Source organism: Homarus americanus, unplaced genomic scaffold, assembly GCF_018991925.1.
Source record: "Homarus americanus isolate GMGI-L3 unplaced genomic scaffold, GMGI_Hamer_2.0 scaffold36970, whole genome shotgun sequence".
Lineage (NCBI taxonomy): Eukaryota > Metazoa > Arthropoda > Malacostraca > Decapoda > Nephropidae > Homarus > Homarus americanus.
In genome coordinates this window covers 2,723,536-2,788,467 of record NW_024740094.1, presented here as the reverse complement: position 1 = coordinate 2,788,467, position 64,932 = coordinate 2,723,536, and the positions used below count along the sequence as shown (strand labels likewise).

General features: G+C 40.9%; 1 protein-coding gene across 1 annotated transcript; it reads left to right on the top strand.

Moving 5' to 3' along the window:
• The first annotated feature begins 4,416 nt into the window (after positions 1 to 4,416).
• On the top strand, positions 4,417 to 35,418 carry LOC121875147 (putative transcription factor SOX-15). Its single transcript, XM_042379563.1, is given in 6 exon segments — positions 4,417 to 4,504; positions 7,750 to 8,671; positions 31,435 to 31,619; positions 31,621 to 31,663; positions 33,795 to 34,494; positions 34,732 to 35,418. Coding segments are annotated over 4 exon segments (1,593 nt in total). The 5' UTR covers positions 4,417 to 4,504; positions 7,750 to 7,996; the 3' UTR covers positions 34,485 to 34,494; positions 34,732 to 35,418.
• Positions 35,419 to 64,932: the final 29,514 nt, after the last annotated feature.

Genomic DNA, 64,932 nt, shown 5'->3' with positions numbered 1-64,932 from the left:
ACCACAAGAGCACCACTAACACCACCAGAGCACCACTAACACCACCACAGACACCACTAACACCACCACAGAGCACCACTAACACCACCACAAAGCACCATAACACCAACAGGAGCACCACTAACACCACCACAGAACACCACTAACACCACCACAGAAGCACCACTAACACCACAGGAGCACCACTAACACCACCACAGAAGCACCACTAACACCACCACAGAAGCACCACTAACACCACCACTAACACCAGCACAAACACATAACACCACCACAGAAGCACCACTAACACCACCACTAACACCAGCACAAGCACCACTAACACCACCACAGAGCACCACTAACACCACCACAGAAGCACCACTAACACCACCACAGAAGCACCACTAACACCACCACAGGACACCACTAACACCACCACTAACACCACCACAGAAGCACCACTAACACCACCACAGAAGCACACTCCACAAGCACCATAACACCACCACAAACACCACTAACACCACCACAGAAGCACCACTAACACCACCACAGAAGCACCACTAACACCACCACAGAAGCACCACTAACACCACCACAGAGCACCACTAACACCACCACAGAGCACCACTAACACCACCACAAGGCACCTCTACCACAAACAACACTAACACCACCACAGAGCACCACTAACACCCACCACTAACACCACCACTAACACCACCACAGAAGCACCACTAACACCACCAAGAATACACAACACCACCACAGAGCACCACTAACACCACCACAGAAGCACCACTAACACCACCACAAGCACCACTAACACCACTAACACCACCACAGACACCACCACAGGGCACCACTAACACCACCACAGAGCACCACTAACACCACCACAGAAGCACCACTAACACACAGAGCACCACTAACACCACCACTAACACCACCACAGAGGCACCACTACCACCACACAGAACACTAACACCACCAGAGCACCTACCAAGCACCCTAACACCACCACAGAGCACCATAACACCACCACAGAGCACCACTAACACCACCACAGAAGCACCACTAACACCACCACAGAAGCACCACTAACACCACCACAGACACCACTAACACCACCACAGGGCACCACTAACACCACCACAAACACCACTAACACACCACAACACCACCACCACAGAAGCACACTAACACCACCACAGAAGCACCACTAACACCCCACAAACACCACTAACACCCACCACAGAAGCACCACTAACACCACCACAGAAGCACCACTAACACCACCACAGAAGCACCACTAACACCACCAGAAGCACCACTAACACCACCACAGAAGCACCACTAACACCACCACAGAAGCACCACTAACACCACCACAGAGCACCACTAACACCACAGAAGCACCACTAACACCCACAGAAGCACCACTAACACCACCACAGAAGCACATAACACCACCACAGAAGCACCACTAACACCACCACAGAAGCACCACTAACACCACCACAGAAGCACCACTAACACCACCACAGAAGCACCACTAACACCACCACAGAAGCACCACTAACACCACCACAGAAGCAACACTAACACCACCACAGAAGCACCACCATAACACCACAGAAGACACTAACAAACACAGGAGCACCACTAACACCACCACAGAAGCACCACTAACACCACCACAGAAGCACCACTAACACCACCACAGAAGCAACACTAACACCACCACAGAAGCACCACTAACACCACCACAGAAGCAACACTAACACCACCACAGAAGCACCACTAACACCACCACAGAAGCACCACTAACACCACCACAGAAGCACCACTAACACCACAGAAGCACCACTAACACCACCACAGAAGCACCACTAACACCACCACAGAAGCACCACTAACACCACCACAGAAGCACCACTAACACCACCAGAAGCACAACTAACACCACCACAGAAGCACCACTAACACCACCACAGAAGCACCACTAACACCACCACAGGAGCACCACTAACACCACCACAGAAGCACCACTAACACCACCACAGAAGCACCACTAACACCACCACAGAAGCAACACTAACACCACCACAGAAGCACCACTAACACCACCACAGGAGCACCACTAACACCACCACAGAAGCACCACTAACACCACCACAGAAGCACCACTAACACCACCACAGAAGCACCACTAACACCACCACAGGAGCACCACTAACACCACCACAGAAGCAACACTAACACCACCACAAAAGCACCACTAACACCACCACAGAAGCACCACTAACACCACCACAAAGCACCACTAACACCACCACAGAAGCACCACTAACACCACCACAGAAGCACTACTAACACCACCACAGGCACACTAACACCACCACAGAAGCACCACCACCCAGAGCCACTAACACCACCACAGAAGCAACTACTAACACCACCACAAAGCACCACTAACACCACCACAGAAGCACCACTAACACCACCACAGAAGCACCACTAACACCACCACAGAAGCAACACTAACACCACCACAGAAGCACCACTAACACCACCACAGGAGCACCACTAACACCACCACAGAAGCACTTCACTAACACCACCACAGGAGCACCACTAACACCACCACAGAAGCACCACTAACACCACCACACAGAAGCACCACTAACACCACCACAGAAGCACCACTAACACCACCACAGAAGCACCACTAACACCACCACAGAAGCACCACTAACACCACCACAGAAGCACCACTAACACCACCACAGAAGCACCACTAACACCACCACAGGAGCACCACTAACACCACCACAGAAGCACCACTAACACCACCACAGGAGCACCACTAACACCACCACAGGAGCACCACTAACACCACCACAGAAGCACCACTAACACCACCACAGGACCACCACTAACACCACCACAGAAGCACCATCACCACCACAGAAGCACCACTAACACCACCACAGAAGCACCACTCACCACCACAGGAGCACCACTAACACCACCACAGAAGCACCACTAACACCACCACAGAAGCACCACTAACACCACCACAGAAGCACCACTAACACCACCACAGAAGCACCACTAACACCACCACTAACACCACCACAGAAGCCACTAACACCACCACAGAAGCACCACTAACACCACCACAGAAGCACCACTAACACCACCACAGAAGCACCACTAACACCACCACAGAAGCACCACTAACACCACCACTAACCCACCACAGAAGCACCACTAACACCACCACAGAAGCACCACTAACACCACCACAGGAGCACCACTAACACCACCACAGAAGCACACTAACACCACCACAGCACCACTAACACCACCACAGAAGCACCACTAACACCACCACAGAAGCACCACTAACACCACCACAGAAGCACCACTAACACCACCACTAACACCACCACAGAAGCACCACTAACACCACCACAGAAGCACCACTAACACCACCACAGGAGCACCACTAACACCACCACAGAAGCACCACTAACACCACCACAGAAGCAACACTAACACCACCACAGAAGCACCACTAACACCACCACAGAAGCACCACTAACACCACCACTAACACCACCACAGAGAGCACCACTAACACCACCACAGAAGCACCACTAACACCACTAACACCACCACAGAAGCAACACTAACACCACCACAGAAGCAATCACTAACACCACCACAGAAGCACCACTAACACCACCACAGAAGCACCACTAACACCACCACAGAAGCACCACTAACACCACCAGAAGCAACACTAACACCACCACAGAAGCACCACTAACACCACCACAGAAGCACCACTAACACCAACACAGGAGCACCACTAACACCACCACAGAAGCACCACTAACACCACCACAGAAGCACCACTAACACCACCACAGAAGCACCACTAACACCACCACAGGAGCACCACTAACACCACCACAGAAGCACCACTAACACCACCACAGAAGCACCACTAACACCACCACAGAAGCACCACTAACACCACCATCCCTCTCCCAACATCCACAGGGGCGCGCCAGAACCTCGCATGGCAACAGCGGCTACCAATCAATGTTTGTTTGTACCGCTGTGCCATCCACGTGCGCGCGCTTCTCTCTTCCCGCCAGACCAGACCTTGGTGTTTTGATTCGGCTCTCCTCGCCTCCCTAGCCTTATCTTAACCTCCCCTCAGACTCTTAAGAGACTCTTGGAGCAGTAAACGAGGAGTTATAGGGGTGTGGGAGCCTCAAGACGGGAGAATAAGACAATGAAGAGGAGAATAGGTGGAGACAGACATATGGACATTTGAGACGCGGTAGCTGTGACGTCACTCAATCAGCTGACGGACCCAAACAGGGGCGCCGCAGCAGCCTCGTCTGGCAGTGTTGCGCTAGAGTTACGGTAGGGTGGAAGTCTTCCCGTTTCTCTCCGTCTGGTACACGCGCGCTTGACAGTGTCTCGTGAACCGACATGACAGGTAGCCATAACAAGTTGGGTAGAAGGTTTTAGTTTGTCATGAAGCTAGAGAATAATGTCATGCAAGTGTGTCTGTGAGAATTGAAGTGATTTTTATGTGATTTACTTCGATGTGGTTTTTTTTTTTTAGGTGAAATAACTTAGAGGTTATTGAGTGAGGGAACTTCTCTCACTAGGTACTTCGTTTTCTAGGCCTCGAGTTTGTTTGTTTCCGTGTGTTTAAAGGTCCAGCTCATCTACCTGTGTGTGTGTGTGTGTGTGACTGAATGAAAGGAAGGAAGGACTTTAATGTTTGTCTGTTGATGTCTACGTTTATGTATGTATGTATGTATTTTAATTAGCTATAAACAAACACACACACCCACACACACAAACACACACAAACATACATTCATTAAACTTATACCATTTTACACAATCTCTTTAAAACAAACACTAAAACAGGATCAAAGAACAAAACAGATGAACTATACCACATATAACACACTCTGTCATGAATGTTATTATTATATGAAGAACAAATGTGATTACGTAGAGAGACAGAGAGAGAGACTAAATGAATGAAAAGATAAGAATGTTGATTAGCGATGATGTAATAAGAGAGGAAGAGAGAAAGAGAGAGCAAATATACGTGAGATAAAGAAGATTAACTAACTGTGGTATACGATAATGAGTGGAGAGAGAGACAGAGACTAAATGAGGGAAACGAGAAGAAAATCAAATAACTATGGTGTGAAGATGGAAAGAATAGGATTAATTGATCATAAGGAGAAGAATATACTAATTAATTGTAATGAGCGATAATTGGAGAGAGAGAGAGAGAGAGAGAGAGAGAGAGAGAGAGAGAGAGAGAGAGATTTCCATAACGCAAGAAAACAACACTAGCGTTAATAACTAATGAACATATATGAACACAATGTACATCAGTGACTTGTGGAGTGTACAGTGAACAATAATAATAAAGGGTGAACAGTGTAAAAGAGTGTAGTGAACATGTACAAAATGAACGTTCGTGACAGGGTGTACATAAAAGTTCATCATTGTTCATTGTAAGTGATAAGTGGGTGGATTGTACAGAACAGTGATAATGTATGTACAGTGAACAAGAGAACGTTTGTTTAGGTAGAGAACACAGGGTCTAACGTTCTCAAGCAGTGAAACAGAGAACGTTTGCTTAGGTAGAGAGTGTAGAGTAACGTTCCCAAGCAGTGAATGTGGTTTACAGTGAAAAACGTTTACAGTGAATGCTCAGTATATGCAATGACGTTTCACCTCCAGCAGTGAACTTGAGGGAAACAGTGAAAAACGGATTTGTAAGTCTCGAACAGTGAAATATAACAGTGATTGACAGTGTACAAGTAAGTGACAGATCAATGAAACAGTGATTGAAAAGATGAAAGATGGATGGCATTGTATTGAAGAATGCAGTGAATGGTAGATGAATGCAGTGAATAAAAGATGTATAAAGTGCAGTGAAATAACAGATTGGAGGAATGAACGAAAAGTCAACAAAGGTGCAGTGAAATTTACACTTAATAAGGTATACACAGGGATGAATGCTAAGACAGTGAAAAAATGTACAATTAATGAATGGTGTACACGTAATGAACAATGAATGATAATGAACAGTGAAAAGTGTACTTAGTATAATGAATCAATGCAAGTGTAGGATTGACAGTGAAATGTACAATGATGTACTATTACTGTATGATGTACAAAGAGTGTACAGTGGAATGTGAGAACAGTGTACAAGAGAGAGAGAGAGAGAGAGAGAGAGAGAGAGAGAGAGAGTAAAGAATGATAAGTGTAACCACATTAAATGAGAGAGAGGGAGTCATGGCCATGTGCCAAGATTATGGCCATGTATCAGGGTAATCATTGTGGCCATGTGTCAGGGAAGTCATTGTGGCCATGTGTTAGGATAGTCATTGTGGCCATGTGTTAGGATAGTCATTGTGGCCATGTGTTAGGATAGTCATTGTGGCCATGTGTTAGGATATTCATTGTGGTCATGTATTAGGGTAGTCATTGTGGCCAAGTGTAATGTTAGAGTCATTGTGGCCACACTAATAATAACAATGATAATAATACAAGTAATAGTAACAATGATAATAATAATAATAGAGCTGTCTAAGTGTGTTTTGAGGTTAGGTAACCAGGCAACAAGGCCATTCGTGTCCAAACACCTGTGTCGTTGTTAAGGCGCCTCGCCCTCTGTACTGTCTGTTGTCATAGAGTAAAAATATGACGTCAATAACAAGTCATAACTACGTCAATAACAATAATAATAACAACAACAACAATGATAATAATATCAGTCATAACTACGTCAATAACAATAATAATAACAACAACAACAACAATAATAATAACAACAACAACAATAATAATAATAATATCAGTCATAACTACGTCAATAACAATAATAATAACATCAACAACAACAACAATGATATTAATATCAGTCATAACTACGTCAATAATAAATAATAATAACAATAACAACAACGATAATAATAATAATAACAACAACAACAATAATAATAATAATAATAATAATAACAACAATAATAATAATAAGTGAGGTACCCGCATCTACAGTTTTCTTTGTGAGTGACGTCAGAAAAGATGGCGTGAGGTATCTGTGTAGTGTTTACATACGTGACGTCACACAAGAGAGGTGACGTAAAGGAGTTGTGTGATGTTTTATCAGATTATTTACCTGTGTGACGTCATAAAAGATTACACCATGCAGTTGAGTAATGTTTACAATATGGTGAAGTATTGACGATTAGATGAAATTGTGACTCTCTCTCTCTCTCTCTCTCTCTCTCTCTCTCTCAAACTTTCATACTGAGAGGTCTTAAGTCCTCGGCAGGGAGGGGGAAGGAGTCTTAATCTAGAGACTTTTCTTCAAAGTTCGTAAGGTCAAGTTTTCTCTTATTTGGCAATGTGAGAACGTATCTGTCAGAAAGACACGTTCACAAAGGTCTTTACGTTTATTTTTTCCTCGTATCTTGTGAAGTGAGAACGTATCTGACTGTTTCACTTAAGTTACAACACAGTTGAATTTCTAAAGGTAAATGTTCTCCTTGACTGAAGAACGTAAATAAGTGGTACATGTAAGTTAGGATACAAAGTTAGTTGTTAAAAGCCTCTTAGGTTCAGTCGTGTCCCCTGATATAAGCATCATTTGGGAGTATCATTATATAATTCAACTAACTTCATCAAATGTTTTCTTTGCAGGTAGAGAGGGTGTGACTGTGAGATAGACGGGGAAGGTTGATAGACAAGAGGAAGAAGAACAACAAGAAAGGAAGAAGTGTATAGAGAGACGAGAGAATAAGGAGAAAAATCTTGAAATATAGTGAAGGAAAGAACAATAACGTATCAAGTGAATATCAAAACTGGTGCAGCTGACAACAACGTTTCTTAAGCCTCAGGAAGCCAACGTTTGTACCCTCAGACTCTCTCTCGAGGCTGTGATGCCACCATGGACCACGATGATGCCAAGTATTCTCGTCCACACTCCCACAACCAGAGTACTAGTGGTCCTGTGTCAGCGAGAGGAGACGGGAAGAGACCGCACCATCATAAACAAAAGCACGTGGACGGTACCCAGCAGCACCACCATAAACAAAAGCACGTGGACGGTACCCAGCAGCACCACCATAAACAAAAGCACGTGGACGGTACCCAACAGCACCACCATAAACAAAAGCACGTGGACGGTACCCAACAGCACCACCATAAACAAAAGCACGTGGACGGGTCCCAATACCAGAAGCACCAACATAAGCACCAAATGGACGGCCAGAACCAACATAAACGCCATCACGTGGACGGCACCCATCACCACCACCATCATAAACAACAACGTACAGAGAGCCAACATAAACACAACCACGTGGAGAGAAGCCAACAACAACAACAACACGTGGAAGCATCCGATCACCACCAACAACACAAAGAGAGCAGCCAACCACAACATAAACAACAACACATGGAGAGCCAACAACATGAGGAAGATCAGCTCCAACAGAAACAGCAACACGTAGACGGTAATCATCAGAGGACCGCAGCCTTGAGCCGCCAGCAAGCAGATGTCACGTTTGGCTCACAGAGGGTCGACTTGAATTCATCAACTCCTTACTCTGATGCCACCCAGGTATGTCTATTACGTCTCTCTCAATTCTTAATCAGGATAGAAGGATAGAAAGGTAAGGATGTAGGATAGAGAAAAGGTGATACTCTTTGATATAGACTGTAGGCATGATTTAATGCAATGTCAACAAACTAATCCTATCCTATGACGGCATAACGAGGTAGATGGTTAAAGTTTCCATCTATTCGTGATAAGTATGGAACAAGGAGGATGGAGTTATCCTTCTAGTTAATTATGTGACCAGCTAGGATGGCTTTGTCCCCCCTGGTGTTATAAAATCTTATTAGCAAGATGGAGTCTTCTGTTTACAATGGTATAGGATGGAGTCTTGCTTACAATGGTATAGGATGGAATCTTGTTTACAATGGTACAGTATAAAGCTATGTGGGTAGATTGGTTATTGGTACACTGGGGTGAGATCTGTTTACACACACACACACACACACAGTGGCATCCTGTGTGTATGTGTGTGTGTTACGTGGATCGACATACCATGGGAACGAAATGGGTATGAATTATCCAGAATAGACCCTCTCTCCCCTCTTGGCACACCTTGGCACACCTTGGCACCCAGTAATCTAACTACTGTTCATATCTCTATAACGTGTTGGTTATCAGTATCTTCCAGTGTCCATAATGACTGTGTGTCCTAAATGTCCAGTGAGTTGTGTCTTAGTGTCCAATTAAGTGATTCTCGCCTTCCCTTGTTCAGAATGATAGTCTGTCCCATATGTCCAGTTCTATTGACCCGTTAATGATGTGGTTTATCGTCTAGGTATGGTGTCCAAGTGTCTCATTAAACCATGTCCTTGTGTCTAGTTAATTGTATATCGGTGAAAAGTTGACCATGTCCTAATGATCAGTCAACCATGTCCTGGTATTTCCTCGTGCTGTTATGTCCGATTTACCTTGTTTTAATGTCCGTTAATCCATGTCCTAAAACACCAAGGTATTTCCATCATGATGTCCAATTTAAAGGTATGTCCTATTATTGTTGGAATATCTAGTACCACGTCCATTATAATGTCATGTCCCTATAGCCTGAATGTCCAAATGTGTCCAATTAATACACACACACACACACACACACACACACGTACGTAAACAAAGGCAATATAAATCTAAACTTTTATAAATCAATTCTCCAGTTAATGAACACTTGAGCCAGGACACGCCATAACCTGCCTTGTGGTCCGTATTATCAGAGGTCAATGAACTTTACCCAGTGCTTTAAGTATCGTTCACAACACGGTTTATTTTCGTTCGTCTCTCAGTACAAGTGACGCTCAGAGGAAATATGGATTTTATTTTCTATTTTTATAAGTTTTTGTTTATTTACGTGTTTATCATTTTACTTTTTGTTTATTGTTTGTTAGTTGTTGTTTGTTGTTTATATGTGTAAATTGTTACGATTATTATTGATTTCACTCTTGATTTCTCTCTCTCTCCCTCTCCCTCCTTCCCTCCCTCCCTTTGTCTCTCCTTTCCTCCCTCATTCCCTTCACCTCCCTCATTTCTTCTCCTCTCTTCTTCTCCCTCTTTCTTTCCCTCCTTCCTTTCTTCTCTCCCTTATTTCGACCAAATGATTAAATTTAGAATTGGTGCCTTAAAACCTTCCAAGAATCAATAGAGAGAGAGAGAGATAGAGAGAGAGAGAGAGAGAGAGGGAGAGAGAGAGAGACACTAGTAATAGGAAGCAAAATTGACTCCCTATTTAAAGGTTAATATTCTCAGGTATATCCCGATTTAAAGGATTATTATGCCCCAATTAGCAGTTGTTCTCCCTATTTTAAGGAGAATTACGTTCCTATTAACCAATTTTTAAGAAGAAAATTGAGGAATACAGTGTTCTCTCTCAATTACGGTCTCTCTCTCTCTCTCTCTGGAACAACTCTAAAAGCCTATAACCTCCTCTCTCCCTCACCTTCCCTCCCTCTCTCCCTCACCTTCCCTCCCTCTCTCCCTCACCTTCCCTCCCTCTCTCCCTCACAGCCCCTCCCTCCTCCCTCACCTTCCACTCCCTCGCTCTCCACGATCAAGTAAACCTTTATAATTCAGTGAAACATTCTTTATGTATGACCCGCTTAAAGTCTATTTCCTTCTAACACACGCACACACACACACACACACACACACACACACACACACACACACACACACACACACACACACACACACACGCACACATTCTCTCACTCACCAACACTAAAACAAACAAAATATCCAGGGGTGGAGGATAGAAAGCAACATTAATGTCACCCAGTTGAAATATCCACCAACTGAATCCATTCCATCAAGAACAACAAACACGAAGGGATGGAATAAACTGGTGAGAACAAACACACGAAGAGGAAGGATAACACGAAAGTAGAATAAATTGACAAAAACACGAAAATTGGAATAAATTGACAAAAAAACATAGAAGAAATTGACAAAATTGGAATAAATTGACAAAAAAACAAGAACAATTATTAATATATTGACAAACACAAAAATGGAATAATTGATAATTTCTCTCTCTCTCTCTCTCTCTCTCTCTCTCTCTCTCTCTCTCTCTCTCTCTCTCTCTCTCTCTCTCTATCTCTCTCTCTCTCTACACTGACATACCAGCTACATAGATTCATTTACTGCTTGTCATTCAGTCCTAAAGAGAGACAGAGAGAGAGAGAGAGAGAGAGAATATATATATAAACATGACTCAGCACTTGTGGTTGGTTGAAAGCATCACGTGTTTCACTCCGTCAGTTGTCATGTCAGTCTGTCAGTGGTCAGCGCCATAGAGTGATATGTCGCGTGTCCTCATTGGTCAGCTGAAGGGGGCTTTGACGGCTCGTGATTGGCTAGGTAGGGGAGATCTATGTCGTGGTGTCATTGGTTACGTGACGAGAATTGAAACTTATCGTGTTTGGTGATTGGTTGGATGGCAAGTGATGTAATGTGTCGTGTTTGGTGATTGGTTGGATGGCAAGTGATGTAATGTGTCGTGTTTGGTGATTGGTTGGATGGTAAGTGATGTAATGTGTCGTGTTTGGTGATTGGTTGGATGGCAAGTGATGTAATGTGTCGTGTTTGGTGATTGGTTGGATGGCAAGTGATGTACTGTAATGTGTCGTGTTTGGTGATTGGTTGGATGGCAAGTGATGTAATGTGTCGTGTTTGGTGATTGGTTGGATGGAAAGAGAAGCATTGTCGATAAATAATGTGATTGGTTAGAGTTCTTCCTCTCTAACCAATCAGAAATCAGATAACAAAATTACGTATCAGGCTTTAGCCAATCAGTAACAAGAATTCTAAACCCCTCTATCATCATTTAGCCAATCAGCAACGAGGATCTTAGGCCCTCGAAGATAATTCCACCAATCAACAACAAGGATGCGAACCCCCTATAAAATTTTCACCAATCAGAAGCAGCGTAACGTGTTTGGTGGTCGCGTTACACCATCGACTAATAGGCAACAAGGTCTCAAGCCACGTAGCAACACCCTCTTGCATATCTGACCAATAGGAGACGACCCTAACACAGCCAACCCTCTAGAATACTGATGCTTAGAGTAGGTTAAGTTAGGCTAGGTTAAGTTAGGCTTGGTTAGGTTAAATTACGTTAGGTTAGGTTAGGTTAGGTTAGGTTAGGTTAGGTTAGGTTAAGATTTAGGTTAGGTTAGGTTAGGGGTTTGGAGTTAGGTTAGGTTAGAATTGGAAGCTAGGTTAGGTTAAGGTTAGGTTGGGTTGGTTGGAGTTAGTTGGGATTGGGGGTTGGTTAGGTTAGGTGAGGCTGGAGTTAGGTTAGGTTAGGTTAGGCTAGGTTAGGTAAGTTAGATTTGGTTTGGTTAAAGTAAAATTCTAAATCGTCTTTTTTATGCCGGGTTTTTATGTTTTGTAAGATTTTATTCCATACAAAAACGACAACAGAGAGTAGGGGAGGGAGGGAGGGAGGCCAGGGGGAGGTGAGGAGAGTGGGATTGAGGAAAAAGCATGAAGAGAGGGGAGAGAGGGGATGTGTCTTTGTGGTACTGTTGTTTATACTAAATTTGTCTCCAAACTCAAGATTTAATGCATCATAACTCCTTATTATACTGCCATTTGGAAAAACATACATACATACATACATACATACATACATACATACATACATACATACATACATACATACATTAAAGAGAGACGTAATAATTAAAGAAGGATTTAAGGTTTAAATCCTTCTTCTTTCTCTTTAAATTTTTCGTACCTTTAAAAATCTGTTTTTTTAAGGAACGAGAACAATTAAAAGAGACTAAAAAAATTTAAGTTCTCGTAAAATTTAAAGAAACACCAAACTTAAAACTGATGACTTTAAGCCATTACCTTAAATTTAAAGAGCCGTATGTCTTAAAATTAAAGTGAGTTGATAGGTTTAAGGAAGTCAAGGTCGAGTGTCTGTTGTTGCAATGTTTCCTAACGCGCAACACTGTCTCTTGATCATTGCAACATTTCAATCTGCAATATTGATTTGAGTCATTTTGTTCATTAGTGTGCAACGAGGCCAAGGCTGGTTGGTTAGGAGAGAGAGAGAGAGAGAGAGAGAGAGAGAGAGAGAGAGAGAGAGAGAGAGAGAGAGAGAGAGAGGGGTACACAAAATAAATACACAGTCAGAGAGAATGTGTGCGTGTATAGTGTATGTTTGTTAGTGGTTAACTGCTTGTATACGACTCTGTATGAATATATGTAGGTATACACAACATCCAAGCCATGTGTGTAAATAGATGTGTGTGCGCAGTAAATGTATATGTATATATATATGTGAGTAAATGAACATATGTGTGTGTGTGTGTGTGTGTGTGTGTGCGTGTGTGCGTGTGCGTATTAATGCGTGTGTGATGATGCGTGTGCGATATTATTCGGTATTATTGATATTGTGTGTGTGTGTGTGTGGTGTGTGTATTATTGTGTGTGTGTGTGTGTGTGTGTACTACCCACCCCTAATGGTTGACAGACAGTCATTGTGTACTTCTCACCAACATCTCGTTAAACACCCTCACTTGTCCATCCTGGGAAACATAAACATTAAGGAAAAAAAAAGAAAAAAAAAGCTTTTGTTTATACATTAAAAAGGGAGTTGTTTTTATCCCTCGTGTGACCAGTTGTTAGGAAAGAACAGCTTGGTATTATTATTATTATTATTATTATTATTATTATTATTATTATTATTATTATCATTATCATTATTATTATTATTATTATTACTGTTATTATTATTATTATTATTATTATTATTATTGACTTTAACTAGTTTTTATTATAAGCGGATTATATTTAGTGATTTTATTTACCAGAATTGTATATCAATTTTATAATTTTGAAGATTTTATTAACTTTTTATTTTTATTAATATATATATAAATTTAATAACGTCACTGCACTAGACTGGTAGCACTCCCTCAACTGTGCAATAAGGTGAACTAAAACGGTGCCTTGGGGATGACGAACCAATAACCATAAGACCAGTCAATGAGAGCTCTATCCACTCAGCCACCGCACCATAACCTGACACTAAATAGATTTAAAAGACACTGGAGGTTTATTTTATCGACCTAAAGAAATATTAAAGAGAAGGGGCAGATTTATTTCTCGTGTGTGACCGTTGTGGAAAATAATTTAATCTGAAGAGACTTTTAAGTGATCTAGTTATTTATCTCTCTCTCTCTCTCTCTCTCTCTCTCTCTCTCTCTCTCTCTCTCTCTCTCTCTCTGGGTTCACTAGTATAATACGATAACTTAAACATACGGTATAATGGTGTGCTCAGTTAAGGTCAAGTCTTAATTGGTTAGGTTAGGTTAGGTCAGCGTCAAAGTGGTTAGCTTAGGTTAGGTTGGGTTAGGTTAGTTAATCTTCAGGTGATCGATTGTTAACTACGGTAAAATTAACGAAAATTAAGGTTATTTCTGAGTTATTCTTACCTGAAGTTAATTACGTACAGGTGTGTGTGTGTGTGTGTGTTTCATGATTGTATGTGTATGTGTTTTATGTGTGTATATATTTTATGTGTGCTTTGTGTGTGTATGTGTGTTTCATGTGCGTGTGTGTGTGTATATTGGAGGGTTGGTGATAGACACACACACACACACACACACACACCTGGACTGAAGGACAACGAGGCAGGAAGAGGGTGAAGGAAACTTTGAGAAATTCCACTTTACATCGTCACTTTTCCTCCATCTTTTCTTCCCACTAATTCATCATTCTCTCCTTATTCCCATTCACTCTTGTACTTCTCATCTCCCTTATTTATCCCCTCTTGTTATCGCTGTTCTTAAACTATGGATATGGGCACAAGTTGGGGTATATATAAACGAATGGATTAATGATCAGGGTACAAATTTATTCCACATCCATTCGTTCAGTATCGTTCAGGGAGGTTTTTTTCCCCTTGAAGTCTGGCTTTGCTTACGTTCATTACCCAACTAGGGATAAAAACACCAATTTTTTTCCCTTCTTTCTAAAACTCCATATTCATTTATGATATTTTTACGATAATATATTATAAAAATAAGGTTAATTTATCCTTATATTATATTTATCTAATAGTTAAAATAAAACGTAAAATAACAAAAATAAAAGAAATTTCGTCATGTTGGAGTGTGCGTCATCACAACAAAGAGAGTTGCCAGGTAGGGTATTGCTGCCTCCCATCCTCCCTCCCCCCTCCGCACCTCCCTCCTCTCCCCCTCCCTACCCCCCCCTCCCCTCCAACAATATTTCATTGACCTCCCGTAAGATCCTGAATCTGTAATAATAATACAAGGGTACATGAAGGAGTCACTGTACCCAACCTCACTGTAATATGATGGTTGATTAGTCACTGTATCCGGGTGATGTTTATATCACTGTATTCGGGCAGGCACTGTAAGATGGTTTGTCACTGTATCTAGGCACTGTAACGCTGTAAAAAGTTACTATATTCGGGCACTGTAATATTCCTATTCACTGTATCCGGGCACTGAAGGGCTATAAATAGTCACTGTAACCTTCCCCTGTAATATTGAGAGCTACTGTATCCGGCACCTGAAGGCTGTAACACTCATTGTAATTCTCCTATGTAAGCTTGCTGTAATCTCTCTCTCTCTCTCTCTCTCTCTCTCTACATTATGTAGCCCACTGTACCTGTATCTAACTGAACACTTACAGTAATTAGATTCTAGAGGGGCCTGGTTAAGTGAGACCCAGTCCTAATAGACCCCAGTGTTAATAGACCCCAGTCCTAATAGACCCCAGTGGTAATGGGCCCCAGTTTTAATGGTTTGGTTCACTTAGAACTGGGGTCTATTAGCACTGGGGTCTATTAGGACTGGGGTCTATTAACACTGGGGTCTATTAACACTGGGGTCTATTAACACTGGGGTCTATTAACACTGGGGTCTATTAACACTGGGGTCTATTAACACTGGGGTCCATTAACACTGGGGTCTATTAACACTGGGGAATATTAACACTGGGGTCTATTAACACTGGGGTCCATTAACACTGGGGTCTATTAACACTAGGGTCTATTAACACTGGGGTCTATTAGTTTAAGAAAAAAGAAGAATGCTCATTTATTATTATTATTATTATTATTATTATTATTATTATTATTATTATTTTTATTGTTTTACGTTAACTAAGACACATGCAGGTACACCTTTTCCGACGTGTTCACCTCCCCCACAAAACGCTCCTATGCTCAAGTTAAAGAAGGAGCGTGGTGGAGCATATTATCCATCTTGTAGAAGGAGGTGGAGAAGGTGAAGGAGGAGGTGGAAGTGGAGGAGGAGGTTGACGTGGGTAGTTTGAGTGATACTTGATTGAGTGATGAGAACTTTGTGTCTTCTCTCTCAGTCTCTCTCTCTCACTCCCTCATTCCCTCTCACTCACTCAGTCATTCTCTCTCTCACTCACTCATTCTCTCTCTCACTCCCTCATTCTCTCTCACTCACTCACTCATTCTCTCTCTCACTCCCTCATTCTCTCTCACTCACTCACTCATTCTCTCTCACTCACTCACTCATTCTCTCTCCTCCTCCTTCTCTCTCCTCCCTCCTTCCCTCTCCTCCTCCCTCATTCTCTCCCTCCTCCTGTTCCCTCTCTCTCACTCCCTCATTCCCTCTCACTCACTCAGTCATTCTCTCTCTCACTCACTCATTCTCTCTCTCACTCCCTCATTCTCTCTCACTCACTCACTCATTCTCTCTCTCACTCCCTCATTCTCTCTCACTCACTCACTCATTCTCTCTCACTCACTCACTCACTGACGGAGATGTAATTGCGTCTTGATAATATAACTTCTAGACAATAAAAATAATAACAAAATAAACATACATACAGACACACACACACACACACACACACACATACATACATACATACATACATACATACACCCCTCCCTTCCACACACACACACACACACCAAGGACAGTTCATGAACCCCAACCTACCAAGGCTAATGTGGATAGCTGCCTTAAAATCCACGTATCTCCCTTAAATCTCCCTCAACACCCTTAAAATCCTTACCTTAAATAATAGGGGATTAACGTTATACTCCCCATTCATCCTTAAATCCCACCAGAGAGAGAGAGATAAGTTATGTATTAGCCAGGTTTATTTTGTAATGTGAAGAGAAAACAAACACGCTGGCAACTTTGGCCTTGGGAGGGGGAAGGGGGAGGGAGGGGGAGGAGGTGGAGAGGTGAAAGGTGTTGAGATGTGGATGTTAGGAACGGAGGAGGGGTTTGTTTGTTTATGTTTGTTTCTTTGTTTGTTTGTTTGGGGTTTTCGGTTTTAGTTTTGTTTTGTTTTGGGATATGAGTTTATCTCTCTCGTTTTAAAACAAGTGTGTGTGTTGAGGGTGTGTGTGTGTGTGTGTGTGTGTTAGGTGTTTATGTGTGTGTGTGTGTGTGTTAAGGGTGTGTGTGTGTGTGTGTTAAGGTGTGTGTGTGTGTGTTAGGGGTAATGTGCGTGTGTGTGTGTTAAGGTGTGTGTGTGTGTGTGTTAGGAGGTGTGTGTGTGTGTGTTAAGGTGTTTATGTGTGTGTGTGTGTTTGTGTGCCCTCGCTTGTATGCATTCTGTATGTACGTGCACATGGTTGTTCTTGTTCGTGCTTACTAGCCTTGCAGTCACGTTGTGTGTGTGTGTGTGTGTGTGTGTGTGTGTGTGTGTTTTATGGTTGAGTGTGGTAGTGGTTACATTTATAATTAACAGCATCAACAACACCATAACAACAATAACAACAACAACAACAACAACAACAACAACAACAACAACCACGTGATCTCAGATGTAAACACAGTAGTAAAACAATGAGTTACAGCTACAGTCATATACATTACCACAACCCACATTACATAATAACCTCTTACAGTAATACAAGTGTGTGTGTGTGTGTGTGTGTGTGTGTGTGTGTGTGTGTGTGTGTGTGTTTAGACGGGGGTGTGGTAGTAGTTTACATTTATAATTAACAACATCAACAACACCATAACACACCAATAACAACAACAACAACAACCACGTGATCTCAGATGTAAACACAGTACTAAAACAATGAGTTACAGCTACAGTCATATTACATTACACAACCTACATTACATAATAACCTCTTACAGTATACAAGTGTGTGTGTGTGTGTGTGTGTGTGTGTGTGTGTGTGTGTGTGTGTGTGTGTGTGTGCGTGTGTGTGTGTGTGTGTGTGTGTGTGTGTGTGTGTGTGTGTGTGTGTGTGTGTGTGTTTGTGTGTGTGGTGCTGTCTATCCATTTATCAATTTATCTATCATCCGACATTTATCTCTCTCTCTCTCTCTCTCTCTCTCTCTCTCTCTTCTCTCTCTCTCCTCCTCCTCCACCTCCTTTTCCTCCCTCCTCCTATATCCTTTCTCCCTACCCTTCCCTCTTCCCTCCTCCCCCTCCACCCTCTTCCCTACCCCTTTCCCTCTTCCCTCCTCCCCCTCCACCCTCTTCCCTACCCCTTTCCCCTCTTCCCACTCCTCTCCCCTCCACCCTCTTCCCTACCCCTCTCCACTCCCCTCTCACATGATGACGAGTTATAGCGTGAAACTTAGTAATTCTGTGCCCTTGGAAGGTGATGAGAGGGAGAAGGGAGAGGGGTGAGGGAGAGAAGGGGGAGTGAGGGAGGGTGAGGGAGAGGGGAGGAAAGAGCGGGAAGGAAGGAAAAATGGAGATGGGAGGAATGATTGAAGAGGGATGAGAGAGAGAGAGAGAGAGAGAGAGAGAGAGAGAGAGAGAGAGAGAGCCTGAAGGACATCTTATTTGTCCATCTCTCTCTCTCGTTCATCACAACATTCCCCACTTGGCTGCTCTTGTTCAAACTCAGTCACGCCAGCACGAGAATTAACATCGCCTGGCGTTTACCACACGGAGAGTTAAGCTAGACGAAACATTGCCAGCTTTGGTTTGGTATTTTTAAAGGCAGCAGTGGCGATATTTGACGGTAAATTGAATTAGTTATGAAAAAAAAAATCGAACCAACATGTTGAAACACGTTTTTTGTTTATGACCAGATGTTGCCAACCAGCGAGCATGTAAATAAACACTACTATTACAACAACAAAACATTGAACACCGTATTTTGTTTATGACTAAGTGTTGCCAACCAATGAGTATGTAAATAAACACTCCACTAATATACTTTATATATATATATATAGTATATGACGGGAAATTTATTTGTCAAAAACGAAAGAAAATTCCCTCCCTTGGTATTATTTTCAGTCCGGCTGATTGGTTAAGCAGATCTTTACTGTGCTCGTCCAATCAGAGAGCGGCCTTTGTTGGAGACTGATGACGTCATAACTCCTATTATTCCATATGCTTACATCATCTTCTGAAAACCTCACCAAGTAATAATAATAATAATAATAAACTGAAAGATACCTGTCATGAGGGGGGGAGGAGGTGAGGGCTCGCTGACTGGGACTAGGTAGGGGCTGGCTGGGGGTAGGGCTCAGTGTGGGGGCTGGCGGGGGGCTCAGTGTGGGGGCTGGGGGTAGGGCTCAGTGTGGGGGCTGGCGGGGAGGGGAGGGTAAGAACTTGTTTCAGCTGCTGATTTCTGACGTTCTGCTCGTCGTCAATTATATGTTTTCGTCATTCAAGGAGAATTTACTAGCCCATTTTTTTTATTCTGTAGTTATTTTAAGGTAAGAAATTCACTATATATTTCTCTTTCTCTCTATTTCACTTTCTTTAATCTGTCTCTCTCTTCTTTCGCTCTCTGTCTTAGTCATTCTTTCTTTCATTTACTTTATCTTTATCTCTCTCTCTCTCTCTCTCTCTCTCTCCCACAATAAACCTCTCCCAGGTGTAATGAAGAACTATGTAATGATAATTACCCTTAATGAGTTTGCCTTACCTACCCTAACTCACCTGTTCCTGTCTACCTGCCCTGGTTATGGCCAATTAGTACTCATTAGGGCGACTACACTCACTGTTGTAAGTAACCGTCAAGTAGTGTGGGTTTGTAAGTAGAGAAGGAAAAAGTGTGTGTTTAGAGGATTTAAGTAGATGAAGGTAGTTTTAAAGGGTAGATGAAGGTAGTTTTAAAGGGTAGATGAAGGTAGTTTTAAAGGGTAGATGAAGGTAGTTTTTAAGGGTAGATGAAGGTAGTTTTAAAGGGTAGATGAAGGTAGTTTTTAAGGGTAGATGAAGGTAGTTTTAAAGGGTAGATGAAGGTAGTTTTAAAGGGTAGATGAAGGTAGTTTTAAAGGGTAGATTAAGGTAGTTTTAAAGGGTAGATGAAGGTAGTTTTAAAGGGTAGATAAAGAGAACTTGCCAGTATCAATAAATAAAACTTAATGTCTCCTTATCACACCAATAGGTATAAAAAATCACTAATTCCTCCCTATTAAAAAAATCACAAATACTCAAGAGATACATTTTTCGTCGGCGTTCACAGGTGATTAAAAAATGTCTCTTGTTTACATCGTGAAGGTGAAGGCTGGAGTTCTTACGCCTCTTGTACTTCGTGCATTATTATCTGGCACCTCAAGGACGACCAGTGAGGAGTCAAGGGCGAGTGACATTTATCGTGGATTATAAAACTGACGGTAGGAAGAAATGTTGAGGGAGAGAGAGGGGGGCGGTGAGGGGGAGAGAGGGGTGAGGGAGAGAGAGGGATGAGGGAGGAGGGAGGAAGGAGGGAGAGAGGGGAGGGGGCACAGAGGAAGAGGAAGAAAGAGACAGACAGGTAGAAGGAAAGTAGGAAGAAGGGGGTAAAGGGGAGAGAGAGAGAGAGAGAGAGAGAGAGAGAGAGAGAGAGAGAGAGAGAGAGAGTGTGTTCCTACGAGTTTGTTTTGGTTAATTCTCTCAGCCGCGTACAGCTGCGACACACTCACATGTTTTGACGATCAGCTGATGTTTGTTTTGCATAATCAGCTGACTGTGGAGGAGGTTACCGCGCAAATGCCAATGTTTTGATGTTCAGCTGATGTTTGTTGTGGTGATTCGCCTGACCGAGAAAATCCTACACTGTTTTGTTTATGTTTATATGATCAGCTGATGTTTGTTGTGGTGTATCAGCTGATCGTAGAGTTCCCGCGTAAAGTCTGAATTATTTTGAAGATCACGAGAGATGATGCACTCTCTCTCTCTCTCTCTCTCTCTCTCTCTCTCTCTCTCTCTCTCTCTCTCTATCTATCTATCTATCTATCTATCTATCTATCTATCTATCCATCCATCTATCTATCTATCCATCCATCTATCTATCTATCTATCTATCTATCTATCTATCCATCCATCTATCTATCTATCTTAAGGTATAAACGCTTAACAATATTACCACTTAGCCTCATACATAATCCTCAAATGCAATATTTCTTTTACTATTTATAATCTGGACGACATATAATTCCACATCCTGTTTTCTGTACCGCGAGTGTAAACAGCTCAGCCTCCGTTTTCTATGTCGAAGAATTAAAGAAAACGGAGACATGATTTTTTGTGTCTCCTTGTGTGAATATCTTTGAAACACTGGACCATGTTTTGTGTTACCTGCTGTGTGTTGAAGACCAGGTAGACACAGCCTCTTTGATATTGTATTTACTGTGGAGAGAGAGAGAGAGAGAGAGAGAGAGAGAGAGATCATCCTAACTACAAACTCCATCACTGTTTGAAAATGGTACAAGTCAGGTTCTCGTATTTGTCCTGTTGTGGCGGGAAATGTGAGAAGATTTTTTTTTAGATATACCAGACCAGTCGACCATCCACCTTCCTCCACCACCCTCCATCCACTTCCACATCCCTCCATCCACTTCCACATTCCTTCATTTACGTCCTCCATCCCCTACCACACCTCCACCCTCTTCACTCCACCCTCCATACTCCTTCCACACCCCTCCATCCACCTCCACTCCTCCACACCCCTCCATCCACCTCCACTCCTCCACACCCCTCCACTCCTTTCTCCACCTTCCTCCATCGACCTCCATTCCTCCCTCCATCCCCCACCACACCCCCACCTCCTCCACTTCTCCCTCAGTCCTTCTCTCCCCCACCCTCCTCCCTCCCTCTCTCCCTCCCTCTCACCCACCGTCCCTCTCTCTCTCTCTCCCTCTCTCTCCTCCCTCTCCCCTCCCTCCCTCCCTCTCTATATCCTCTCACTCCCTCCCTCCCTCCTCTCTCTCTCCCTCTCACCCCTCCCTCCCACTCTCTCTCTCCTCCTCCTCTCCTCCCTCTCTCTATCCCTCTCACCCCTCCTCCCTCTCTCTCTCCCTCTCACCCTCCTCCCTCCCTCTCTCTATCCCTCTCACCCTCCCTCCCTCCCTCCTCTCTCTCTCCCTCTCACCGTGTTTCCCTCCCTCCCTCCTCTCTCTCTCCCTCTCACCATCCCTCCCTCCCTCTCTCTCTCCTCCACCCTCCCTCCCTCTCTCTCTCCCTCTCACCCCTTCTCTACACCTCTACAGCTACATAACAACAAACGCTACTGGTGTATCAGAGGCATCTCTTACCTACAGTGGTGAGGGAGGGCGTCACCTGAGGGCGTCAGGCGCACTAATATACGCATCTGGTGCGTTAACAGCCAGAGAAATGATTGGTGTGGTGCGTCAGGAAGTGCGTCCCCAGTGCGTTGATCTTGAAACGTGGGGCATATGACTGATAATAATAATAATAATAATAATAATAATAATAATAATAATAATAATAATAATAATAATAATAATAATAAAAGTTAAAATAAAAGTGAACAAATAACTGGCGAGACCCGACAAACAAAAACAGATAAACAAAGTAAAAAATAAACAAATTAAAACAATTAAACCAAAAAATATAAATTGTTGAATATAAAAAAAAAATATTTGTGTAATAACAAAACAAACTTGATGTATAATTTGTTAAAGTGGTCTCTCTCTCTCTCTCTCTCTCTCTCTCTCTCTCTCTCTCTCTCTCACTGCACTTCCACCAAATCGATGAAACGCACGCAATTTTCCTCCTGTACGCAGTGACGCTGGGAGGAGGGAGGAAGATCCCTATGCCTCCTCCCCCTCCCTCCCTCCTCCTCCCACCCCCCTCCATCTCACCCCCCCTCCCTCCTCCAGGACCAACAGTGAAATCAATAAACACAGCTTCAAATTGTTCACTGCCCTTGGTGGGAGGGAATGAAGAGAGAGAGAGAAGAGAGAGAGGTGTTGTACATGAGGCTTGAATATGTCTTCCTCTTCCTCCTCCTCCTCTTCTCCTCTTCCTCCTTCTCCTCCTCCTCTTCCTCCTCCTCTTCCTCCTCTTCCTCCTCCTCCTCCTCCTCCTCCTCCTCCTCCTCCCTCCTCCTCCTCCTCTTCCTCCTCCTCCTCCTCCTCCCTCCCCCTCTTCCCTCCTACTCCTCCTCTTCCCTCCCTACTCCTCCTCTTCCTCCTCCTCCCTCCTCCTCCTCCTCCTCCCTCCTCCTCCTCCTCCCTCCCTCCTCTTCCCTCCCTACTCCTCCTCTTCCTCTTCTCCTCCTCCTCCTCCTCCTCTTCCTCCCTCCTCCTCCTCCTCCTCTCCTCCCTCCTCTCCTCCTCCTCCTCCCTCCCACCTTGTTGCATGTCCAGCCACTTCAAGTGTCACGTCTCTCTATCCGTCTGTCTCTCCCCTAATATGAGGTCCAGCTTCAGTTGTGTGGAAAAACAGTGTGTGATAGGCATATACGCTGACAGATACGCTTTTAATTCCCCCTTTACACAACGTGATGGATGAGAGGCCGGTGTGTGGTGACAGAGAGGCGTAAATGCGTATTGGTGTTGATGCAGGTGAGGAAGGTATTATTAGTAGAAGCGTATATGCGTATAATAGTGAGAGAGATTCCAGAACACACACACACACTCTCTCTCTCTCTCTCTCTCTCTCTCTCTCTCTCTCTCTCTCTCTCTCCCTCCTCGACACTAACCTCCAGACTATTGCTAAGATAAACCAATGAGAATCCAGGAATCACTAACGAGAAACTGGTGATTGGCGTTCCAGTGATAACTCGCCTAACGACAGCTCTGATTGGTGGTAATTCCTGAAAGCTACTGACTACATAATTGTGGTGTGTCTGTATTAACCTCTCCACTGAGGCAGGGGAGGAGGGAGGGAGAAGGAAAGAAGAAGGAGGAAGAAGAGGGGTGGGAGAGGAGGGAGGGAAAGAGGGGGTGGGAAGGAGGGAAAAATAAGGAGGAGGGAGGAATAAAAGCGAATAGGTAAATAAAATGGGGGTTTATTGACTCTCTCTCTCTCTCTCTCTCTCTCTCTCTCTCTTCACATTTCACTTATTCCTCATTTATCACTGACTTCCAACATTTCCTTTTAAACTTTACCTATAATCTGCGTTTTAGGCCGGACTTAATATAATCTAAATAGTATAATCAGGCCCTATAGAAGGTCAGGTAGAGGCCAGGCCAGGTAAGATTATATAAACACCTGTAATTATCTCATAAATTATAGGTAATTATATATGTTATATATTGAGACAGGATTATAGAGGTATTATATATATGTGTGTGTGTGTGTGTGTGTGTGTGTGTGTGTGTGTGTGTGTGTGTGCGTGTGTGTGTGTGTTAAAAATTCCTCAATAATCTGTAAATGTAAAAACGTGTAAATCTGAAAATTAAGTTTAAAAAAAATTTCATTAATGTAAAATATAGCAACATGAACCATCGTGTAAATCTACAGTGTAAAAAAATCCTGTAAAAAATAACACTGTAGTAAAATATAATAACTCTCTAAGGCTTAAAAATCTGAGGCTTTAAAAATCTGTAAATCTGGTCCGTGGAGACTTGGTGGTTGAGGTTTAATATATAATAAACCCGACCACTAAAAACCTAGACGAGGCAAGAAAGTGTTATAGTGAAGATGGTGGGGTGGTGGGGAGGTGGGGGATGGTGGGGAGGGAGAGGGGGGTGAGGGGAGGGAGGGAGGGAGGGGTGAGGGGGTGAGGAGGGAGAGGGGTGAGGGTGAGGGAGGGAGGAGAGGGGTGAGGGAGGGAGGAGGGGGTGGGAGGGTGAGGGAGGGAGGGGGGTGAGGGTGAGGAGGGGGTGAGGGTGAGGGGAGGGAGAGGGGGTGAGGGGTGAGGGGAGGAGAGAGGGGTGAGAGTGAGGGAGGGAGGAGAGGGGGGTGAGGGGTGAGGAAGAGGGTGAGGGGGGTGAGGGGTGAGGGAGGGGGGAGAGGGAGGTGAGGGAGGGTGGGGAGGGGTGGGGGTGAGGGGGATGAGGGAGGGAGGGTGAGGATGAGGAGGGAGAGGTGAGGGAGTGGAGGGAGAGGGGTGAGGGTGAGGGAGGGAGGAGGGGGTGAGGGGTGAAGGAGGGAGAGGGGGGTGAGGGTGAGGGAGGGGGAGGGGGTGAGGTGAGGAGGGAGAGGGAGAGGGGTGGGGGTGAGGGAAGGAGAGGGGGGGGGTGAGGGAGGGAGAGGGGGTGAGGGTGAGGAGGGGTGAGGGAGGGAGAGCGCTGGAGTAGGAAAGTGGGAAGTTAAGTGAGTGAGAGAAAGTGAGAGGTTAAGAGAGAGAGAATGAGAAAGTGAGGGTGAGAGAGAGGAGTGGGTGTATGACTCTCACTGGCTCAAACTGGTTCTAACAGGTTGTCTTAGAATGAACCCTTTATTGTGTCGATTATTGTTAATTTATTACGTGTTGTGTTAAAGTCTTTTCATATATCCCCATACCATTGTTGTCATGTGATTGGTTGCTGGTGAGGTATGACGTCACGGTGTCCTGTTATGATTGATCCCTTGTGGGGTATGACGTCGTATATAAAAATTTTGTTATTGGTCCCTTGTCGGGTATAACGTTGTGTATATGCCTTATGATAGGCTCTTGTAGGGATGACGTCACCATATCCTTTTATAATTGGTCTCTGGGGTGATATGACGTCGTGTATATCTCTTTTGATTGGTCCTGAGTTTATCTGACGTCATATACTCGAGTATTATTTACGATTGGGCGTTTGTCTAATAAATAATAATGATGATCTCCCATAATTGGTCCGTGGTGGGACATGACGTTATATTTATCTCCTATGATGGGTCCCTGGTTGGATATGACGTCACATATGTTTCTTCTAATTGGCCGAGATGCCCCATGAAATCTCACTATTGGTCACTCGTGTGTTATGACGTGACTTAACCGCGTTCTTATTGGCTCTTTGGGGTCTTGTGACGTCACCTCTCTCAATAATACTTTTAACGAAAATTAAAGAACATTTTATAAACTTGAGTTGGTATTACCTGTCCTCTCTCTCTCTCTCTCTCTCTCTCTCTCTCTCTCTCTCTCTCTCTCTCTCTCTCTCTCTCTCTCACACACACCAGGTTTAATTTGTTAGTGTGCCCTCGGTAGTTAATTTGCCTAAACCTTTTAAACCCTTACGTGTGTTTTAACCAAGGTTTTAGTCCCAGAAGAGAATTAGAGATTAGAGAGAATTTACTCTAGTTTATTAAAGCGCTCTGTTGACGGAAGGTACAGCAACCCTTTACAATCAACACTACGCAATTAACGCCGAATAATACGCACAACCTGACCTCAAACAGACATCAACAGCGCAATTTAAAAACAAGTCGAAAAATGAGCAGTTTTAGGCGGTGCGATAAGGGTGCAAGGGGGGAGATAGTGTAGTACTATTGAAGAGCTGTAGGCCTGTGTGTCCAGGCAGGACTGTTGGTCAAGTCCAGAGGGAAAATCTCTCTCTCTCTCTCTCTCTCTCTCTCTCTCTCTCTCTCTCTCTCTCTCTCTCCTTGTCCTTTCCCCTTTATTTCCTCTCTCCTTCCCAGTCTCCCCTATCCTCTCTGACCTCTCACTCTTTCTCCTCTCTCTCTTTCCCATCCCCTTTCCTCTCTCTCTCTCTTTCTCTCACCCTCTCTTTCTCTCCTCTCCCTCTTCTCTCCTTCTCTCTCACCCTCTCTTTCTCTCCTCTTTCTCTCCTCTCCCCTCTCTTTCTCTTACTCTCTCCTCTCTCCCTCTCTTTCTCTCCTCTCTCCCTCTCTTTCTCTCCCCTCTCCCTCTCTTTTTCTCACTCTCTCCCTCTCTTTCTCTCCTCTCTCCCTCTCTTTCTCTCCCTCTCTCCCTCTCTTTTCTCACTCTCTCCCCTCTCTTTCTCTCTCTCTCCCCTCCTCTTTTCTCTCCTCTCTCCTCTCTCCCTCTCTTTCTCTCTCTCTCTCCCCTCTCTCTCCTTCTCCTCTCTCCCTCTCTTTCTCTCCCTCTTTTCTCTCCTCTCTCCCTCTCTTCTCTCCCTCTCTTTCTCTCCTCTCCCTCCTCTTTCTCTCCCTCTCTTTCTCCTCTCTCCCTCCTTTCTCTCCCTCTTTCTCTCCTCTCTCCCTCTCTTTCTCTCCTCTCTTTCTCTCCTCTCTCCCCTCTCTTTCTCTCCCTCTCTTTCTCTCTCTCTCTCTTCTCCTCTCTCCTCTCTTTCTCTCCTCTCTCCTCTCTCTTTCTCTCCTCTCTCCTCTCTTTCTCTCCTCTCTCCTCTCTTTCTCTCTCTCTTTCTCTCCTCTCTCCTCTCTTTCTCTCCTCTCTTTCTCTCCCTCTCTCCCTCTCTTTCTCTCCCTCTCTTTCTCTCCTCTCTCCCTCTCTTTCTCTCCTCTCTTTCTCCTCTCTCCTCTCTTTCTCTCCTCTCTTTCTCTCCTCTCCCCTCTATTTTTGCCCTCCCCATCACCTGGGCCTCGCGTCCCCTCACTCTCGTTGCTAGGCAGACCCAGCGACAGTGTGAGGGGTTGCTAGGCGGAGAGGGATGGTTGCTAGACAAGAAGGGCACAGAGATAGACGGTCAATTTGGATAAACAAAGGTAGAGCTATCTGTCTATGTGCGTGTCTGTCTCTCTTTGTATGTATGTATGTATGTATGTATGAATGTATGTATGTATGTATGTATGTATGTATGTATGAATGTATGTATGTATGTATGTATGGATGGATGAATGTATGTATTCTCTCGTTTACCCCTCTATCTCTCTCTCCCCAACACACACACACACACACACACACACACACACACACACACACACACACCCAATATCGAGAGCCGTCACCTCCACATAGCACTGCTCCACTGCATAGCTTTAATCACCCTCCCTCCCCCAGCATAGCACCCCTCGACACTACAAGGAAGCCATGCACTAGGACACCGCTCTACACTTTATCTCTTGTGCTATACTGTAATAACTCTTCATTTTAAAACCTTTATCTTGCTCTACGGTGATGCTATGTAGTGTTATCTCTACATAGCGTTTGTTAGAATCAACTGTAACGCTATACTGTACATTACTGTTCCAAAATTTTTGCTATGTATTTTTGTACTGTAATAATAATAATAATAATAATAATAATAATAATAATAATAATAATAATAATAATAATAATAATAATAATAATAATAATAATAATAATAAAAAAGTTAGAACGCGTGATAATTTAAACAATAATCCAATTAACAAACAAACAAACAAACAAACAAACAAACAAACAAACAAATCCATAAGAAACCAAACAAAGTAAACAAATAAATTCAATAAACGAACTCGAATAAATAATTAATTAAATTATTATATATAAAATTAATTAAATAACTAAATCGTAAAAGCAAAATTTAAAATACACCAAATATTTTTTTTAATTACTTAGGACCCATTTCCGTCTGTCTCTCTCAATTAACATTAAAATTATTGACAATGATTTTTAGAAGAAATTCCTACTGAAGAAAATACATATCTGGTGTCTGTCTGTCTGTCTGTTGAGATTTATTATTAATTTAGGTGAAATATGTTGTAAATGGTGTGTGGTGGTGGTGGTGGTGGGGTGGTGGTGGTGGTGGTGGTGGTACCCTCAAGCCAAAGTTACCTGTGTACCTACCACTTCACCGACCTACTTGCTCACCTACCCACCTCACCTACCCACCTCACCTACCCACTTCACCTACCCACCTAACCACCTCACCTACCCACCTGCCCACCTCACCTACCCACCACACCTGCCCACCTACACTACCTCCCTACCCACCTCCCCACCTACCCACCCCTCACTCCCCCCGCCCCTCCCCCTAGACCACACTAACTCACCTAAGTGTTCAATATCAATGAAGACAGACCCCAACACACGGCTCTGTCCTGCCTGCTGCAATAAAGTGTGCAATGATACCGTGTTGCTAGATTGCTATTGTGTGTGTGTGTGTGTGTGTGTGTGTGTGTGTGTGTGTGTGTGTGTGTGTGTGTGTGTGTGTGTGTGTGTGTGTGTGTGTGTGTGTGTCCTGCCTCCCTTCCTCCCCATTTCCTCCATTCCTTTCTGCCTCCCTCTCTTCCTTCCCTTTTCTCTCCCTCCTCTCTCTCCCTTCCATCTCCCCTCTCCTCCTCTCTCCCTTCCATCCTCCTTCTCCTCTACCCACCATCCTCCTCCCCTCTCCCCTTCTCCCTCATTCTAATCAAATCCTTTGTCCAAAAGCTTCCTCCTATTAATCAGAATATCGATTTTTCCCCAACTAATTTAGTCTCCCCATATAAGACAACCTACCAACAGAAAACGGGATGAAGGTCTGTTTTAGAACAACATTGTCACATAACCACCACAGTATTATTATTATTATTATTATTAAGAAATTAAGTTGATCTACAGTAATTGAATTAGAGAGTAAACTCTCTCTCTCTCTCTCTCTCTCTTAATACGCATCTACGCATCTGTTATCAAGACCACTACGCATTCACACATTTCTCACAATACTAATAAAGATAAAAACTTAAGAAAAGTTAAATTAGGATAAAGCGATAATGACGGAGAGATATGCATGTGAGGGCACTCATAGAAATTGTGTGTGGGGAGGAAGGAAGGAGAGGAGTAGAAGAGAGAGAGAGTTGTGTTGCTCCGCCTGTTGAAAGACACAAAGCAAACATCACAGTCAAACAACTTTACAAACACACAAACATTAACACTGTTCCAAACACACCATAAAAACACAAACCTAACAAACGTCCACACGCAAATCCACCCTCACCAACAGACACAAACACCCTCATGAAACAAACACACACAGACCCACAGCACCAAACACTCCCATAAACAAACACACACAGACCCACAGCACCAAACACTCCATAAACAAACACGACCCACAGCACCAAACACTCCATAAACAAACACACAGACCCCTCAAACTTCTAATAAACAAACAAACACAGACCCCCCAGCCACATACAACATGCCCCATAATTTATTTTTTTTATGTTAAAGAAAGGAAAAAGAAAGTCTATATCTTCCTCTCTAGTTAGAAATTCTTTGAGGGAGAGAAAGTTGAGTGGTGCTGAGGGGGTTGAGAGGTTACTTTCTGCCAAGTGAGAGGGAGTTAGAGAAAGTATAGAAAGTATTGAAAGTAAGAAATAATAGTAAAAATAATAATAATAATAATAATAATAATAATGATAATAATAATAATAATAATAATAATAATAATAATAATATAATAATAATATAATAATAATAATAATAATAATAATAATAATAATAATAATAATAATAATAATAATAATAATAATAATAATAATAATAATAATAATAATAATAATAATAATAATAATAATAATAATAATAATAACTACAACATCAACAACAAAAATCCAACACAAATTTATATAGAAAACAAAACAAAATCCCATCGACAATAGACTCAGAAACCTACTCCTCTCCCCCCCAAAAAATATAAATGGTTGTAACTGTCGAAAAAAAATATAAGGATCGGAATCGCTATACAAGGGGATCGAATTCTATAAGATATAGGTTCAGATCCTATAACCGGATAACATAGCCTTTGTCGGACCAGAAATAGTTTGGTGTTGTTTGTATGTTTGTGGAGTTTGTTTTTTGATCACGTTTTGTGTTTGTTTGTTTATTGTGAGTTTATTTACGCTGTGACAGACTGACAGCTTGATAGACAGACAGACTTACCATTCCTGGCCTTAAAGACAGACCTACACAGAGAGACAGACAGACGACCTCTATTAAATACAGACAGACAGACACAGGTCGTTCTTATCGTGGACGAGTAATGACGACTTTCTCATCTCAGTCGTTCTCCCACGATGGGTCGTAACTAACAATTTATTACCCAACACCGAGATAGAGGTGTTAGGTTTATACGTCCTTATTCCAGTCCAGTCAAAAAATCATTGATTACAATCTCCAGCTAATCTAACTCTAACCTCTTAACCTAACTTAACCCGACCTTGTCATAACCTGAAATGACCCTAATTTAACTTAAACTCACCTTTAACATAACCTAAAGTAACCCTACCCTAACCTAACCTAACCTCACCATCTCTTTCCCCATTTACAGACGAAGAAACACCCAGTGAACCACATTAAGAGGCCAATGAACGCCTTTATGGTCTGGTCACAGTTAGAGCGGCGTAAGATAGTCCAGCGACACCCGGACATGCACAACGCTGAGATCTCCAAACGTCTCGGGAAGCGCTGGAAGACTCTATCATCGGTGGAGCGTCAACCTTATATAGACGAAGCAGAGACTGAGACTTCTTCATATGCAGGAGTACCCAGATTATAAGGTATGTTGGGATTAGGTTAGGTTTTGGTTAGGTTTAGGTTAGGTTAGGTGTGTGTTAAACTATGATGTGATGGTTTTATGGTGTTTATGGTTTAACTTGAAGATTAATCACCTTAACCTAACCTAAAATAACATAACCCTAAAAAGCTAACCTAATTTATATACAACCTAACATAACATAACCTACAAAAGCTAACCTAATTTACCTTAACCTAACCTAACATAACAACCTAAAAGCTAACCTAATTTACCTTAACCTAACCTAACAACATAACATAACCTAAAAGCTAACCTAATTTACCTTAACCTAACCTAACCTAACATAACAAAGCTAACCTAATTTACCTTTAACTAACATAACATAACATAAGCTAACTAATTTACACCAACCTAACCTAACATACCTTAACCTAAAGCCAACCTATTTACATAACCTAACCTAACCTAACATAACATAACCTTAACTAATACTAGACCCTAACCTAACATAACCTAAGCAACACGATTTTATAACCTAACCTAACATAACCTAAAGCTAACCTAATTTACCTTAACCTAACCTAACATAACCTAAAGCTAACCTAATTTACCTTAACCTAACCCTAACCTAAAGCTAACCTAATTTACCTGAACCTAACCTAACATAACCTAAAGCTAACCTAATTTACCTGAACCTAACCTAACATAACCTAAAGCTAACCTAATTCACCTTAACCTAACCTACTGTAACGCTAAACTAACCAAACATGACGGTGGTTAATCTTCTGTAAAAGTAAAATGTTAGTGTTGGGTTTGGTAAATGTATTTCAGCCCGTGTTTATCAATGACGTCACATTCCCCCTCCTGTTCCCGTTTTCTTTACTTAACTCAATTATTCTTAAAATCACCTCTAGTCTTCTCTTAGGTGTGGTGAGGTTAGATTAGAGTTAGAGATGGAAGTAGAAAAATAGGTTGAAGACAGAAGAGTTAAAGAGTTAATAAATTTAAGAATGCACAATACAGTTGCCAATGAGAGACACAAAGGGCCGCACTCCTCACACTGTGGCATCTTAGTGCCTATGTTGTTGTTTGGTGTGTTGTAAAAATAATAATAATATTAATAATAATAATAATAATAATAATAATAATAATATATAATAATATATATATATATAATAATAATAATATGTAATAATAATAATTTTCCTATTTCCTTCCAACACAAATAGTGCCAAAGTGAAAATTATATTCATGAGAAGAGACAGAACAAGAGACGGGGGGACATATACCTCGTAAACAAAGGTACGAACCAACAGGAAATTGCACCTGACTTTGTTTTTTTTTTACTTCATCTCTCTCTCTCTCTCTCTCTCTCCACACACACAGGTAACAGCTTCCCCGCGTCATGTCATCTATTTAAAGTCTACCTGTCCTTACCTTTGATTAATTATAAACATACCTGGTCCCTGATTCTCAAAGGGTCCTACCATAAAAAATGTCCCCTCAACTCCACATATGATGCCGTATATGGCTCAAACTACAAAGATGGCTCCAAAAGGTTCCTACGAGTCAAATTCTTCCTCTAACGCTTCTAATTAACTCTATTTAAACAAGGATTCAACAAGGGTAAACAAGATGGCGTCGATATAAGTCAGAGACTCTACCGGGCCTTAATGTGGGCTGTCAGTATCCAAAGGAAGAATTTATAATGGTATAACTCTCTTGGGAGACTTCGGGACCTGTCTAGCGCGGTGCAGTGTGGGATTTACAGGGAGGGGGAAGGGGAGAGGGGGGAGGTGAAGTAGGTAGGGGGTAGAGGAGGTATGGGATTGGAGAGGAGGGTAGGGGAAGGGAAGGGAAGAGGAGACACGGATAGGGAGGGAAGGAATGGGAGGGAGATGAGGAAGGTTTGTCTAGGAATGAGGAATGTTGCAAAGCGATGGTGAGGGAGAGAGGCAGGTGGAGGGGGGGATGAGGGAGAGGGTGAAAGAGAGGGGTAAAGGAAGGAGGGGGGAGAGGAGTGGGTGGAGGAAGGGGGAAGGGGATGAGGGTAGGAGGTGGAGGGATGAGAGACGTGAGTGGAGCACCTTACACCCCATTTTCTATGCCTCCACAACACCCTAACACACCGTTTTCTTTGCCCTCCCCCACAGTACCGGCCGCGGAAGAAGGCGCGTCTCCTGCCGTCGTGTGTGTCAGGTCGTATAGGGTCGCGCACGCCCTCCCCGTCCTCTTCTGGCACCACGCCCCGTCGTAAGCGTCGCCCAGCAGTCAAGCTTTTGTCCTCCACTCGACTTAGGATCACCGTCTCCACCCCGTCTAGACCCTCCCAGGCCACCCAGAAGAAGAAGAGAGGAGGAGGAGGAGGAGGCAGAGGAAGAGGAGGAGGCAGAGGAAGAGGAGGTAGAGGAAGAGGAGGAAGAGCAGAAGGAGGAGGAGTAGGAGGAGAGTGTGACCGCCAGAACAGCCTCACCAGCAGTAAGAGAGGAGGAAGAGGCTCAAGAGGCAGGAAGAGCACCAGCAGCAGGAGGGGCGGGGGCTACAGGGGGGGACCATCTAAGGGCTCAAGAGGAGTACCTAAGGGCGCTAAAGGGGGACTCTCTAAGGGCTTCTTCACCCCACCGACGCCACCCTCCCCGGCCTGTCCCTCACCTTCGTCACCAGAGTCCGCCGTCTTCTTCCTAGATGATGACGCCCACGCCCACACGCCCACCCACTCGGGATACAGTAGCGCCCTCCTGGATTGCTGCTCGGTTCTGGACACGCCCACGCCCTCCCCGGAGCCCGTACACGCCACGCCCACCAGGGATCCCAGCGACTCTCTGGGGGAGTTCTCCCATTGATATACTGCAGGTGAGAGAGAGAGAGAGAGTGAGAAATAGAGAGTAAAATATAGAGAGAGATAAAGAGAGAGAGAGAGAGAGAGAGAGAGAGAGAGAGAGAGAGAGAGAGAGAGAGAGAGAGAGAGAGAGAGTAAAAATATAGTGAGAAAGAAAGAGAAATAAATATATAGAGAGAGATAAAGTGAGAGAGAGAGAGAGAGACTTAACCTAACCTAACACCCCCTTTAACTCGTCTACTCACCACCAGATGTCTCCAGAGTTTCCAGTAGACTTGGACCTCACCCCGGAGTTGGACCTTGAATCTTGCTCCTCCTCGACCACCACCTCAGCCTCGGGATCCCACTTTGAGTTCTCGTGTACTCCTGACGTGGCTGACGCTCTCTGTGACGTAGGGCTGACGGTATCTGATTGGCTGGACCCTTCCCTGAACAGCTTGATCTGTTCTTAAGGAGGTTGATTACTTGTGCCTCTCAAGCTTGTGTTTACTCCCTTGTGATTGGCTCCTTTCTCTTGAGGGGAGGAGCCAATCGTGTTGCTGGTGAGAGAAAGTAGGAATTAGAAAAAGAACTTCCTGGAAATTTTTGTGTGGTGAACATCATAAAAGAAAGTGATTAGAAAGGAAGTCTTCATGAAGGAGATTAGAAAGCCTCCATTTTGAGCTTACCCGTCTGTATGGGAACTTTGTGTTGGCAATGATGGAGAAAGCAACAGGACTTTCTCTATTGGAAATCCTACAGGAACTCTACTGTATCTGATAGGATAAAGAAAGTGAGTAGAAATTACTCCTAAGACGCCTTCAAAAAAGGTTTGGTGCCATTAGAAAGTCTGTAGGACCTCTGAGGGGATAAACAGAGGATATAAGACTCTTTTATAAGACTTTCTGCCCCTGGAAATGTTATTGGAACTTAAAATGTTTGCCTGGGTGAAGAAAGATAATATATAGGATTTCTTTACAAGACTTTGTGTCTATAGAAATCTTATAGGAACTTAATGCTGAAGACGATGAGAAAAAAGTGAAAGTATCATTTTTTGGTAAAAGGAGACGAGAGGGGAGAAAATAAAAGCAAATAGAAAGTATATAGAAATGATGGGTTTTTGGGGAAGCTTTGTGCTTCAGTGGTAATGAACTTTCTACTATCAAAAGAAAGTAAGAAAGTTAATTAATGACTTTACAGGTATATAATAACATTAACGAAATAAACAGATAAAATAATGTACCTTTTTTATATACAAACTCAAGGTCATTTAAATGCGATAAGAAAACAGATCTCTCAAGGTGAAACACAATAACATAGTCAGTTCATTTAGGTATTAGGAATAGAAATAAATATATATGTGTGTATATATATGATTTATATATACACACACATATATATACATTTTTGAGATAATAATTAAGGCTTACGTTCAGATAGTCTCATTGTTGGATGGTGACGAGCGAAGGATTCCTTGGTTGACATTCCTAAGGATATATTATTCTCTAGGTCTGTTCTGTACTGTAGGGTTGATTATATCACAGTAGGTAAATGTTGTGGCTCTTAAAACTGTTGCTAAGATAGTCATTCACACACACACACACACACACACACAAGCATACTAAGTCAAATTCATACACACACACACACACACACACAGACACACACACACACACACACACACACACACATATATATATACACATATATTGATTGATTGACGAATGAAAATATCAACACACATTATTTATACAACAACTACTACTACTACTACTACTACTATACTATACTACTACTATTATTACTGATAGTACGTAACTAGGTGAAAATACCAGGTGAAAATCATGAAAATCAATTAATATTTTTCATGGTTAATACCTCCCAAAGAATCCTAATGACAATGACGTTTTATAATGATTGAATTCGTAGACAATTTATATAGAAGGAGATAAGGATTGTACTAATCTGAGTGAATCATTGTATCTCTGGATTAGTCATGTGATTGTATATATTTTGAAACGATTCGCATTAATACATAAATTGTCTACGGATTAACTTAACAATTGGATGTATCTGAATTGAATCGTTTAAAGGATTTGGTGTATAGGAACCTGAATCGTGTAAGATATACTGTAGTGTTCTCTGGATTTTATATAAACAACTAGATGTATAGGAATGAGTCATGTAACCAAATGTGTGTGTTGTGAGGAAATGCTAATTAATCGCAGTGAGAATCTTGTTGACGCAGAAGACGTATTTTGTACCGTGTTTACATTCTCACGGCTCACGAACGCCCTTGTGAGATTCGTTTTCTTATACGCATTTTTAATACAGAAAGGTAAAGTGTAATATATCTGGGCATTAAATAAGGTAAGGTTTTTTTTTTATCTTGGTAACAATGTAAAAACAAAACAGTGGTATTTTGTTTTGTTTTGAAAGGTAATATATAATAATTACCTGTTTGTAGGAATTTTTTTTTACGAGGTTACAGTGTTAATAATGATCCCAGTGGTACCTCATTAGCATTTCACGTGACCTCATGATAAGCCATTGTAAGGAGGCCACGGTGTTAAAACATGACCTCCAATTGGTATTACCTCTATGGGTGATTGCAATGTAAAACTAACCTCCAATGGTACACTTTCAGGACTACACCCCTTGGTACTTTTTTAAAGGGAGTAGAGGAAGTGACCCCCCCCCCCAGGACATAAATTGGAGGTAGTCTCACTTAAAAAGAGAAAAACTTATACACCCATTGATATGTTTTTTAGGGGTCATTGTGAAAAAAGACCCTCCATATTGAAATTTTTTTAAGGGGTCAGTGTGTAAAAAATGACTCCATATTGATACGATTTTTTAAGGTCATTATAAAGAAGTTGATCCCAATACTTAAGAGGTTAAATGACCCATAATGACCTATTCCATGTGAACCCTTCTCCTCCCACCCCCGTTATAGGGACGTATATAAAGGAATCTTTTTATTACTTTTATATTATGATAGATAGATCGATAGATAGATGCGTAGATAGATAGTATACCAGTAGTTAGGTGGATTAATGTGTACAGAACATGTAACGATGTTAGTTTGTGTTTATTGTTAAAACAAATGGTAATAATTATGATATATATATATATATACTGTAATCGTTCAATCTCACCAGCCGCATTTATTCCTTCTTCCTTCCTTCCTCTTCTCCTCCTTTCTTCATCCTCCTCCCCCTCCTCCTTTCTCTTTGTTTTCTCCTTTCTTCTATTCCCCCTCTTCTTCCTCCTCCTTCTCCTCTTTCTCCTAAGTCTTAATCTATCAGTTTCATGTCATTTTCTCCTTCTTTCCTCTCTTCTTCCCATTTCTCAATCTAATCCTTATTCGATTCTCTTCCTCCTCCTCCTCCCATCTTTATCTCTAATACTCTTTCTATTCCCCTCTTTTCCCTTCTTCCCTTCCTCATTATCCTTTACACAATCATCCTCGTCTCCCTCCTCTAGTTCCCTCATTCGCATCCGTTTTATACATTGAATAACGTATTCCCCCCGTGTTAATCTTCAGGTTTATTATTCATTAAGGGAAAAGTATTGCGGTAAATGGGAAATGAATAACTGTGATGAATAAGAAGGAAAGGAAATGAAGATCAGTGAATAATAGAGAGATGAAGAAATACTCGGTAATGAATAAGAAGAAATGGCAAAGGTAAAGAAGAAATAGGTGAACAATGAATATTAGGAATGAAGGGAAATATGATAAAGAAGGAAGAAGAATGAAATCAAACATCTTTAACTCAAATTCCGATTCACTTCCATTTTAAACCAAACTTTTGAGTGAATGAAGCTTCGAAACTTTGTGATAAGTGGACTTTTTTAGAGTTTCGAATCAATAAATTGAAACTGGCTAAGTGAAATGTACAGCTTCGAGTAACTGAATCAAACAAAGCCTCAATAAGCTTCGAAATAAGAGAGAAATGTAAAGGTTTAGATAAATAGAACTTAAAAAGAAAAGCATCGAATATTAGTGAAGCTTCGAATCAGTCTAGCAGTGAGGCTTCGAATCAGTGTAAGAGTGAGGCTTCGAATCAGCGTAAGAGTGAGGATTCGAATCAGTGTAAGAGTGAAGCTTCGAATCAGTGTAACAGTAAGGCTTCGAATCAGTATAACGGTGAGGCTTCGAATGAAAAAGAGAAAACGGTTTACAGTAATTAATGAATATTTATACTAAGAAATTAATAACTACAAGAAGATAAATCAAGAAAATGTATAAATAATATTAACGAGGAAACAACGATAAACAAATGAATAGAAAGAAAAAACAATAACGTAGAAGAATAAAAAGGAAACATTAAGACTGACAAACATTGAGGTGATCGCTATATATATGTGTGTGTAATAAAAGGAAGAAAAAGTATAAAAATATGACACTTTATATATTAATCAAATTTAGGTTCATAAGTTATTGTTTGTCTTGAAATATATTCTCAAGACAATAATAAGTTACATGGTGTTTAAGTGACATTATTGACATACATACACACAGCTATTGTATATGTAGGGAATAGATCACGTACAGATTATAAAATTGCAGAAATATATCATTCACGTGAAAAAAAAATATACTCAAAGCAAAAATAATTTAAATGTCCATAATGCACAAAAAAAATGATAAGGTTTACCTACACAAACTTTTAATTAACCTGGAACGTCCAAAGGTACCCACTAATTATACAGGTGTTAGTGCCTATGTACACAACTCCATAACATCTGCAATATCCCCAAAGGTGTTAACTGGGGTGTTTTGTAGCAGTTGTCACGTTAAATCAACATGTGAAGATTAATAGTGTGTTGTGTCCAGAACCTCTCACCAACTGTCTGCAACAACTGTGAATCTTTTTGCCCTCCAAGAGACAGTCTCATAATCATCTCGGCTCATATTATTGTGATTATTTTAGTGTTCGATTTCGGTGCTGGTGCCTGTATCCTGCCTGCCAAGTGAGTGAGTCTACCAGTGTACCAAAACCATAACCGAACAGAGAGAAAAAAAAGGTGTTCGGATTCATGATCAAACAGAAAAAAAACAGTGTGTATTCTTTTGTTCAAGTCGTGGTGAAGCAAGTAAACAAAGCAGTGTTCGAATCCTTCACCAATAAAGCAGAGTAGTGTTTCGAAACCACTGCCAATAAATGAACCAGTGTACCATATTAATATGAGAAATCAAGAAGCAGTGTATAACAAAACCTGACCCCAGTGTACGAAACATTAATCGAACATGAAGCAGTTGTTCGAACCAAACGACCCTTCTACACCCTCCACCCCAAAGCAAACCAGCTTTTAAACTCAGGTACCCATCCATAGTGTATGAACTACTACTCACCTCTCTGTGTATTACTGTGTTATTGCAGCTGTGTATTACTGTGTTATTGCAGCTGTGTATTACTGTGTTATTTACAGCTGTGTATTACTGTGTTATTTACAGCTGTATATTTAACAAAACAAATGCTGTATACTAGATAACATTGCATCAACTTAACTTATTTTGTTAAGGAAATATCTGCATTATTTTTGTCCCAAGTATGAAGCATGGCTCTGTGATAGTTCATGTGATTTGATCTCTTTGTCCATAATTGGGAGATAGTTCATGGTATTTTCTTTACTTTTGGGCCACGAATGTCAAACTACTCAAAGGTTTCGGTTTTATGAGAAAAAGATTGGTATTGTCTGAATCGTTTATTGAGACAAGATTAGTAAAGGATTCGTCTGTTTCGGTTTTCTGTGATAATGATTGGGTGAGGGTTGTTACCTGTTTCGATTGGTTTTAGTCCGAAAATTTCAAAGTAGTTTAAAGGTTTTGTATTTGATGATAAGCTATTGAAGAGGGCTCATTTGTTTCGATATATTGAGACTTAGAATGGGACAGGGTTCGTTAGTTTCGAACATTCAGATGAAAAAGGGTTCGAATGTTTTGATCTTTTGTATCCATTAAGAGAAAAGGATTCATATGCTTCGAAGTTTGAACACAATAATAGGGTAAGATTTATATGCTTCAATCTTTTAACTCTAATAATGAAAAATGGTTCGAATGCTTCAATCTTTTCAGACCGTTAATGGAAGGGATTCGTATACAATATTTCGATCTTTTAAGACTTAGAACTTAGGAAGGTTCATATGTCTCAAACCTTATAGACTCGGGATCTGGATTGAAAAAAATTTATAAACTGCGTCGATCATTGAGACAAGAAACGGTTCATTATAGTTTGGTCTTGGATGAATTGAATGAAGAGAGAGAAAAATGATTCATGCTTCGATACTGCTTTCACTGACACGATAAAAAATAGAAGGAGGCGAATGGCGATGATAATTGATAAGAACTCGTTAATTTACTCCAATAAAATTAAAAAATACATATAAACGATAATTGATATAATTGGAGTTTGAACCAATAATTGAAAAAGAATACTTACATATTTTCTTAATTAATCACTAAGCTTATATAACTTCTCTCTGGTTATTTAATGAAGAGTAAATATGTATAAAGTGATAAAGAATAAGAATAAGGAATAATGGTGATAAAAAAGGAAAAGAGAGAGTCTGAGTTAAAGATGTTTGGTGCGGGAAACACTGATAAACAATGAAATAAAGAAGAATAACAAGAAAACAAAATAATAATGAATAAGACAATCACAATAAAACAAAAATAAAGAAATAATAAAATAATAAAACTAAAAAAAGATTAAGAATAAACAATAATAATAATCATAATGAGAATTTAAAAATAAAAAACAGAATTGAAAATACAAAAAAAAAATGATAAAGATGGGAAATGACGACAAAACGGATAAACAAGGAATAAGAAAAAAAATTTACCGCAATACTGTTTGGGATCAAGGTGTTGCATCTGTGTTTGTGTATTTCTGTTTGTTTGCCGGGAATTTGGGGTAGAATTTACAAGAGAAATTGATGGAACATTATGACAGTTGGGTTAATGAAATGTAAGAATTTTGGTAGAATTTAAGGAGAATTTGATTGATCGATGCCAGAATTTGGTAGAATAATCCCAGCTTTCACGTGAGAATTCGGTTGATAAACGCTAAGATTATTTGAATTATGCCAGAATTTGTTACAGTTTAACGAGAAATTACCAGAATTTATAAAGAATTTTGATGATAAATGCGAGAATTTTGTACCAGTAGAATTAATCTGAATAATGATTAGACTTTAAAAAAAATCAGCTGTCTAAAATACCTGAGAATTTATCGAGTTTATTTCGAAATTTATTGAGATGGGTACTTGGTATAATTGGGACCTGAACCTAACCTAATCAAACCTAACCCATTCCTAACCAAACCCAACCAAATCAAACCCAACCCATCCCTAACCTAACCAAGACAAACCTAATCCAACCTAACACAATCCCCGAGTGGATAACATTAATAACAACAACAACAACAACACAGGTCCGGAGCTTACTAAGTCACAACCCACGTAATGCTATTGTCTACCTGAGTAAAATTACAACCAGAGAATTATAACTTTCTATTAAACAACCACAAAAAATAACCACAAAAAATAACCACAAAAAATAACCTATAAATTATCCCCCACTCTTATTAATGGCAGTGTTATAATTGTGTGATTTGTCGATATTTTTTCGACTTTTTTTTTCCCTCTCATATCAAACTTTCTCATTCCACACACTTATTCTCTGCTACTTTGAGATACTTTTGCTACTTTGAGATACTTTTGCTACTTTGAGATACTTATACTTTGCTAGTTATCTCATCTTGTTTATAAATATCGAGTGGGTTGGTACTAAGGCTGTATTGCTATATCTAATATCTCATATATAGATAGATATTGTAAAAGATATATATATATGTATTAGTATATATATATTTCAAGACTACTAGAGTGTTAATTAAGTAACCTGGGCTGTACTTAAACCTTGGTAGGTGTATGTTAGGCGTATATCAACGTGTGTATGTATATATGTAGGTAAATATATGGATATACCTGTATGTTTACTTATAAATGTATAACACCTTTAAGGTCTAACTTCTGATCGCTTTTGTGATAGTGTTTTATAAGTAATATTTAAGTTACTTTTTGACTTATCGGAGTACTTGACGATACACTCAAAATTTATATACGTAGAAAAATACATAGGGATGAATTAACTTCCCAGCTGGAAAATAGGTTCATGTATGACTGAACCAAACAACAACAACAACAACAAACATGTAGGTATATGATTTTATTGGTGCTAAACTATTCTTAGATTTTATTTAATAATTTGTGATGATAATGAGTCGGTCAGTAGAGAATGGCGTCAGTCTGTACTTCACCTGAGTTTTTTTAATAATTTTTTTATCTATAAACCATTTTTTTTAAATTTGAATAATTTTTAATGGATTTTTTGTTTTTCATCTGTTTGTAATGTTTTTGTTTATTTATTTGTTTGTAAAATTAGCCATTGGGAAAATAAGTTTATCAAGGCATAACTCTGTAACTGGACACTAAGCCAACATATAAATTATTAATATGATTCCATCTACTTTGTCTTTCTTTATCAAATATATCGTTTTACTCATTTATTTATTTATTTTTTACCTTTAATTAATTTATTTGTTTTAACGTTTTGTTCAGGTATATTACAGGTATTAAACCACAGCACCCAACACCTGTCTCACACCTGCTGCTGTGGACCATTAGTCACTCTACACCTGACTTGCTCTCAATAATTTGGTTGCTATTAATGTTAAGTAATAATAAAATTAAATGGTTGCTTTTAATTATAGGTATCAAATAATATAATAATTTTATATTAATTTTCTTAAGGCAACAATTGACTTTTGAAAGATGTACTTGTCTATAGATGATAAAGTTTTTGTTGTTTGCTTATCTAAGTTGGTTGTTTACTATCATGCCCAGAGTAGAGTAAACACCATTTATAATCTCGTCCCTTTAAACATTTACTAAGGGAGGAGCCATTCATGAACCAACCAGACACCTCGTAGCTGGCCACAATTTAACCAATCTACTGCACCAATAAGCTTCATACTCGATTCTAATTGGCCGCATGATTTAATAGCTACTTTATAGCCTTAGTCCATTCCCATAGTACTGCTACCCAATACTACGTTGCCAAATTAACCATAATATTAGTAATACTTATGAGAAAAAAATAAATATGCCATGATTCCCATAATAAGGACAGCTGGTACTATGTTCACCTTCCATAACTCCCATGAAAATTGTACCATAGACCCAGAGATGGTTAAATAAGGTTCGTTAGGCCTGACGTATTGGCAACTCTGTTCTCTTCTGACCAACATCTGGCAACAACTTTGAGTTTTCTGATCATAACGGATCGGTATGACGTCATATCGTTATAAGAAATCCCCAAAACGCGTATTTATACCTTATCAACATTTACGATATAGTCACGAAAATTAAAATAGCCAGTATAGCATTACAGAGCATTTGCATAGCACCCTAGCAACCGTAGGGCTTGTCTGAGGCATCTCTGTTGCTAGGGACGGGGAGGAAGTGGGCGGAGTTTAGTCGACACGTTAGGATATTAAGACTTAATTCATGTGTGCATAGAGGTGGTTATTATGTCCCTTCGCTCTGTATGTTTGTTTTTACCTGTGAGAATAGATTGTATTGATTGGGCTGTTACTGGACCAATGCTCATAGTAAGCTTAGTGAACATATTGAACATGTTATTGTTTTAGAGTTGAACACACACACACACACACACGGTCATACATACATACATACACAGGATTTTGTCCACCTTCTAGAGAGCTTTGCCAATTAAGTAGTGAGTGAAGTAAGTTAATGAGCACATAAGGCAGTTAATCCATTAGGCATGTAAGAGAAACTAGACCATAATGAGTAGTGCCATAGAGGTTGTTTTTGTTTTGTACTCTGGGATGATGTGGTGTTTTTGTTGGATGTTTGTTATGTTTATTTGTTTACAATTGTTTATGTTTTATTTATGTCTGTAGTGTGATAAACAATTATACATACATACATACATACATACATACATACATACATACATACATACTGTACATACATACATACAGACATACAGACATACATACATACATACATACATACATACATACATACATACATACATACATACTGTACATGCATACATACATACATACAGACATACATACATACATACAGACATACATACATACATACATACATACATACAGAGCACTTCAAAGCACACACACATTGTTAGCTCAATTTAATAATGGAGGTAACTTGCACTGCACTTCACCCAAAACAACTTTAAACTTTACTAAACAACTCAACTCACATTTACATTTTCTTAAGTGGTTCCATATTTACGTTTTCTTTAACTTGTATTTATTTACATTTGTTTTACTCACCATTTTTTTATTAGGTCACTCTATATTTACTTATCTTTTAGTAAACAAAGTTATATAAATTTTAGTCAATATGTTTTCCCATTTTCTTTAGTACTATAGTTGTACATTTTCTTCAGTCAGTTTTACGTTTTCTTTAAATGCCACAAAATCCCGTTTTCTTTGCTAGAAGGAGACAGACGAAGAAGACGAAGCAAGTACAGTATTTATCGCTGATGTAGTTTACGAGAGAAAATAAAAATCTTAATAACTTCAATATAGAGATAAAAAAAAAGAAATCCATTGACTTATTTATTACAAATTCTTACCATATAAATATGCAAATATATATATACATATATATATATATAATAATAAATATAATATTGGTGTACGATACGATTATAACCTTAGAGTTAAAGAGCAGTTGTAATACATATATATAAAAATATAATATAATATGCAAGAGGTTAATTAAGGAAGGTAGAGTACTGTCGTGTATTGATGTTGTGACCAAGTAATTAAAGGGGTCTTCTCCTCCTCTCTCGTGTATCGCATGTTAACACCGTGAACACAATCACCTACGAAGAACAGATTATGGATAGATCAATAACACATACATATACATACATCATAGAGATATATGTATATGTATACCCAAGGGACGTCTTCTTGTCTCTCTCTCCTCAAACTACATATATTATCAGAACTATTCCAAGTCTGTTTTATCATAGTGGTTCCTTGATGCTCTGTTTGGTCTCCTGGTTCAGAGGCATCACTAGAGGGGTGAATGGTAGGTGATGGTTAGTTAATGGTTTATAATGGGTAATGGTAGTGTTGATGGTGATGGACTTTTTGATATGGTATTGGTGTATAGTGGTTTTGTAATGGTAGGTGAAGGAATTAATGGGGTTTAATGGTGTGGGAATGGTTAAGAACCTTTTGAATGGTTGTTGACATAATAGCAATAGAATGAACTAATGGTCATCTAATGGGTCGATAATAGTTTGTAATGGTAGATGAAGGAAGGTGTGTTCACTTGAGTAGGAGATGGCGCTCTAGTGGTGACTGTGAATCATGTGGACATTAAGTGACTTTGCTTCTGTCTAGGAAAGTCAACCAGAAAATGGAAAAAAAAAAGAAAAAACAATTATATAACATTGATTAAATATAAAAAAATAAGTAAATAATTGATAAAAATTAATAATTATAAGGATTTGTCCAGGGTAAAAGAGAGAGAAAAATAGGAAGTAAAAATAAATGATATATTGTAAAAAATATATTACTTTTTTTTAATAAGAAAGTAACAAGCGTGCAAAGTTATATGAAATTCTCAGCGCACAACACATCTCTATAACCTAGACACGTCCATAGGAGTTTGATTATAGGCTGTTGTTATAGGCTCCCAGTTATGGAGATTATAGCAGTGTCTCCCGCTGGTATTCTCGTCTTGACTGCCCGCAATAGAAGCAAATTCTCGGAACCGAATTCTTGATCGTCTCGGAAACATTGATCTAGTAACGGATGGTTAATGTGTGTGTGTGTGTTGGACGCGTTCACAGTCGACTTGTCATTGGTTAGGATGTTATTCCAGGTAGCCAATGGAGAAGAGGGTTTGTTGGATGTAGTCAAAGTCGATTTCTGATTGGTTTAGATCCCATTCCAGGTAGCCAATGGGGGTGTTGAACGCGTTTAGAGTCGAATTATGATTGGTTTAGATGTCTCACTTAGTAGCCAATGAGGTACGCTGGACGCGCTCAAGGTCAACAGATAATTGGCTTAGACGCTGTTACACATAACCAATAGGCTGTTAAGACGACACGTGATTGGTTTCGATGCCACTTTGTGTAACCAATGAGCTGTTGGTACGAGTTTTCAGTCGTCACGTGATTGGCTTAGGAGCCGCAGCGAGAGTCGACAAGCGATTGGTTAAGATGCCGCCCTGGATAGCAAATAGGAAGAGTTGGACGCGTTCAGAGTCGACATATGATTGGTTTAGACGCCGCCCCAAGTAACCAATGGGGGCCTGGGCTCACATAAGTAATATAAGTAAGGCTCACGAGGGAAGTTCTTGAATTCGGACCTCAAGTATAAGTTGTAAGTGTCGGTGTTTAGTGTGTGTCTAATACAAGTACTTATAAGATAGGGTTTTCATTATATAGTATATATATTTTATAGTAGAAACCTCAATAACTATAGGCTGTGTGTATGCAGATATTTTCTATATACGATGTATGTAATTTTCCTCTAACTTTTTTCACTATACATATACTTTGTGAAACTATATACACATCAAAGCACAAACTAGGGCGAACAAAAGGCTATAATATATACAGACTATATAATCATTATATAATCTGCGGCAGCTTATATATCTGTGTGTGGTAAACCTTCTATGGAATCAGCTTACGATTTCCAACACTCTTGACTTTGGATCTTACGAGATAACTGAGCTTACCGGTAAACACTCGTAATATGACAATTATCTTACGACATATTTCCACCCCGTGTGACTCTGGGTGTTAAGAGGTTGGTGAGTGACGCCGCGGAGAGACAGACAGACAGAGAGAGACACAGACAGACAGAGAGAGACACAGACAGACAGAGAGAGACACAGACAGACAGAAACGGTGTTATATTAGTCAAGCAAGAAAGGAAAATAAAAGCAATGGTTATGAAACTTGAATAAAAAACTGGGTAACTCAATTCTCCATCGTCAGAGAGAGAGAAAAAGAGAACATCTACGATCATACAAAACAAAAGATAAACGCCTTTGTTTACATATACGTCGTTAAAGGTTCCATAACTGTACATATTGGAATCGAATCTCAAGTATCCATGTTGAAGGTAGATGAGCTGGAACCTATTGTACTGCAGTCATTTGTTTTTGTTTAAAAGTGCTGGAATGTACCGAGATCCAGTCATATTTCTTGTATAAATGCTGGAATATGCAGTACAATAGTCATTTGGGTATGTATAAGCGCTAGAATCTATCGTATTTGGAAACTCGCAGAACTAGCATTTGTTATACATAAGAGCTGGAATTTATGGTATCGCAGTTACATGTATCTGTATGACGGCTTAAACCTTTATTAAACAGTTATCTAGTCATCTATAAACGCTAGAATCTATAAGATTCCTGAATTATTATTTATTAGTTAGCATAACACGTAAAAAGTAAAATCCCGCGCGTATTTCGACTGCAAATTAGTACTCCATAAACACGCGAAATCCATTTTACGGCTTTCATTAGTTTTATTGGGATACAGACGCAGCCATCACCCCCCCCCCCCTAACGCTCTTCTGATTGGCCAATAACTATAAATGCGTGAATCGCCCTGTATAAATAAAACCAGACGAAGTATCCACACTATCTTTTGTTTTATGTTTTTCCTGCTATAGAAATCCGATCTTTTTTCCATAATTGCCACTGTTGAAAAAAAATCAGAAAAGAGATCTAATTATTGTGTTAAAAGAATATTTATGGCATAATTGTGTTGTTGTGTATTGAAATATATTGTCTATATGTCACTGATGATGGCGGCCATTACTATTGAGCCTATACACACACACACACACACTACAGATAAGACGTTATGTATGTACCATAATACACTCATGTTTGCGTCGCGGGGGCAGCGTTACCATGACGATATATTGAGACGTCAGAAGTGAGTCGGTAACGTCACTAGGGCCTTCACTTGTCCCCACAGAGTATTGGTTGACGTCACGTTGCTGGCGATGACGTCATGAGAGGTTAATATTTCGACTATATTCGCCTTGGGTCTATTTTTACCGTCATCTTCAAATCTAATCTCTCTCTCAACTACCAATCTCTTCCAATCATCCAGTCAATAACAACTACAATCAAAGCCTCTTAACCATAGACTACTTACATGTAAATGAAATGAAGTCTCTCTCTCTCTCTCTCTCTCTCTCTCTCTCTCTCTCTCTCTCTCTCTCTCTCTCTCTCATACATACACACGCTAGTGAATAATGTATAACAAAGAATGACCAATAATTATCTGGCCATAAACTACAACTGTGCTAACTGGTCGAATCATTCTTCTCGTCCAGTCAGTCAGTCAGTCAGTCAGTCAGAAACGATATCCATAATGCTATCTGACGCGAAAAAAAAAAAATGGATTTAACCCGTATTTTAACCTTGGATTAATCGGATTTATTTCATCTTTTAATAAGTGAATTAGTCCCATTTTCTTTGGTGGTACTTATAGAAAACGGATTAAGGTTTATGACTATATTAGCGGACGATATAATTGAGAGTCCCGGGTGAGTTATTCGTGAGGTGAAGTAATTAAGTAGCTGCTGTAGTTTGGATTCTAAGTGTTGTTGTTTTAAGTGAGAGTAATTAGTGAGCTGTAGTGTCCTAATTGATGGGGTTGTTAGCGGATTGCCAGTTAGCGACGGGTGGTTGAGGGGGAGATAGAAAGCCTATTTAGCCAGACCACACCCAATTTAGTCAGCCAATTTCGTTGCCTGTTATGATAAAAAAAACTATTGTCAATTTCGCCTCCAAATTACGCTGCCTATTACAAAAGAATCCAATATAATTCAGCCTATTTATACATTATACCAACATGACCACCCAATTACACTGCCGGTGAATATATAGGCAATATACCTATTTTTGGGGAGAGTTTTGCCTATTTCGCTACCTATCAAAACCATAACTACCAATTTACACAGCCTATAGATGAAAAATAAGAAAATATTAAAGGCGTGTGTTGTAGCCAGCCAACCATTATATCTCAACTACTTGTTTGATTACTGCTCAATTGTTATTCATTTCAGCAAGTGCAAAATAGTTTTATACATTGATTTCCCGACAGGACCTGCTCAAGTGACCCCCGTGAGGCGGACTCTCACACACTCGTACGTTCATTAGTGAAAAAAATAGTAATATTGACTCGTTGACTTCCATTTACGCCTATTAATGGCGTCCTTGGCAACGGTCATTATTTCCGGAAGTGTTGATTGGTTGCTGGTTGCTAAGTAACGTCATGACTCAATTTTCAGCAACCAATCACCTTTTAATTAACGTCACGACTTACATAGCAACCAGTAATCAATCACTTTCTAAGTAACGTCATAAATTACTTAGCAATCAGCAACCAATCACCTTCTTTGGATGGTAGTGATGGTTACTAAGGAAGCCAAAAGTGGGTGGGGCTTAGTTGATGAGTCAGAGGGGAGGGAGGATGTAAACAACACAGTAACATCGATGTTGGGAGACTACCACGAACAGAATCAATGAATATTTTATAAACTTTAATTATATTTTTGTTTTATGAATGGCTGGGACACGAACCTTACCAAATATAAAAATAAAATAATCCTTAGAGGTAACATTTTGGTTAGGTTAGGTTTGGTTAGTGTCCAGGAGTCTTGTGTAATAGTATTTTGTGAACAACGTGCGAGTGTTTGATAATCCGGATTCATCGTCTCTGTTGTTGATTTATCGTTCGTGTATATCTGACTTTAGCTCAGCTTGAGGTAAACAAACATAAGTCCTTGTTTACTTGTTTGTGTTGAAGACCATGTGATATTTACTGTCAATGGCTGTGTTTGTTTGTTTGTTTGTCTCTTTGTATGTACAGTTTGTGTTGTTGCTGTTTTATAGCTGTTTGTGATTATTATGGTTATTAAACAATGGTAATGATGATAATGGTGATGTATATTTATGATAATATATTTTATTATTATTATTGACAATTATTATTATTATTATTATTATTATTAGTATTAGTATTATTATTATTATTATTATTATTATCAATACAATTATCTATTATTCTTATTATAATTATTGGTATTATTATCATCGTCATTACTGCTATGATCATTAATAATAGTCATTAATGATCACAAAGGAACAATCGACAGTATACAGTGGACAGTTGACATGTAATGGCATCAATTACTGTTAATAATATTCAAACGTAATTATTGGTGATTGTGTCATAGGTTCAGTGAATGATAATCTTGTTATTATGATAAACGGGATTAATTCCCCTTCACTAATTAGCATTTTTTGTACTGTGTTATAAGACCAGAGGTTAATGTTTTGTACCATCGTCTGCTGGTTCTCATTCTTTAACACCATCACAGGTCATGCAAGGTCATTGGTTGCTCAGTGAGTCATGACGTCATATTGGTAGATACCCTCATGTGACGTCACGAGTAATTAGCCAACCAACAGTCATCTTCAATAGTTGTAAATTGTCTATTGGCTAGCTATCTAGTGTGAGGACGACAGGTGCGTAGGACAGGTGTGTAGGACAGGTGTGTAGGACAGGTGTGTAGGACAGGTAGGATCTAGATGGTGTTAAAGAATGAACTACGTGATGCTCTACTTTGTTAATATGTTTCATAGTTCGTCTTATTGTTAACAGACATCTTCTATATCAAAAAAACAATAGTCCACTTATTTATTCACTACGGTACGTTTACACTTTACTTAAGACAGTAACAGTACAAAGACCAGGTAACCAGAGGACAGGTGTGTTGCCATCATACACACCTGTCCTCTATACTCTATTAAAGCTTTTTTCAATTCACCTGTACTAAGCTTTTTTGTTAAGGAACCTATGCTAAGCTTTATCAAACGTGTACTCAACTCCATAAGCTTATATATATATTTGTTGTTTTGTTTTTTAAGTTGTATCTTCGGTATAAAGTTAACATTATATAGATGTGTAAATAATTAATCTCTCACTATATCATGTTTATCACAAGTCAGGGATATAACATCACGTTAATATTACCTGTACGGTTATTTAACATGTTCACACCTGTTTGGCACACCTGAGAACAGAGCTTAACTTATTACCTTGTTAAAACCTCATTAATTTAATCAATGTTAACATCCAATCCTTAGATCTTAACACCCCAGCCACACCCTCCCCCCCCCCCAAAGTAAATTTAACATACCAACACCAATTTAACATAACGTGACCCAAAGAAGAAAATGTTAATCTCTATTATGTTAAATATAAGGGTTAACTGTTAAATTTTCAGTGGATGTGTTCCAAGATGAATTAACATTTAACCCTCTTATTTAACCTTAGTCTATGCCTACAAATATTTAACACTGAGAAATCTACTAATATATGAAAATTATAAATCAACTCTCTTAATAATCTAATTTTCTATGTAAATCGTGAGGCCTATAATGAGGTATAGGCCTATAGATTTATTTGATCTCTTAATATATGGACTATTATTATTCATACATTTCTTTCATACATAATATTTTTCATTTAAAAGATGATGAAATATATCCCCCAAAATATTCTTATTCACTGATACAAAATAATGTAAATCTAATGTATTGAAAATCATTTAATAAGGATGAATTTACACCTTTAGTCATCCTCTTTATGTATTTTAATTAGGATTTATTTACATGTGTTTTTGTAGTCTGTATGTTTGATTAGGATGTTTGTTTGTTTATAGGATGGCATTTACACTCTTATAAGTTGTTATGAATGGACTTATTTACACTTTTTTACACAAGGGATCAGTCTGCCTGGGTATCGAACCAATGTACCTAAGGTGTATTTTTTATACAAGTTACGCCACGCCAGATGACTAGACCTTAAAATGATGTCTCCCTCTTCCTCCTCCTCCTCTGTCTCCTCTCTCTCTCTCTCTCTCTCTCTCTCTCTCTCTCTCTCTCTCTCTCTCTCTCACCCCTTTTGAATCTTCACTCTCTTCCTTCTTCCCTTCCTCTTCCTTCTCCACCTCCCTCTTCCCTTCCTCTTCCCCACCACCTCCCCCTTCCCTTCCTCTCCCACTCCTCTCCCTCTCAACCCCTCCATCCCTCTCACAACAAGGACATCACATTATATGTATGACCAACAAAGACTTTTTTTTTTTACAATGTTCTCAAGACACAAAATAAATACTTTGGAATAAATCTTGTTTTTCAAATGTCGACTCGGCCAAATTACTACTACTGCTACTACTACAACTACTACTACTACTATTACTTCTACTACTACTACTACTACTACTACTACTACTACTACTACTACTACTACTACTGCCATTAATAACAATCATTAAGCAATCACCAACTATCACCACAGCACACAGTAGCCACCAAAAATTACAATAGTTAACCATCCAGAACTACCACAATTTAACCATCAGCAGCAACAACAACAATAGTTATTACCATCACCACCAGCCGGAGTAACTACCACCATTATTATTATAACTACTACCAACAGATTCACCCATTATCAATAACCATTACCACTACCACTATCCACAACCATCCTCCACCACCATAACCACAATCCACCTTCACAACCTAAAAGAATAAACAAGAGTACAATAAACATTATTATCAGGTAACATCTACAACCACCACCAACCACAACTACAACAATTACCTACTAACTACCCTCACCAACAACTTACTGCCACTAAGAACCACCACCACCACCACCAACAACAACAACAACAACAGCCATTACTGACCAACCATTTCAACACACACACACACACACACACACACACAGGAACCATTTAGCGTGTAAGGTGGAGTGGAGTCGTTTTTTGTAAAGCCCTCGAAGTTGTATGTAAAGCATGATAATAACTTTTGTAGTTTGACATAATTCAAATATGTGATTTTTACGATTAAAATTGGTGGTTTTATTTAATACCTTGATGATGGTGTGTGACAATATTGATGATGATGATATTATTATTATTATTATTATTATTATTATTGTGTTATTATTATTATTATTAGTGAGAAGGAAGAAAGAGACAAGAGAGCTAAAATCGAAGAAAAATATAGAAAGGGAGATAAAAGAGAGGAGAAAAGGTAAGAAGAAGAAGAACACTAAAGATATGACAATGATAAACAGATAAAGCAACAACAAGAGAGAGAAAGAAGAGAAACAAAGGAAGAAACAGAAGAGAAAATGAAAGAGAGGAAAAAAACAGAGAAATGAAGCTAAGCAAATATAAAGATAAAACAGAAGAGCAAATAAACTAAAAATAAGTCAAATGGGAAAAGAAATAAAATAAGAGATGAATAATGAAAAATCAGACAAAGGCTTTTAAGCATGGAACCTGAAGACCAATTAACAGGTGAGTAGTAGTAGTAGTATTACCACCGCTATCACTACATCTACCACTATCACTACTACCACCACTACCACTACATCTACCACTGCCACTACTACCACCACCACCACTACATCTACCACTATCACTACTACCACCACCACTACATCTACCACTACCACTACCACCACTACGCTACCACCACTCTACCACCACCACTACATCTACCACTATCCTACTACCACCACCACCACTACCTACCGCCACTACCACTACATCTGCCACTGCCACTACTACCACCACCTACATCTACCACTATCACTACCACCACTACCACTACCACTACCCATCTACCTGCCACTACTACCACCACCACCACTACATCTACCACTATCACTACTACCACCACCACTACATCTTTCACCACTACCACTACCACCACTACCACTACATCTACCACTGCCACCTGCTACCACCACCACTACATCTACCACTATCACTACTACCACCACCACCACTACCACTACCCACCACCTACATCACACTACTACCACCACCACTACATCTACCACTACCACCACCACCACTACATCTACCACCACCACCACTACCACCACCACCACTATTACTAAAACCAAATTTAACTTACAGAACAACATCTACGTCACGTCCCGGTGGCCGTCACAGTCGCTGGGAGTCGAACCTGTGATCCCAAGGTCCCCAGTCACACGTCTCCAACCACGGTGACCTATTGATGATTGATATACATACATTAATAGATAGATAGATAGGTACACGTTGACAGATGGGTGAACTGAGGGTATCCCGGGATCGAACCAACGACTCTCAGGAGTATAAAACGACTGCTATAACCACCCAGCCACCACACCCCAAATATTCAGTTCTAAATGCAAATAATATTGTATAAATTACGACCTGTCAACCTCATCACTATCAATAACACTCACCAAAAAATACATCAATAACAATAGACTCCTGTAATTGTATAAACGAATAAATATCACAATATATCAGTAACTAATTAACTCAATAAAAGAGGGGAAATAAATCAGTATTAAATGGAAATAAAAAATTAAAATGTGGCAACTGTGGAACGTGTTGTGGGTGATGCTGAGGCGCGATAATGTGTGTCCCCCTGTACGGCGCCGCCAGCTTGTAAACAAACTTGTCGTCACTGGTATTACTTAATATCGTTTTGACGTCTCTCTCTCTCTCTCTCTCTCTCTCTCTCTCTCTCTCTCTCTCTCTCTACAGAATATATAAACCTTTTTTTCCGACAATATCACATTTTTCCTTCGTTATTTCACTTTTTTCCTGACAAAGATAATTTATTTTTGTCATTTTTTGTTATAGATTACAATATTAATTTTAATATACGGTGATTTAACATAAATATTCCGAAAAAAATATTATATTTTCGTGTCATTTCCCAGTTTTTATCGTAGTTGAGTGTATAATATTTTTTCAGTGTTTTTCAATGTGTTTTTTTAATATTAATAACTTGTTTCATTAATTTTCATGCACGTGAGGGAATTATTCATAGCATTTCATTTTTACCTGTAGGTTAGAATGAAGTGTTAGCCTGTGTTGTGTTATTTGTTATTTATCTTAATTATTACCTATTCTTCTGCGTTGTTTATCATTAATTGATCGTTACTTTCCACGTATACACATCTTTTGTTTGTTTGTTCATAAATATGATAATTGCATATTTTGAAATTTAAATAATTACAAGATGGAAGAGGAAATGAAAGGGAGAGGTAAAAAGGACACTGAAGGGGAGAGAACGAAAGGGAGAGGAAGAGAAGACAGAATAAGAGGGAGGAAGAGTAAGCGGAAATAGTTGAGAGATGGAGGCAGAGGGGGAGAGTGAGAGGGGTGGTGAGAGAGAGTGAGAGGGAAGGGAGAGTCAATCCCTCTCACTCAGAAGGGGAGAGCTCGGAAAAGTAAAAATGAAACAGGGGGAAGCGAGAAGAATATTTATAAAGAAAACAAATAAAGAAGAGAAGAGAGAGAGAGGAGGAGGAGGGAACTACGACTCCGAATCCCAAACCGAATCCCTAACCAAATCCGAATCCAATAATGAATCCTAGTACGCATCCCAAACCGAATCCGAATCCCAAAACGAATCCCTAACCAAATCCGAATCTAAGAATGAATCCTAGTACGCATCCCAAACCGAATCCGAACCCAAATCCTAAAATGAAATCGAATCCTTGACCGAATCCCAATCCAAGTGCGAATCCCAAACGAAAATACAGAGACAAATTACACTAAAACAGAATATTGATACATACATACATACATACATACATACATACACACATACATACATACATACATACACACATACATACATACATACATACACTAAACGAATAATATATAGCATAAATTAGGATAGAAAAACAAATAAATAAGGCAAAAACAGATAAATAAAAGGAATAAGAGGGTAAATAGAGAGAAAACAAGAATAACAAAGATAAAAGTAAAGTTGAGTTTGACAGAATAGAATCAGTGAACGGGAAGAAAATAGCTGTACGTAGGGAGAGGGGAGAGAGAGAGGGGAGAGAGAGAGGGGAGAGAAAGGGAAAGTGAGTGTGTGGAATGGTTTGGATCAGGGAGAGGGAGAGAGGCAAATGGAAGGGAGAGAGAGGGAGAGTGGAAAGGGAGAGAGACGAAAGGGAGAGTGGAAAGTAAGGAAGAGGAGAGGAAGGAAGAGGGGAAAGAGAGAGTAGAATCAAAAGGAAGAGTGGGATGAGAGGGAGAGTGAGATGAGAGGGAGAGTGAGAATAGACGGCAGGGAAGAGAGCAAAGGAGAGACTGGCTAAGAATGACTAATCACTAAACCAATCAACTAACTAACAAATTAATCAACCAACCAATCAACAAACTAGCCAATCGATCAACCAACCAATCAACCAATCAACTAACTAACCAATCAATCAATCAATTAACTAACCAATTAATCAACCAATCAACAACCATCCACCAAATTAACCTATCGATGAGTTAATCACCAATCAACACTTCAATTTAATCTCTCTCTCTCTCTCTCTCTCTCTCTCTCTCTCTCTCTCTCTCTCTCTCTCTCTCCTCATGATCACAAAGTCAAAGTAATACTGAATATCAACAGAGGGAACAACTTCGTGAGGGGAGGTTGTTTGTGTTGGTAGTTGGGTCGTTATTGGTGGGTTGTTTGTGTTGGGATGGTATCTGTGTTGTTTCGGTTTGGTTTGTTTTCTGGCCGTGTGTGTGTGTGTGTGTGTGTGTGTGTGTGCATGTGTGTGTGTGTGTGTGTGTGTGTGTGTCAGGAGAGGTCGGGGAGGTTGGTCATGCATTGCTAATTTTATTAAAAACTTTTACTCTCTGAACTAATAAGAATAAGACCTAAATAATGCAATACTTTCAAACTTCAAATATTTTTTTCTAATATTATTTTTACCTCGATTATTATTATTATTATTATTTATTATTATTATTATTATTATTATTATTATTATTATTATTATTATTATTATTATTATTATTAGTAGTAGTAGTAGTAGTAGTAGTAGTAGTAGTAGTAGTAGTAGTAGTAGTAGTAGTAGTAGTAGTAGTAGTAGTCCCAAACTAGTGAACACCACGACTTAACCCCAGAGAAAGAACACTTGCACTTCCACCAAGACTGGGAGGATGGACTAACTAATACAGAGGAGATTGCTGACTTGAACATCAAATTCACTTAAGCTCACGGCAGCCCTCACTGATCACATAATAGCCCAGAATGCAACAGGGAAGTGGACACCAGAAGTAATAAGATCCGTAGGTCCATTACAACAGATCGGCAGCACTGCCAAAGACATCTTGCAGCAACTATTGCTGCAGGTTCCAGAAAATTTGACAAAAAGTAGCTATAGCGCAGGAGGTGGGCGCCTCGAACTGGTTAACTACGTTACCGATAAGGGCAAATGGTTTCAGCCTTAACAAACAAGAATTTACAGATGCCATTGCTCTAAGGTACGGTTGGCCAGTAGATGGTTTGCCCTCCCAATGCGTGTGTATTCCTATGATGGCGATCACGCCATGGTTTGCAAGAGGCTTCATATGCATGAGGCATGACGAGGTAAGGGATCTCACAGCAAATATGTTGAAGGAAATCTGCCGGGACGTCATGGTAGAACCGACCTCCTTCCACTGGATGGCGAGATCCTCCAACACAGGACCTCAAACACATCTAACGAAGCCCGTGTGGACGTCAGTGCTCGAGGATTCTGGACGCGGGACAGGAGCTTTCTTCGACATCAGGATTTTGACCGGCTGCTTGTCACCGTAACCTAGCTCTCGATGCGCATAGGAGGAACGAGAACGACAAGAGAAGGGCATATGGGGAGAATTCAAATGTCGATCGGCAGCTTTACCCTCAGTTCACAACCTCTGGTGGATGGCCCAAGTGCAAGATGTTTCTACGCCAGACTCGCGGAGCTGATCTCCGAACAAAGCAGCAGCCCAGAAGTTATGTCACAGCCTGGATGAGATGTCGACTGTCCTTCTCTCTCTTCGGTCGGCTTTGCTCTGCCTCAGGGAACGAGGCTTCGCCCCTACTCCGACAACTGCTGCAGATATTGACTATGAGGCTACAGTCGCTGAATGCCCATGGATCGGGCTCAACTAATTTAACACAGATAGGATAGCTTCTCATGTATTAGATATTTATTAAGGTAAATAAATGGTGGGAAGGTGGCTATTGGGGAGGCTGAACTATTAAGTAGTAGTAGTAGTAGTTGTAGTAGTAGTAGTAGTAGTAGTAGTAGTAGTAGTAGTAGTAGTAGTAGTAGTAGTGTAGTAGTAGTAGTAGTAGTAGTAGTAGTAGTAGTAGTATTTTAATATTTCTTTCTTGTATTAAAAGGTAATGAAATATAATAATAAAATAAACCATCACTAATTAAATTTAGTTCAAAAAATAGTTACACACACACACACACACACACACACACACACACACACACACACACACACACACACACACACACACACACACACACACACACACACACACTATTTGAGTGAGTCACAATACACAAGGTCAATATCGATACAATCATTCTCACAATTCTTACAACAATTACCTTCACAAGATGATGTAAGGGTAATATTTTTTTAGGTCAGATCCAACTCTTTAAACATTGACACACTAACAAGGTGATTACACTCTAACAAGGTGATTACCACGAGAATTCCGGCGTAAAAGACGATGAAATTACAACATTATTTCAAAATCAATATCAAATAAATTACATATTGACGGGTAGTTGGGTAGTTGCGTCAATTACTGTAACTTCAAACAACTTATGGTTTCAAAATCTATGTAACGTCGAGAATTTTATGTGAATGAAGCAAAATGGCGAATATTTATTTTTATTTTTTTCACTCATTCAAATTTAAGGTGATATATTACATGAATACGGTGGCTGTGACTCCTGTAATCTGACGCCTGTAATAACGTCCTTCAGTTTTTACAAAAATCTATGTATTGACTGTAATTTATCACGTTAAGGAGACCAATTTATAGTATTTATGGGTAAAAATTCAATGTTTGTAATACCTTGTTGACTTGGAACTTACGGTAATATTTGTAATTTAAGTTGAGTTTTTTGGGTAATATATTTCTAATGTTTAAATCTATGTATTGATAAGGTCCTTTATGCAACACAACACACACACACAACAACACACACAACACCACACACACACACAAACAAATCAACAAGCTCGTTCCCTCAATTGCACTTTCATGTAAATCAAAAGCCAAATTTGGTAATAGTATTTTTTACCAAATTCAATGTCTAATTTGATACATTGTTGAGGTAGTTGAGATGATTACTGTAATTTGAAGGTTCGGGATTATAGATCTTTTGTACGTAATTAGGGGGAAATTATATAACCCATTGATATAATTAGTGGTGTTTGTTAAGTAATTTGTTGGTGATTATTTTATAGCTCACTACTGTGTGTGTGTGTGTGTGTGTGTGTGTGTGTGAGGTATGTACAGTATGTATGTACGCCCTTTGTGTATATCTGTGTGTGTACAATACATTATACTAGACCCTTGTTTATCACACACACACACACACATGTACACTACAATACACTACACTGTATCGCTCTGTAGCCGCCCTGTATCACTATATCCCTGTATTACTGTATCAATACCACTGTATCATTGGTAGGTATGTATACACTCATTAACCGTGATACATACATACATAACTACATGTAAACATACTTCTCTTTGTCTATGATTGTGTGTACATAGCGTGTGTGTGTGTTTTTGTGTCCGTGTGTACCTTTGTGAATCGACATGTGTGCATAATGTGACCGTTTTTTGGTTCTCTTGGCCTGGTTTAACTTTGTGTGTGTGTGTGTGTGTGTGTGTCTGTGTGTCTGTCTAATCGTCTGTCTATCTGTCTACATGCCTGTCGTCTGTCTATATTTCGTCTGTGTATGTATGTATGTATGTATGTATGTATGTATGTATGTATGTATGTATGTATGTATATGTATGTATGTAACTTAACCTAAACTTGCCTAACCTAACCAAATCGACCTTATGTTATTTAAAGGCACTAATGGCGTCCCACATTAACTACACAACACGTCCCGCAATGTTAGAGGCGTAGTTTTATATATTCAACGCCATTATCATTATTATTGGTGTTTTAATGGTGTTTTATGGTGTTTTAATGGTGTTTTATTGTGTTTTAATGGTGTTATTGGTTTTAATTGTTTTAACATTTTGCTGGTGTTTTAATGGTCTTTTAATGGTGTTTTATTGGATTTAATGGTGTTTTAATTCTTGTTTAATTGCGTTTTAATGGTGTGCTATGATTTTAATTGTGTTTTAACGTTTTTCTGACTCACAAACGTTCTGACTCACAAACGTTCTGACTCACAAACGTTCTGACTCACAAACGTTCTGACTCACAAACGTTTCCTGGGACATATAAGAGACAAAGTGTCTAGCTGTGTACCCGACCAGAGGCTGTGTGTCTACTGTCTGTTGTGTACCCCTACAAGTGTGTCTCTCTCTCTCTCTCTTCACCAAGCCAAACGTACCCTTGCAATACATCCTCCCTCCCTCCCTCCTCCCTCCCTCCCTCCCCACCTCCTCCTTCCCTCCCTTCCTCCCTCCCTCCCTACCTCCCTTCCTCCCTCCCTCCCTCCATCCCTCCCTCCTTCCCCACCTCCCTCCCTCCCTCTCTCCTCCCTCCCTCCCTCCCTCCCACCTCCTCCCTCCCTCTTCCTCCCTCCCTCCCTCCTCTCTCCTCCCTCCTCCCTCCCTCTCTCTTCCTCCCTCCTCCCTCCCTCTCTCCTCCCTCCTCCTCCCTCCTCCCTCTCTTCCTCCCTCCCCTCCCTTCCTCCCTCCTTCCTTCCTCCCTCCCCTCTTCCTCCCCTCCCTCCCTTCCTCCCTCCTTCCCTTCCTCCTCCCTCCCCTCTCTCCCTCCCACTAAATTGCATCTTCCTGACACACTTGGCTCTCCTTCTTTCTCTTTTCACTCTCTATCCCTCTCCCCCTCTCTCTCTCTCCCCTCTCCCCCTCTCCCCTCTCCCCTCTCTCTCTCCCCTCTCTCCCTCCTCCCTCTCTCTCTCTCCCTTATTTCAGTCCATCTTCTTGACGTCTTGCTTGACTTTCTTTCTCTCTCTCTCTCTCACACACACACACACACACACACACACACACACACACACACACACACACACACACACACACACACACACACACACACACACACACACATCGTACTGTGTTTGAAAATATATATCTTAAGTCACAGTGTCCTCCCCAGCCCCACCTCACCCCCCCCCAGCCCTCACCTCACCCCTCCCCCAGCCCCTCACCTCACCCCTCCCCCAGCCCTCACCTCACCACTCCCCCAGCCCTCACCTCACCCCTCCCCCAGCCCCTCTCACCTCACCCCTCCCAGCCCTCACCTCACCACCCCCCAGCCCTCACTTCACCCCTCCCCCAGCCCCTCACCTCACCCCTCCCCCAGCCCCCTCACCTCACCCCTCCCCAGCCCCTCACCCTCACCCCCTCACCCTCACACCCCCACGCTCTCACTCCTCACGATGTGTACCTTGTTGAACCCAGGACATTGCATCTCCTCTCTCCCTCTCTCTCTCCTTCCCTCTCCTTCCCTTTCTTCCTCTCTCTCCCTCTCTCCCTCTCCTTCCCTTTCTCCCTCTCCTCTCTTATCCCTCCCCTTTCCTTTTTCTCTCTGACCCTCTTACACTCCCCTGTCGTCCTCCTCCCTCCCTCACCCCCCCCAACTCTCTCTCCTCCATTTTTATTTCCTTCTCCTTCTCTTCTTCATCCCCTACCCCTAGCCTCTTCTCCTCCTCCCTAATCCTTCTCCTCCTCCTCCTCCTCCTCCCTTCAATTCATTCCCAACTACTGTACTCATTCTTACTGCTCGAGCCAGGGCCCGCTACTTACCTGTACCCTACCTGGCCCCTTTGTTCCACCTGTTTGTTCTCGGTTTGTCATGGTCTTTGTTCTCTGGTTTGTTCCACCTGGCTTGTTCCACCTGGCTTGTTCCACCTGGTTGTTTGCCTTGTTCCACCTGGCCCCCTTGTTCCACCTGGCCCCCTTGTTCCACCTGGCCCACTTGTTCCACCTGGCCCCCTTGTTCCACCTGGCCCTCTTGTTCTACCTGGTCCCTTGTTACGTACACAATGAATAACGCGATGTTAAGAGAAATGTACCCCAGTGTCCCTAAATGTCCACTTCTCTCGTACTTTGGGCATTTTAGGGCATTTTGGACCTATTTTGGACATATTTGGACACTAGGCATGTTTGAATCTATGTTGATATATTACACAAATAACTAAGATATATTAGGACATTTTGTGGACGTAGGATATTTCTTGGACACGTTTGGACACATCTTATGTTTCTTTAGCTTCTATGGTATATTTAGGACACTTCCCAGTACACATATAAATATAGCCTCTCATTCAATTAGGACATATTCAGGGCTTTATTTAGGACATATTTAAAGACTCTCCTTAAATGTCCCACAGAGTAACGTGCCACATCCTCAGGGTATGTTCACGGTGTCCAGGATGTCCTAATTCACAGCTTTAGGACACTTCTTGAGGGGTGTCTTTCTTCTCTTCTCTTCTTCCTCTCCCTTTCCATTTGCCTCATTTCCCGTCCCATCTATTCTCTCTCCTTCTACTTTCTTCCATCCTTCCCTCCACTTTCTTCCATCCTCCCTCCACTTTCTTCCATCCTTCCTCCACTTTCTTCCATCCTCCCTCTCTTTCTCTAACCTTTATCCCTTCCCTCCTCCCACCTTCCACCCCCACCCCCTCCTCCTTCCCTCCACCTCATCTCTCCCACCCCTCCCTTCAACTTCCTACCTTTTCCACCTCCCACCTACCTCCCTCCACCCCACCCTCCCCACCCCACCCCTCCCTTCAACTTCCTACCTTTCCCACCCTCCCACCCACCTCCTCCACTCCACTCCTCCCCCACCCCTCCTCCCTTCAACTTCCCTACTTTTCCACCCTCCCACCCACCTCCTCCACCCCACCCCACCACCCTCCCTTCAACTTCTACCTTCCTCCCTCCTCCCTTCCCCTCCACGTCGTCGTCCCGCCAACAAAGGGTCCCAGGCCGGCCAGACCTGGGCTCCAGACGAGGGTCGTTGGTACAAACTTCCAGACCTTGTGCAACGTGCTGGCTGGGAGACGCTTACGGGGCGGGGCGAGGTGGGCAGGGTGTAGCGGGCGGGCGGGGCGGGCGCAGGGCGGGGCGTGCGGTGGAGCGGGCGGGGCGGGGCGGGCGGGGCGGACGGGGCAGGTGGAGTGTGGAAAGAAAGAGTGGTGGGGAAAGAGGTGGTTGATGAGGAAGAAAGGGGGGAGGGAGGGGTGGTGAGGAAGGATGGGAGAGAGCATTGAGGGAGTGGAGGAGGTTGATGGATAGATGGATGTGTGTGTGTGTGTGTGTGTGTGTGTGTGTGTGTGTGTGTGTGTGTGTGTGTGTGTGTGTGTGTGTGTGTGTGTGTGTGTGTGTGTGAGTAAGATAAATCTAAGTACTTGAGGGCACATTCAGAAATACCACTCAGGGTCTGATGCTTAAGAGACAGAGACAGAGACAGAGAGATAAAATAGACAGACAGAGAGACAGACAGACAGAGAGACAGAGAGACAGACAGACAGACAGACAGACAGACAGACAGACAATACAGGACCAAACACAGACACACAGCCTCACATTCTCACCTATGATTATTGAGTAAACAAACTGTACACTCCTCCCTCCACCTTCCCTCCACTCCTCCTCCACCTTCCCTCCATCCCCTCCACTCCTCCACCGTGACAATCGACATAGGAGGAAAAATAAAGAAAAAAATAAAAGAAATAAATAAATAATAATATATAATAATAATATATATAATAATATATATATATATATAATAATAATAATAAAAAAAAAAAAAATATAATAACACTGCCCAACATCACCACCACTATCACCAACATCACCACCACTATCACCAACATCACCACCACTATCACCAACATCACCACCATAATCCCAACCCACCTTCCACCCCCTTATGCACCAATCCTCCTTCCTTCTCACTCCTCACCTCCTCCTCCTCCCCTCTGCCCTCCTCTCCCCACCCCCCTCCCCCTCAAACACATTAAGGTACAAAGCCCCATAATTCACATGGCAGACGTTTGTAGATAAAATCCTTTGGGATTTTCCGTATTTTCCTACAGCAGATTTTGACTCATATCTGTAAGAAAAATCTGGACTGTCGGATTTATTTTGTCTCTAGATTTAGTGTGTGTGTGTGTGTGTGTGTGTGTGTGTGTGTGTGTGTGTGTGTGTGTGTGTGTTTATGTCTAATATGTGTAAGTGTTTAATTAATGATTACCTGAGTGTATGGTGGATTAGTCTCTCTCTCTCTCTCTCTCTCTCTC